Source organism: Marmota monax, unplaced genomic scaffold (assembly GCF_021218885.2).
Source record: "Marmota monax isolate L192 unplaced genomic scaffold, Marmota_monax_Labrador192_F-V1.1 WCK01_AAM20220418_F8-fsc00314, whole genome shotgun sequence".
Lineage (NCBI taxonomy): Eukaryota > Metazoa > Chordata > Mammalia > Rodentia > Sciuridae > Marmota > Marmota monax.
In genome coordinates, this window is record NW_026692675.1 from 729,789 (window position 1) to 801,877 (window position 72,089).

The window sequence follows — 72,089 nt, forward strand, 5'->3', positions numbered from 1 at the left end:
TCATGCCTACTACCCAACTTGAACATGAACTTGCCAATTCTCAGCTGTACATTTCAAAAGAAATCTAATTTTCTATGATCTCAAACTCATAACTAAAATTTATTAAATAGCACTAATTCACCTATAGTGGCTTTGAATTTGCTATTATTAACCAAGTTAGGTGAATGAAGAAGGGGAGAAGGAGAGGAAAACATACTGACATAGGAAAATATACTCCAGTTACACATCTTTTCCTTTGAAGGGTAAAAATTTTATTTTTGAGGAATTCATACTGCACATTTTCAAAGAGAGTCACATAAGAAAGCAAAAATGTTATCCTCCCCTCATCCTAGAAATAAATAAGAAGGGCATAAAATTTCTTTTTAAATCATGACACTTGTAAGTTTAGCACCAGCATCCAAAATGAACAAAAAAGGAAAAAAAAAGCATTTACTATATATTTCAGATTTCTTTGGTTGGGGTTCTCCCCATGTGGTATTAATATTTCTTCTTTCAATTCATATTACCAAAACAGTAAAAACCAGGAAAAAAATATAAACCTAGTGGTTGCTGAAACTGGGGAGGTTGCTCTCTCGTACTCTGTGCAGGCATTCCCGGAATGGCAGCTTGCTGGAAAAATATGCTGACATTTTCATTTCGCAGTTGTTAGTTTCTCAAAGAATAACAGTAAACATTCTAATGTCCAAATCTTGGTTAGTCTTCCACTTTATTGCTTAGATGTTTCTTTGGTGTTGGTAAGGTCGTGGGTGTGCTTTTTGCTTTACTTTTGAATGGTCATTAATTCTTTAGGTCACCTGGAAAACATTAAAATCAAACTTATAAAAGTGTCAAAAATGATCAACTTAAACAATCAAAAGGCAAAAATGATTTTTCATAATTCTAAAAACATGTCAAAGGTTCTAAACAAGATGTATACATCTTAAATAGATTTGTAAACTGTTACTTGTTAATAAAATACTTTTCTAATAAATCAGAAAAGCAGAATAGTAAAAAATTATAGAATTACCACCATGAGGCCTTAACAAATAGTTTAACATCCATAACTCTTCACATTATAATATTTTAGTGGCTGCAACATACCTCCTAATACATATCTACCGTCATTAGTTAGCCTTGTCCCCAATGTCAAATTGTACATAGTAGAAAGTTGTTTCCTGCCACATTTTGGAGTATTTCTTTAGGAACAATGCCTACAAATAATACTATTTAGCAAAAGGCTAAAGCCATTTCAAAACAGTTGATAAATAAAATAAAGGTCTATCAACAACTAAAAAAGAATTAAAAAAAAAAAAAAAAAAAAAAAAAAAGCAAGTGACCTTAAAGAAGGTATTTATAAAAACCCCATAATTTTATTTATAAAATTTTAACAATGTCTTAACATCGTTTCATTATATCCCTTTTAACTAAAAACTAATGAAAAGGGCAACAAGCAAGAAATATATAAAACTCCAGAGGTGACAAACATCACAGACATCACTAAAGCAGAGGATCCATAAGCCACTCAAAATTCAAGATCTCCTAGCAAACTCGAGCTGCAAAACAGTATGTGCTGGATATGTAAACCCTTTGGATGTTACAAAATACACTGTACTGCCTCAAAATAAATAATGGTTACCAAAGGAAAAAAAAAAAGAAAAAAAACCAAGCCCATGTCAGGGGCTTGAAAATTATCAAATTGGCCCCTAAGTGCCACGGAATCAGTTTTCTTAAAGAGGTATTAACAATTAAAAGCTGTCTAGAAAAAAGTTGAATATCAACTGTCTCCATGTATACACCCCCAAAACTTATCCAAATAAGGTCAATCCCAGAGATAGTGAACCACCAAAACAATTTTCCCCAGAATCCCAATGGAGACAGGGGTTGGCACAGATGAATCACAGAACTAGTTTAAATTTCTGCTACTACTGAGAAATCAGTGCTATTTAAAAGAAACTACCAACTCAAGACTGGGCCACCCATGCTCTTACCCTGCTGGTGGTGAAGGTGCCTGGGGAGCTGGGTGTCACTCAGCACTGCTCTGCTCGGTGGCTGGAGCAGGGTTCTCAGTTGGTGCTTCACCTGCCTTGGTCTACAACACAAAACAAACTGTAAACTAAAATGAATCCACCCTGATGTTATGGGAAGTTTAAAGGGTCTTGGCACATTTAAGAAAATAACCATGCAAAATTTAACTATTCATATGTATGTGAGCCAAAAGATTAGTACTAGAGAAGGGTGGCTTTACAACTGGCCATTAAGCACCACTAGTGCTCCATAATATCTACTGTGTACATACAACTGCTTTCAACTCATGCTTAAAGGCAGCTTCCCTTAACATGAGAGCCCCATTCTTACATGCTAAAGTTTGACATGATTAATTAACAATGATGCAGCAATATCCCTGATGGGCTGGCTTTTACCTCTTTGCCATCTTGTGAAGGAGCATTTGGAGGACGGGGGCGACGCCGATAGTTATAGGGACGCCGGTATCCACGGCGAGCAGATGGCTGGTTTGGACTATTGGCTGCTTGTTGATTCTCTTTATCTTCAGCCTCTCCAACAGCTGGGGCAGGTCGTGGGCGAGGAGGTCCCCTAGAGCAGGAATACAAAGCAAAAGGAACAAGTGCCACAAGACAGGGATTCTCAAGAACATACGGCTTATTGTTAAAGGTAGAAAGTGAAATGATGAGTACTTACTGTTAGAATCATTCACAGGCCAATACAGTAAATGGAACAAAATTGTAGTTAAGAAAAAATAAACAACTTATTTCTCCATTATTTTCCTCTTTCATTTGAATACATGTTTGAGTGAACAAACAGAAAATGGAAAAAGAAGAGGGATCTGATCAGTCCTTCATGCATAGTCTAGTGGGAACTAAGGAGATTAAACACAGGCAGAAAACATTACTGTCTGCCAAAGCCTGTGCTAGTATATTTTCACATTGAATATTTAATTTCAATGTTAATTCTGTGAGCTAAATTTATAGTTAGAAAACCAACAGGTGAAGAGATAAGTATTTGCTTGAACCATTTGGAAGTGCTGCTGCTTTTATTATAGACCAAAAAAGGCCAAACACGACTTACCCAAGATCAGGCAGTTAGGGATGACTCTAGCTGGGACACTATGAAGAGACTTTTTGAAACTTTTTAGTATTATGATTATGCCTAAAACTGTCATCTTTTGAGGAAGGAGACATAGCCTAGTATAAATTCATTCTTTCCCAATATAATATACTTGCTCTTTTTTTTGGAGGGGGGTCGGGGTAAGGGGGCGGTGCCAGGGATTGAACCAAAGGGCATTTAACCACTAAGTCACATCCCAGCTCTTGTTACTTACAGCCCCACTAAATCACTGAGGCTGGCTTTGAACCTGCAATTCTTTTGCCTCAGCCTCCTAAGCCACTGTGATTATAAATATAAACCACCATGTCCGGCACTTACTTTTCTTTCACTAAATAAATCCTTATCAACAAACTTCAAGGTACAAATTGAGTACCCCTAATCCCAAAATCCCAAACTCAAACTTATCGAGTGCTGAAACAACACTCAGACTTTGGAACATTTCAGATTTTCAGATTAGCGAAGTTTCCAAATAGTCCAAAATCTGAAAAACTATGAAACTGGAAACACTTCTAGTACAAATAACAGTCCTTCACTAATACTAGTAATAATATCCTTTATTTGTTGAGGGTACCATATTAATTATCATAGATGAAACAGTACATTTAATCTTACTGGTCACTGTACACTTCTTAATATGCAAATTACAGATCTGGTAGCAACAAATTAACAAGAGTCCAGGAACTCGCCCAATGACATACAACTACTAAATAAAACAATGCAATTTAAGTTTAGGCAATGATCCACAGCCCAATTTAATCCCACCAGATCACCTGAGTTATTAAAAATACTCTAACATTCAATTCTTTTTCATTTGTAACACTACCATTGACTTGCTCACCAATTAATTTCTGTTTCTCATTTAACTTAATGAAATTAAGTATTAATTTATATCCCATGAAAGTTGCAGAATACAAATAGTGGTTTGGTACAGGGATAACTAAACATTCTAGGTATTCAGAAGAGGAAAATTTCACATCACCATAGGAAAACAAATGACTGAGTCAAACAACTCGGGCATGTGTTCAAAACAGCCACATCTTCCAAATATGTAATTAATCCACAGAACAAACCCATTGTGCCCGCATCCATTCTACTGTCACTCACAAGTCTTTGAACTGGTCATCATTATTGTGGAAAATGTTACGTACCTACGGTACCTTGGGCGATAAGTTGGATTTCTATGAACTGGTCCCGGAAGCTGTGCTCCCTCGGGGACTCCATCCTTCATCTCTCCAATCTCACCAGCCTACAGAGGGCAATGACAGCGGAAAATAAGTGTCATGCACAGAGAATAAGAATAGAGCCACAGTGTAGTTCATAAACATTTTTTAAAGTAAAAAACAAAAGTGCTTAACTGCAAAACTGGGCAGTTTTACTGAACTATTTTTTTTAATTATTATTATTAGAGGTTTGTGAGTGATAGGAAAGGAGGATTCAGTCCTGAGAGCTTTCTGTCTTATCTCTGGGCAGCTTAATTTACAATATTTACATTTTGAAACCTGATACACTCAAGTCTTTAATAAAATCTTATTTTATAAAGGGAAATGGAATGCCACACTTGAGCAGTGAGACTTTCAATTGTTTCAAACTCAGATCTACAAACTCCACACATTGGTTTTCCCAGTACCATTAAAGTTTTCTATAGAGGTTCATCCAAATCTTATCCATGGTCTGGAGGTATATTTCAGTGGTAGAGAGGCTACCTAGCATGTGCAATACCCTCAGTTCCATGCCAGCACTACAAAACCAAACCTTAAAACCATGCTTTCCCCCATGATTTCTTCAGTTTTACCACCTGTGTTAAGAATAACAACTAAAGAGAAAAATACCTTCTTGTAATTTATTTTAATCTGGGGAAATAAAATTAACATTCTGTATACCCTCTAGGAGGAGGAAAGAAATAAAAACAAAACAACAAACAATAACCCACTGATGCTCTGAGTCTTTTTATTTTTTTGTGGGTGAAGAGTCCTGGTGATTGAACCCAGGACTGCTTTACGACTGGGCCAAATCCCAAACCCTTTTTATTTTCAGAGGCAGGGTCTTCCTAAATTGCCCATCTAGTCTCAAACTTGTGATCCCCCTGCCACAGTCACCCGAGTTACAGGGGTTACATGTATGCACCACCATGCCTGGCAGCTCTGAGATTCTTTACAATATAAGCATACAAATCAACCTTATCTGACAAATTACATCCCTTCTACATTTCAAAAGCAAATACCAACCTCCATATTTCACTAGGAAAAAAGAAATAATTAAGAAGAAAATTTCTGCATTGTTCCATGTGCATTTATTTTCTCCTCTCCTATTACATAGGATAAGTGGTTCAGGCTTGTATCTAAACCAAATCCTCTATATTCCCAGCTAGAGTATGCTAATTCTATTCATCCTCTCCTTCTCTCCCTTCACTATGTAAATTTTTTCCTTCTTTATAAATGTCCCTTCAAAGTATACAATGCACTGAAGTACCATCTATCTTTTTTCACTATTTAAATTTTGAAATAATCACATACTTATGGAAAAAAGTTGAAGTACAGAATCTAATCCTCGGGACCCATTAAAGTTTTACCCATTTGTCTCAAGTAATATTCTTAATAGGAAACAAAAACCCCCACCTGTTTAGAATCATGTGTTGAATTTGTCTTTTTTTTGTCTGGAACATTTTGTCAATCTTTACTTGTTTTTCATGACCTTTGACAAGTTTAAATGTTTTGTAAAAGACTCCACAATTTGGGTTGTGTGGTGTTTCATAATGACTAGACTTAGTTCATGCATTTGAGACCAGAAAGTCAGAGGTGACACAGCATTCTTCTCATTGTATCCTATTAGGTGGCAGATGGCTTCAATTTGTACCATTACTGACAATATTCCTTTTGCTAAGTGGTAAAGGTAGCATCTGCCAGGATCTTCTGCTAAAAGTTGACCTGTTCCTCCTCTATTTTTTTTTTTTTTTTTTTTGGTACCAGGGATTGATCCCAAGGTGCTTAACCACTGAGTAACATCCCAAGCCCTTTTCATATTTTATTTTGAAACAGGGTCTTGGTAAGTTGCTTAGGGTCTGAGTTGCTGAGGCTGGCTTTGAACCTATGATCCTTCTGCTTCAGTCTTCCAAGTTGCTGGGATTATAAGTGTGCACCACTGCATGGAGCCTGTTCCCATTATTAATTATTTTAAAAGGATGTATTTTCAGTCTATAAAATCTTGGTCTTCAAAATTTTCAATATGTTCATTTATTATTTATATCTGTATGGACTCATAGTTTTCCATTTTATTCAATGAGTTATATTCTGTTACTATCATTACTGGCCAATAGGAATCCCTTCAGGTTGGCTCATGTCCTCTTGACATGCCTCCAACATTCTTTGAAAAACTTCCTTGCTTTCTGGCACAAGATGTTCCAGGCTTGTGTTTTATTTTCTCTCTCCTAGTTCTGAAATCAGTTGTATCACCAAAGAAACTTCTATTTAAGAGTGGTGGTAATTAGGAGGAAAATAAATAAATAAAACTTGGGCCCAGGTATGCTCAATGCTGTTAAGAGCATTCCTACTTTCAGAACCTTTTAGTGGAAAGAACTAAAGAAATGTAGTTACCTGTGTACATGCGAATATACGTAATAAGTGCATAGGTGGGTGGGTGTGTAAAATAGGTAATCTCTTTATTAGCCCCACCTAATGGCTTTAGAACCAAGTTGATAGTGAGGTATATGGGGTAACACACCAAGGGGAACTCACCATTGTAAAATATGAAATTGTAAAACACAAAATTCTTGTCCTGATCTCATCCTCCTGGAGTCACTACCCATTTCTTTGAACTCCTTTATACACAAATATATTAAAGACAAAACATCCCCCATTAGTACCACTGCCACCCACAGTAACCACTCCAGGAGCATAAACTTCTTTTCATTTACTATCTCAGTCCAATCAAACTTTGCCCTCCCCATACCACGGACCTCCAAACCTAATAATTCCCTCTACTGATCAACAGCATCTAAACACATATCCTTCCTAAAATACTTGCTCTGAGGTTCCTTCCCAATGTCCTTTGCCAGACAATATCCCTCATCTTCCTAATCTTTATTACTATGTCCCAGACTCAGTCCCAAGATCATTTTCTCACCTGCACTCATAGTTAATCTCATCTTGCTCTATAGCTTCAAGCATTTTATGACTCCAAATTATACCTGCAGTCCCATGTCTGCCCTTCAGAGGCTACCTCTAGCTTGGCGCATGATCTTCTTTGGTAACTGAAAGACCAAGGTTTCCTTAGGTCTTTTCAAACACCACTCAGAGAGCTCCAGAGACTTTGTCAACCTTAATACTAAAACTACACGGGTCTGGGTTGCTTAACACCTCAATTTTGCTGAGGCTGGCTTTGAACTTGTGATCCTCCTGCCTCAGCCTCCCGAGCCACTGGGATTATAAGTGTGCACCACCATGCCCAGATTGAATGTAAATTGTAACACAGGGGAATGAGCTCCAAATTTTTTCATCTTTCCCCTCAAATCCAACTTTTTTCAATATCCCTACATTTGTTCAGGTAAAAAAAAAAAAAAAAAAAAAACACACACACACACACACACACACACAAAGGTATTGTTTGTTCCTTATAACACACATTTATGCCATCATTAAATGCTGTCACATTTATTTTTAAAACATGTCCCAATCCTGACCACTCATTCCCACCTTCCACTGCCAGCCTCTAACCCAACCCACTACTATCTGTGCTTTGGGAAATCACAGAGGCTGACTTCTGCTATAGTCTCCCATAGTCTGGTCTCCATTAAACAGTCCAATAACTACCCAAGCATTTTTCTTTCTTTTCTGATCAGATCCCTCTTCTGGCTTCTCATCATATTTCAAGTAAGACAAAAGTCCTTTACTGTGCTCTATCAAGGTGCCCAATTTCCTCTAATATCTCATACCCACCACTCACACCAACCACAAGCCTGCCTTTAGTTTCCTGAATAAGACAAACTGCTCCTTCTTCAAAAACTTTTGACAAAAACATCAATTAATATTTAAAGCATAAGAGTCTAGTGGAATGAGAGAAAAGGAAAGCATGAACAATTTAAATCAATTTCTACCACCTCTTAACAACATCACCTTGGATAAAAATGTCAGTGTTTTCAAAAATATTCAAATCTTTTCATTTCCAGAAAAAAATTATATATAATCTATGTATATATGAAAACCACTGCCAATTTCATAAAGCTAGATGTCAATTTTAATAAGGTAGAGAGGACAGAGTAAGAACTGATTCCACACATCTGCCACTTGGTAGATGACAAATAATGTCACTCCCTTTCCTTCAAATATTTTCTTAGGTGATAATAGTTGGTATTAGCTCAATGAGTCTACTTAATTTCCAAACATGTAGTTATTGTCTTTAAAAATGAAAGCATTTTAGTTACTTATAGATCATGCTATTTTGTGTTCTGAAGCCTAACACAATTGTTACTGACCTGGATAGCATCATTTCCCCTCGTTGCACCCAATAAATTTCATAGTATTGTATACAGAAAGGAATGTTGTCTAAACTTTCTATTTATCAATAGCTTTTAACATCCTACATATCAACCTATACTTTTAGCATATTACAGTGACAACCTATGGCATAATTATAAGGAACTTGGGAATTTTCATTTGTTGCTCTTGATTTGGCTTTAGGAAACTTATTAATGTCACTTAATACCCAAACTTGGTTGCAATGTATAGCAAAGAGGTAAAAAGGGAAAATTGTTGAGGACATCTAAGATGGCTTCTACTTCCAAAATGGAATGGGTGAAAAGGTCAGTCTGCATTAAAAACAAGCACATGCAGCTAGATTATTGGGAACGAGCACGTATGTTCAACTAGCATCTGCAATGTTCTACAGAGCACTAAGGAGTCACTTTGCTGGAATCTTTAATTCCTAAGGTTAAATATACTTTTTTTTTTTTTTTGAGGTGCTGGGGATTGAACCCAGGGCCTTGTGCATGCAAGGCAAGCACGCTACCTACTGAGCTGTATCCCTAGCCCCTCAATATACTCTTTTTACAATGAATGGAAAATAATACTATACTCTCATAAAATAGGATATGTGTGTGTATATAATGGCAATAATAATAATACACCAAAAATATAGATATTATAATCTCACAATCTCAATTTTTCCTGTCCTAATTTCCTAGAAGCCCAGAGTTGCCCTAAAGAAACCTACTATGTCTCGTGTACCCAAGGTCTCCATATATGTAAGTCTGCTTGTTATTTTTAGCACATTTGTCAGGGGCAGCTGTTGAAGAGTAGAAGGGAAAAAAACAAGAAGCAATGTAGAAAGAACACAGTCATGCATGATGGGACAGGAGTTGCAAAGACCAGACAGAACATAATGTTCAGTCAAAACATTTTCGAAAGGCAGGGAGAGGAAAACCCTAGGACACAAAGGAGGAAAAAGTAGCTAGTGATAAAAATATGACACTCTACCCCTGGTTTTCCTACTTCCTGGAAAATGCAAAGTTGGTTTAAGAACAGTGAATTCAAAACATTTCTACTAATAATATTGTGTAGTTTTTAAAAAGAGAGAATAAACATCCAACAATTTCTATTTTGTTAGTTTTCTTAAAATCAGCATCACCTCATATAAATTTGGTATTTTATAAGTGTTTTCTATTGCAGGCATAATGTTGCATGCTTTATACGACTTGGTCTGTAAAACATAGCTTTCTTGAAACATCACAGATCATAAGCAGCAGTGGTTAAGATTCAAATTCAGGTCTTAAGTACCTTTGGAGTGCGAGCTTATAAACATACTACCTGTGTCGCTACTTTCTCTTATTTTTCCTATAAACCAGAAATGCTACCCTACCTTTCTATTACAGGCATAGCTCATGTGGTTGTGCTTTTAGAGATGTTTCTAGAATCAATGCTCTGAAAAAGCCCAATGAGGGCCTTGCCTCAGCTTTCGTAGCATCAGGAAGCCACAAGCAAAGTTTTATTTCCAGCTCTTGGTGTTGGAGGAGGAGGAGGAGGAGGAGGAAGAGGCAAAGAAGGATGGAAGGGTGAGGACTGCTGAGAAGTTCCAGGTGCAATTTTACCTGCATTCTGTTGGGATGGGGAAAGACCCGTGAGCGACGGTCAAAGGTCTGTCCCACGTGGTAAGGCGGGAACCGCCGCTGCCGGTACTGAGGGCGATACTGGGGGCGGCGCAGCTGACTCCGGGCCCCAGAGAACTGCCCGTCAGTGGCAGGGGGGTCAAATCCTTCACTGCTGCCGCTCCCTTCCTCCTCCTCCTCCCCAGCGTACTAGCGAAGCAAAGAAACAGAGGTTCAGAGGAAGTTTCAGCAAGGGAAGGACCAAAGAACACCACACTTAGGATGATTAACACCAAAAGCAGAAGGAAAAAAAAAATATATTCCCAAAGCAATACAATAATCCCTTTCAATATACAGACAAAATGCATTTAGCCCAAGTTATCATGGGATTCCCTGGGATAAATTACATTAAGGTTAAAGTAGATCTATGCAGATGAAACACCAAGCAGAAAAGCAAGAGCAATAAATCTGTAACAAATTTCATAGTCAGTCTTCTAATTAGAATGGGTGACCAGCTGACCAACCACCCAAAGGACATCTACACAATCTGTAATAATTGGCTCATTTAAATGTGTCTCTTCCAACATTTACCATCCATTGGGACAAAGGGGAACATCAAGAAAATCTACATTTTTATGATATTATGAGAATACTTTCTTTGCAGTACTGGATATTGAATACAGGGACACTTAGCTATATCCCCAGTGCCCCTGCAACCTTTTAAAGCTTGAGACAGCATCTCCTTAAATTGCCAGGGGTTGCCTTAAATTTGCAATCCTGCCTAAATCTCCCAAGTCACCAGGATTACAGGCATGCGCCACTGCTTCCAGCATGAGCCTGTGTAACCTAAGAGGAATATTTCCTAAGATGCTTCTCAAAATGTGGTGGGGTCTTTGAAACCTTCCAAAGTCAGCAAAATCAAAATATCCTCATACTAAGGTGCTATTTTTCTTTTCTCCATTAATCTCTCATAAGTGACTGGGTTTCACAGGTTACAATGACATGCAATCTATAGGCAGACAAATATAGAATAAATGAGAGTTCAGCAATCTATTAAACTATACAAAGGATATGTAAATGTGTAAGGCAAAACCACTCCAATCATAATAAAAAAAATGTTAGTTACATTAATGTATAATGAGTTATTTTAAATTTAATTTCTAATGATTTTGTATGTGTGTGTGTGTGTGTGTCGGGGGGTACTGGGGAATTGAACCCAAGGGTGCTTTGCCACGGAGGTACATATACCCCAAAACCTTTTTTTATTTTGAGAAAGGGTCTCACTAAGTTGCTCAGGGAGGGCCTCACTAAGTTGCTGAGGCTGGTCTTGAACTTGTGATCCTTATGCCTCAGCCTCCCAAGTCACTGGAATTACAGGCATGCACCACCACACATGGCTAATAGTATTGATATAAACACACTTTAACTCTAGGATCCTCAAAAAAAAAAAAATCTAAGTGCATAAATAGATCCCAAAACCAAACGTTTAAAAACCAAGGGACTGCTTTATATTTTCAGAAATATTAGTTTTAAAATATTTTAACAAATAGTAATGAGTCAACCATTTCAAAATAGACCCCTATTAATAAAGGGAACCATTTTACATTTTTGCTTATATTTTAAATTACTATATCACATCACCATTAAAAAATTAAAAAGAACTTTACAATAATAATAAAGCCACCTGTGTTGACCATACTCGACAAACAATGAACAAGTTGTCAATATTTAGATATTACAACAGAAAACTTCCATTTATAAATACTTAGAAATAAAAATTTCAAAATTCTTCCAAGTATTTTTTCTAGCTTATGGAGGAAAAAGTCTTGAAAAAAAATTTTTACTTGACAATTTTTCTGGCACTTTTACTTCTGAATCAACTAGGAGTCAAATTAATCACAGCTAGAGTTCTGTATATGAAACTTGTAAGTTAACATGAGGCAGTAAACTGCTACTATAGCTCATTCCTACCACAACAATCTGGCTAATTCTTAAAAATCAAGTACAAAATAAAAGAAAAATATAGGAACAAGTGAAACATCCTAACAAACATGAGGAAAAAAAAAAAAATCAATTTAGCCAGGGTGTGAATATGATAGAAAAAGAAACAAAAGCATTTAAGTAGAAGGTATGTCAATTCTCAATCTGCAGGTTTTGTTCTACTGATATTTTTTAGAAGTTTCTTTGCAAGATATAGGTAGCCCATCCTGTGCTCACAAAACATCCTGAGTTTTATTCTATGGTGCTGAACCTTGGTTCTTACTCTAAAAAGATAGAAATCTAGATAATTTTATTATCTCACATTATCAATTCATAATGAACTCAAATCTAATAAGGTCTTTACAACCTTATAAGGGGGTTCCTTATGCAAGCCTTGAGAGGACCCCTTTAAATTCAGCCTCCGTAGACAAGGACCAATCTAAAAAACCAAAAACCTCATTGCTTTTTCACTTTAAAATAGTAGCAAAATGTTTCACTAAATAGTTTAAAAATCATATTTTGTGACCAGCACTTTTGACTGCCTATTCTCTAATTATTCATCATTCTTCCTTGCTAACCAAATACTGATTTTCTTTGAGGTCAACAGTGTCAGTTTCAAGTAAGGAACAACAGATTTTAAGATATGGGTGGCAATCCTATCCCCTATGCCAGCAAATGCCACGTGACTAGGTTTGGCCAGAGGAAAGAAAGAAATGAAGACAAAGCCTTTATAATCTTGGCACTGCCTACTTTTTAAGTCTCTTTATTACAAAAATGTCTGTTACTTGCAGCCAAATACATCCTGATAAAACTGCTAACTGGCAAGTTTCCAAGCTGGGGAATCACTTGTCTTGCCTCCAGGAGAATATAAGACATTTGTTTCCATTTCATTAAGTGGTTTTGTTTTGTTTTTGTGAAACTGGGATTTGAACCCAGGGGAACTCCACTACTGAGCTACATCCCCATCTTTTTAATTCTACTTTTGAGACAGGGTCTCACTAAGTTGCCCAGGCTGGCCTAGAACTTGAAATCCTCCTGCCTTAGCCTTCCAAGTCACTGGGATTATAGGGGTGTGCCACCACAACTGGCTGAAAAACTTTCCAATCACTAATTAGAAACAGACTCAACATACATTACGGGGAGGTCCACGGCGTCTGCCATAGTAGCCACGTCTATAACGGCGCCGATCAGCAGCATATCGACTCCCTTCCACAGGAACTCCATCTGGGCCAGTCACATTGGCTGCTTCAGCACCCTGAGGAAGAAAATGAACAGACAACCTCCAAATAAATATTCCTTAATGGTAGAGAAATGAGATAATATAATCTTCCTAAAATGCTGAAACTTAGGTTAGCCCAAGAAGTACCAAGAGAATCCCTACTCATGTAGCTCTGTGCAGCACTGAGCTATTTAATTTTAATCCAAAACAGGGTCTCACTAAGTTGTCAAGACTGGCCTTGAACTTGATCCTCTGCCTCAGTCTCCCAAGTAGACAGGATTGCAGTGATGTGCCACACCAAGTCAGCATTAAGTTACTGAAAGTAAAACTTCTCCCTCCTTGGCACCAACAAGAAGAAAGGGTCTTTGATTAAGTAAAACAGTCTCCACACAAGCAATTCCTCTTTATACCTTCCTATTGTGCTTGAAATAGATGAGCATTCTTATCTCAGGAGCCAAAGTATAAAATAATGCTTCAAAAATATAAAAGTAAAATTGTGACAAAGGACATTAAAAATAGCCTATCAGACTTTATATGCATGTGGAAAGGGCAGGTGCATGGGAGTTAGTCAATCAGTTTATCATTCATTCGGCTGCTATGATTCCCTGCCACAGCAAATTTACAAAAAGACTACTGATTAAAATCAAAACATGAGGAACATTTAGTAGTATTGTAATTAAATAAATAATGGCATAAAAAAATTCTTCAAGATGACCCATAGGCTTTCTGGATTGACAGCCTCTGAAAAAAACATGGCTATCAAAACACCTCAGTTTTCTGAGACCCAAAGAAAGAAGAGTGATTATATTCAATGTGAGCCTTCTTTTATTGAGAATAAAATATGCTTTACTATATATAGTAGTGCCTACAAATCAATCCAAAAACTTTAGTCTTATAAATTTTCTGCCCTAAAGCATTTTTTTCTTTCTTTCTTTTTTTTTTAGTACCAGGGATTGAACCCAAGGGTGCTTAACCACTGAGCCACATCTCCAGCCATTTTTATTTTGTTGAGACAGGGTCTCTCTAACTGAGTTGCTATGGTTGGCTTTGAATGTGATCCTCCTACATCAGCCTCCCAAGCAGTTCAGATTATAGGCGTACACCACTGTGCCAGGCAATTTCAATCTATTTTTAATGCCATGCAACAAATTATAAATATTTGGTTCCAAAAAACGGGCATTTTATAAATTGGGGGAAATTAGCTTCTTTCACAATCAGTGTTTATCATTTATTAAATAAAATTTTTAAAATGGCTTATTTAATTTTCTGAAGAATGTTAGACAGGTGAAGAGAGACACACCTGTAATCCCAGTGACCTTGGAGACTGAGGCCTCAACTAAAAGATGCTGCCTCAAAAAAAAAAAAAAAAAAAAAAAAAAAAGGCTGAGGATAGAGCTCAGAGGTAGAGCACCCCTGGATTAAATCCCTAGAACTACAAAACAATAATAACACAAAGAATGTAATGACATTTAATAATGAAAAATATTTCTACTTAAGCCAGGCTCAGTAGCTCAAGCCTATAATCCAAGGTACACGGGAGCCTGAGTCAGGATAATCACAAATTTGAGCTCAGCCTGAGCAACTTAGCAAGATTCTATCTCAAAAAAAATAAAAAATAAAAAGAGCTGGAAACACAGATCAATGATAGAACACTCCTGGGTTTCATCCCCATTATCACCAAAAAAAAAATTTTTTAATTTAAATATAAGAATGTACTACTATTATTCCTTTCATTCATTTTTATTTTCTTGGTACCAGGGATTGAACCCAGGAGTGCTTAACCACTGTTTCACATCCCCAGGCCTTTTTTTCTTTGTTTTGATACAGAGTCTCACTAAGTTGCTTAGAGCCTCCCTAAATTGCTGAGGCTGGCTTTTAACTCATGATCCTCCTGCCTCAGCCTCCCAAGTCGCTGGGATTATAGGCATGCACCACTATGCCCAGCTGCTACTATTATTTCTGCTTAAAAGTCACTTACTCCTCTCATACAAAAAATCCAACAAATATTCATAGGAAATCCAAAGGCCATTTTTTATGCCACAAAGCTATATGCCAGTATAGTTTGTAATGCAACCACAATTTCTCACCTTTTCTCCTTCAACCACATCAAACTCTACAGTTTCTCCATCTCCTACACTACGCAGATATTTCCGTGGGTTATTCTTCTTGATGGCAGTCTATCAAAAAAACAAACATTGCATTTAAGATGTATTTCAATATTAAAGCAAGTTCATCACAATCAAATTTACAGATTGAACTTGATTGAAGCAACTGTTGTCCTATTATTACTATTACCATTCTTCTACTACTCTGAATCTCCAAAACAACAAAAACCTTACAAAACTACAGTCCATTACTTTCTTGGTTTATTGTTCTTCAAAATTCATCTTGTCAAGTGGATTAAAGAGAAATACATAGTTATTACAAACTTGTTTTGCTCTGATCATCATAATGGTTACGTCAAACCATTAAGCTTCAAAAGTCGAAGTGCAGCTTCATACACACAAGCACACATTTTAGGTACAGATGCTCTGTAGACTAGACAAAACTGTAAACGTTAAAAGAATGTATAAAATGTGAACATGTGGTGGGTGATGAAGAACAGAAAAAAACAATAAAAAGAAATGCCAAGGAGATAAATATTCCTTTTTTGGGGAGGCATTGGGGGGTACTGGAGTTTGAACTCAGGGGTTCTTTACCATTAAGCTACAACCTCACAAAGTTGCTATGGCTAGCCTTGAACTACCAATCCTCCTGCCTCAGTCTCCCCACATTGCTGAGATTACAGGCATGCACCACCTGATAAATACAATTACTTCAGGAATCAAAATATTAGTGATAATCTGGCATCTCCCCTGCCATCCCATTTTGTGGATAAGGAAATGCTGGGCTGACAATTGAGTGATTTATCTGAAGCCACAAAGCTAACAGCCCTGATGGGGAGAAGGCAGTAGAGAAAATTCAGATCCCTCTACTGTACCTGTATGAAATTCATTGAATATTTTTCCCATCACTTCATTCACTTGATAATTACTCCCTACAGGTTTTCCAATAACTCATTAAAAGCTTAATGAAGATGCTATTCTGCCTAAATATCTGCTTATGAAAAGGCCCCTTTCCCTTTTTCAATCAATGAAAGGGAGAGAATATTTTTCTTGCAACAAATTTCCATTTCTTTGGCTGGTATCCCTAAACAGTTAAAGGGGCTCTGGAGTTTGCATGGAACTAGGTCAACCTTATTTTATAAAGCGATTAGGCATGTGTAATCCGGCCCTTCCCCTACTCTGAGTAGGAGGCAGAGGGGGGAAAAAAAAAGATTGAGCCAATAGGGCAGAGACCTCACCCACAGAGGAAAAAAGGCAGCTCAGGACAGGATATCTGCGCACGCAGCACGAATGTTCAGCCATTCCAAAAACAGCCCCTCCCTACCGGCTTGTTCCCTTTTTCCTGTTAAACTGGGCAGGCCCCAACACAGAGGTGACTCACCACACAACCTCATGGGGCTGGAATCAGGTCATACACTCACAGGCAAATAAGCCGGCCACCAGCACAGAGAAACTCCTTTACTCAGTCACTGAATGGAGCTCTTACCACGGAATGTCTATGAACCTCCAGATATTACAAGCGACACTTTATTTTCAGGATGCTATTATTTAAAAGTTACTGTATCTCATAAAAAAAAAAAAAAAAATCTACTCAAATTATCTATGTAAAAATGAAAATATATCCAATCAAGCAGAAATATAAAGGATGGAAAAACCACAATCAGAGAGCTTTTCAGATACTGCTATCTCCACACGCAAATTCCATCCCAACACACACACAAACCTAAATAGGACACAAAAAACACAGAAAACCAGATGCTTGAGAGACCTACAGGTAAATGCACTGGCATTTGGTACCTACTGCCATACTACATGAAAAACACTTATTTCAGCCAATTCACTGAAGGCTAAACATACAAAAAGAATAGCCAACATAGGTACAACTTCTCTGTATTTTAAAGCAAGTATTCTAGGACACATAATAGACTATTTATCCTTAGTCTAAAATGTAAAGAAAGAAAGACAGCTATAGCAGATGCCCATCTTGTATATACCTTAGCCATTTTCTATATTTCCTTCATAAGAGAAGGTGGATCTTCTGACTTGGACATGTGCTAAGCATGCTTATATTAACAGGAGAACTCCCTTGGGGAATCGGAAGTTTTCTCACATCTTAGATACACACACTCCAACTATCTGATTCACTGTGCTGTTTACCTCAAGTTATAGGAGCTTTAACCAACACCCATGCAAAGCCAGATGATTGCAGCCAAACACTGAAGAGAACCCGCCCTGTAAGGAGAATAGGATGCTAATACAGAAACAGAACGGTTTTTGCTAAGGGTGCAGGCTTTAAAAAACTGGTTCAACTAAATTACTCCATTCATCTGCAAAATTAAAACTGAAAAATAATTAATGATGGGACAGGAAAGTTTATCTGCACTCTTAAAATGTCTCAAACACAGAAAGAGTTTAGAATACAATAAGTTGTAGGACTCGCTTCAGAGAAACAACAGCAGTTTATAAACACCCTTCCTCATACAACAAACATAATATTTACAATTCCTCTTACCTGATGTACAAATACATCTTCTTTGGTGTCATTTCTGTTGGGAGACAAAAACTCACCATTAGAGGTACTAAATATGTGGATAAACCTAAAGAACAATGTATCATGACTTCAGATCTCAAGACCTTTACAACATAAATTTTTTTGTATCCTCTAAATTTTGACACCTAGAATCCATCCTCATTAAAAACTAACTCTGCCAAAATACCCATCCTACCCTTCCACATTACCACAGTACTAGAGCCAAACACAGGACTCAACATACAGAAACATCCCTTTCCTCTCATCTCTTCCTAAATCACATGGTATGTAACCAGAGCCCCAGATTTTCCTCCCAGCAAAAGCAAAGCAAGACAGTCAAAAGGACAGGGCACAGCTGTGAACTAGGCTCTCCTTACACTGAAACTTAAAACAACCTTCCCACCACTCCACCCCACCCTACCTCACCAAAACAGACAAGGAAGAAACTAGAAGAATTTGTTTAAAGAGGGAGGGAAGCAGAAAAAACTACAATGTTCTATTAAAACATCTTAATTCTCAAGAGCTTGCTGTATCCTCATTCCTGTATGGTTATGAGTTACCATACTTTAAAGAAAACTAGTTTCCTCTGAGGACCTGGACCAGACCCGGGTACAGATCCAGCTCAATTACTGACTAGTGTGTGACCTAAGGAAAGTTGCTTGACCAGTCTCAGACTCCATTTCTCCATCTGTGAAATTATGGATAGACTCATTTATTCTTCCAGTTTCTGATGTTTTTCTACTAATGATTAGATACTTTGAAATCAGTTATGTTAGTGTTCTAGACATATTTTAATTAAAATTCAATGACCAGTGGCTTAAAAATGAGAATATAGTGCTTATAAACCTTAAAAATGTATACAACCCATTAAAAGTATGGTAAAGGATTTATAACTGCAGGTGCTACAACATAAGTGTAAATTTAAAACCCAGATGTACACATACGTACCGATTTATAAATCCATATCCATTTCTGACGTTGAACCATTTGACAGTGCCAAGGACTTTGGTGGCTAAAATGGAATTAAGCAGATAAATTATATCTGACCTACAAAGAGATAAAGCTTATATCACTAAGATCTTGATAACATTATACAAAACCCAAACATACCTGAGTAAACCATTAACAGCTTAATTCCAAAATAAATTAGGAAAAGAAAATGGAGCAAGATATCATAAGGAGTTACTTTTCAGAAAACTAAACCTTTCTTCTTTGTTCAACTTTTCATTAAAGTTGTAAGCCAGAGTGGTCACAATTCTACACAGTAATTAAATTCTGCAGTAATTAAAAATAAAGAAAATGTTGGGAGAAAAAAGTGCTGCTTAAGATTCAAATTCCAAGTATTAATGCAGAAAAATTTAGTAAGTGTGAAAGAGGAACAACCTTGAGGGGGAGTGTAGATAAATGAATGACCTTACCACACCATTTTCAGACTTGAAACACTAAATAAACCTGAATAAGAAACCCCCTAGTTTATTGTTAATAGGCAGTCTATAAAACAGTCATCTTCTAGTCAAATGGGGGCCTACCAGGAGTCAAGAGTATTAATAGAACTGATGCTGTCTCAATCCAGTTCTGTACTTACCACCCTGAGACATGATGTAACAGGCTTTTCAAACCACAGTGAAGAATTCTGGCTGTTTCATTGTTTACCCTACTCTCTTCAGTAGGTGGGAATTAAACTTGACATTTTCTATAAAATCCCCCTTTAACTTGATTATTGACTCTACATTCTGTCATGAGCAAGACCATTTCTATAGAATGACAAATTTTAGATTTAAGAGAAAAAGATATAAACAAATTATTAACTTCATGTAACTGTATTTCGTAGATATTTACTTTAACTATTTTAAATATTGTTTTCGGAATCAGTTGTGAAAGTCAAATTTAATGCCTCTAAGGAAATACCTATGTGTAAATTCAGGAAATGCATAAAGAATCATCTAGATTCAATGAAACAGAACCTGACAGAAGATTACTGTTTAAAATAAAAGTAGAGAATGGAAGTAACAATTAACATTAATCCAAGCTGCTGCACTATAAAATAAATAATAGGGCTTCAGTTTTTAAAATTCAAAACTAAAATAGTAATTAGAACTTGCCATGTTATGTTGTGGGCAGGGTTAGTTCTGAGTTGTTAGACTGCTAAGCTTGATATTTTAGCTTTTTTTGGGGGGTGGGGGGGGGGGTGGGCAGAAGTCATTCAGCCCACATTGACTAAGCATTCTCTAGTGCAAATTCAAATCTTTAGTTTGAGGCCATTCTCTAGTGCAAATTCAAATCTTTAGTTTGAGGCCATTCTAATTAGAGAAGCCAGGAAGAAAAAACATTTGATTTTTCAGATGCAAATGTACAAAGAGGCCAGTTTGATAAATGGCTGGGGATGTAGCTAATTTGTAAAGTCAATCCCAAGCACCCCCACCCACAAAAATCCAAATTCTATCACTATTTCCAAGGACTTTAATCAAACAAAATCGTTCATTCTTTCTTAAAACCATAATTATAAACATACTTCATATATGCAAGGGGAAGAGTGTTACAAATCGGGGCAACCTTGAGGGGGAATGTAAATGAAGTTACTATAAGGCTTCCATAATGTTCACTAGGAAGCTTTATTTCAGCCTGGCATGGTGACCCAACCCTATAATCCCAGGCACTAGGAGGCTGAGGCAGGAGGACTGCAAGTTTGAGGACAGACAGCCTCAGCTATCAGAGAGGCCCTTGTCAGATGCAGTGGCATACCTGTAGTACCAGCAGCTCAGGAGGCTGAGGCAGGAAGATCAGAAAGCTCAAAGCCAGCCTCAGCAATTTAGTGAGACCCCGTCTCTAAATACAGTATTTAAAAAGGGAAGGAGGGGAGGAGTAGGGAGGGGGAGCATGGGAGGAATAGATGAATTCTAGATAGGGCAGAAGGGTGGGAGGGAAAAGGAGGGTGCAGGGGATTAGCAAGGCTGGTGGAATGTGATAGACATCATTATCCAAAGTGCATGTATGAAGACATGAACTGGTATCAACATACTTTATACACAACCAGAGATATGAAAAATTGTGCTGTATAAGTGTAACAAGAATTGTAATGCATTCCACTATCATTCATTTTAAAAAAATCAATAAAAAAAAAGGAAGGAGATGTGGTTAAATGCCTGGAAGAAAGAGAAAAAGGCCCTAAGCAATTTAATGAGACCCTAAATCAAAAAATAAAAAGGGGTGGGAATAAGTACCTGTGGTTTTTAAATACCAAGTACCAAAAAAAAAAAAGGAAGTTTTATTCTATCCATGTAAATATTTTCCCAGGACTATGTGCTCTACCAACTAAAGTTAAGGCCAGTGAAAAACTAGAATTAGAGAATCCAAGAACAGATATCCATTTCAGTCAGCACTGTGTCTAGCACATTTTGGGCATCCGTGTGTTTGCTTGGCAAAGGACAGAAGATGGCAGAACACACTGGACAGAGACAAACAGTGTTGAAGTGTCATGTGGAAGGCTGTCCTTCATTTTCAGACAGTTTGGATCTAGCTGGGGGAAGATAAAAGGGGATCTGGTAGGAACAGAACAGTAGTTGGTAATTGATACGCTTTCTTCATCTTTAAGGATAATATCTGCTTTCCTTATTTAAGAAAGGTACAGGATTAAATGAAAAAAATGCAAAAGCTTCTGTTGAAAATAGCATATTATTAAGAACATAACAATACTCTGGATGACATGAGTGTCTCTCCCGCAAATTTTGCATTGGAGGTGTTTCAAAAAATACTCAGTAGAAACAATATCATAATTATAATATTAATAGATTTAAGGGTTTTTTTTAAGTCCAGCATAAAAAGAGGGTTATTTAATTTCTTAACCCACACAGGTTATACTTTGCATGCTGTTTGGCAGAAACTGACCAAAAATTCTTGGAAAAAGAAAAGTGGTCCCCAAGGTGGAGAACACTAAATCCTGTTATCTTTCTTTGCATTATTGCCTCTACTCTCTAATTGGGAGGCAAGGCTCAGAGAAATCACACAAACATGCCCCACCCAAAACAAGGAAAAACTTTTCTGAAGCATCCTACACCATCTGTTAACTTTCCGGTTTCAAAGGGTGAATGCTATGCGCACACGCCCTTCAAGTGAGCTTATTCACCACCCACCTGCTTTGCAAGCCTGTTTAAAGCCTCACTCAGGGCGTTTCTCAAAAGATGAGAACACTGAAATAAATGACAAAACCAATAACCACCACAAAAACTCTTTCTAAGTCTCTGCCCCCCAGATCTGAACTTCTCATCTTCCTGTTTCCCTTCCTAAGTCGTAAGTCCCAAGGTAACCGTGTTTTGAACAGACGTCACACCCCCACTTCCGACGAAGTTTTTTCAGCTGCTACACCACGTGCGTTCCCACAGTCCAGGAAGAGGGAAAAACGTGTAGCGATTGGTGAACACTGAAAGGCTCTTTGCATCAGTGGGCACACAAGGGGGAGGAGGACGCGAGACCAAGACCCAAGTTTCCCAGAGGGGATTGCAACATCTCTTTGCCGGCATGTGGCCGACAGAAGCATGGCGTCTTTCCCAAGCCCATGTGGGAAGGGCGTCAGGGACAGACACCTGAGCCTCCCCGGCAGTCTTTCCACTTTCCTCTCAGCGTCTCTTTCTGCGCCTTCTGCGTCCCCAAAGGAAATGCTGTCCTTTCCCAGATACTAAGCAAGAACTGTCCAGGGCCCACGTGTCTGTCGCATCACTACATCCACATGGATCCCTACCCGGGGTCTCTTTCCCCAGATGGACTCCCCTTTTCTTTTTGGATAAAGGCATTCTCCACTACAAGAACGAGTGGCAGTGCCCGCTTGTGTGACAGCAGTCAAGACCCCAACTTGGCCGTTCGGACTCAGGAGGGAGGTGCAAAGGGTCGCGTGGAGCGCAGGGCGCGGCGCGGCGCGCTCACCTGGCAGCGCCTGCAGAGAGGGGAGCCAGCGGCAACCTGCACCTGGGCGAGGGGACCCGGTGTTGTCAGCCTCTCCTGACTGGGTGGGAACTCAGCGGGAGCTGCCCACTCGTGCTCGGGGGCCGGCCGCCGGCCTCCCCACTTGGAACTGCACCGACCATCCCACGCTGACTCACCGAGAACTTTTTTCTCCGCGTCTTCGCTGCCGGCGGTGGCTGAAGAGGCGGGGGCCGCGGTGCCCGTGGCTGCCGGGGCCGCGTCCCCACCGGGGTTTCCTGCGACGAGGGCGGCGGGCGCGGGAGCCACGGCCTGGGGCGCGCCGCTGCCCACAGGGCTCTTGGGCGCGGGGTCCTGAAGCGCCGCGGCGGCCGCCTCCGCCGGAGCCTGCGGGAGGGTGGTGGTGGTGGTGCTGGTGGCCTCGCCCGCCTCGCTCATGCCGCCTCCTTTGCTCTCACTCGGGCACCTCGGTGGCGGTTGGTCGGCGGTTGGCGCGGCTGGTGGTCGCGACGGCCGGGCTCGCTCTCAGGGAGGCCGGTGCGGATCTCGCGGCGCAGGCGGCGGCGGCCGAGGGGGCGTCTCGCGGCGGAGGCGGCTCGAGCTCTCGGGCTGCGCGCTCGCGCTTGGGCTCCTCGCTGGATCTTACTGCCCCAAAAATGGCCCCGCACAAGTTTTTCTAGGCGGCGCACCGGCCAGCGAGGGAAGGGCGGGGAGGGAAGAGGGTGGGGAAACTTGGCTCCAGAGTTGGGCATCTCTTCTCATTAGCATTTAAAGGCGCCTGGTGCACTTTCCAACTCACCAATCCGCCTGGAGCTGGAGCGCGGCGGCGGCGTTGGAGACTAAAGAAAAGCAAGGGTGAATGTGAAGTTTGGATTGTAATTTGGGGTTTCTAGCGGAACCCGCGCTGCTGTCCCTTTGTCGGAGCAGGACAAAGAGGCTCTCCTCCCCCAGGACATTTTACACCTGAAATTGACCTTCAAGAGAGATAAAATAGGGCATCCAAATTACGCTGCGCTTCACTCAAAGCACACGTTTTTTAAACCCTTTACATGTACTCATCCAATATTTATCAAACACTAGAAATTATTCTTGCTACAGCAGTTAAGAACTTGAACAATAAAATCTTAAAACTGTTTGACACTTAGATGTTGAAAGGTAATTTGCATATAATTTAATCCATAGCCCACAGGTGGTAAAATTGAGGTCCAGACCTCAGAGAATTAATGCAAATTCTTCGGTTTTTATACTAATTCAAAGGCCACAGGTATAGGGTTGTTAATATGTACTTATTAATGTACTTGAAAAAAGTTTAATAGATCCACATCCTGCTTTCTGCTCTGATTGCTTCAGCGAGCTGGTGAAAGCTTAAGTAACTGAGCTTTCTTAGCCTGTAGGATGAGAGGTACAAAGAAACAGATCACCCAATAAACATTATTCCCAGTTTGAAGAGCCCACGTGGCCTCTAAAGAATGAGCTGAATGATGCTAAACACATGGCCAGAAGAGGCTGTGACCTGGAATACGAGACTATTTGGCTTCTAGGGTTCCGGCAGAGCCCCCATTAGTTCTGGCTCAGCTCTTTATTAAGGAAATTATATAAGGTATTCAATGTCTCATGGTCAGCTTCCTTCTTTATGAGAGGTTCTTAAAGGGTTATGACAAGTAGATGAGATTATCATATGTGACTCCCGAGTCTGGTCCAACAAACTCTCCTCTTCTAAACTCTCAGTTCCCTCGAACGACCCCCCCCCCTTTTTTCCCCCTGGAATTCATCTGTTTGCCCCACATCAGGAGGGTAGGTAAATATAGTTCATATTTGTGTCTCCACTAGTTAGCACAGTACTTAGAATGTAGCTTAAATATAGTTTAATGTTTGCAAAATGAAAACTAACAATGAACTGGAGATGTAGGTCAATGGTAGAGAACTTGTCTAGCATTTGCAAGATCCTGGGTTTATCCCCATGTTGTGCGGGAGAGTAACCAATTCTCCTAAACTTATTTACTTATCTTCATATTCATTATCAATATGAAAGTGTCCTGCATTCTTACTTTGTTGTTCCAGCCATGACAAATACATATTAAAGAAAATAAATTCTTAGAAAAAAAATAGCAAAATATAGAACTTTGGGGTTTTATTTATTTATTTATTTTTGGCAGTGCTGTAGATTGAACCCAGGACCTTGTACATGAGAGACAAGCTACCAACTAAACTATATCCCCAGCCCTCAGGTCATTGACATTTTTTTATCAAAAAAAAAAAAAAGCTTTTCCTTCTGTATGTCATTCAGAATTGAATTACAAGGGGAAAAGAAAATGAGAGCCAAATACAGTGGTGCCCTCCTGTAATCCCAGCAACTGAGGATACTGAGGCAGGAGGATAGCAAATTCAAGGCCAGTTTCAGCAACTTAGCAAAACTCTGTATTAAAAAAAAAAAATTAAAAGGACTAGGGATGTAGTTCAGTGGTAAAGCGCCCCAGGTTCAATTCCTCTTACAAAACTAAAGGGAAGAAGTGAACTCTTCAAACTGATGGAATCATGAAATTTATTTTTTTTAATATATTCACTCTTGGAAAATAATTCATAATTAACAGGTGTGGTCTCCAACCTCTGGAAGACCCTAAAGTAATTACAGTTGCACTGTGAGATTTCCTAGAATTTGTGCTGGAATGGCCCCCGAAACTAGTCATCATTTTCATCCAAAAAAAGCAGCTGGGAGTTCTTGGTACGGTGCTAAATAAATCTAGAGAGAATTAATGAGAACAAACAAGATCTATGTTGTTTTAATAATCATAACTAGGAAGCAACTTGGGTACAGATGGACATAATTACATCCATTCCTTCCCTCACTTCTTAACTCGTGCGCTCACTCCTATATTTACTAAGCACACACGGAGTGCCCAAGTACTGTTATGAGGATCCAACTTTGAATAAATGGAGCATACTCTAAGATTGTTTTTGTTTGTTTGTTTCCATATGATGTTAAAATTTTCTCACTATCTTTGTATTATAAGAAAATAATAAAAAATAAAAAAATAAAAATAATTTAAAAAAATTAAAAATAATTAAAATAATAAAACTTTGTATTATAAGAAAATATAATTATTTCTTAAAATTAACTGAACCGAAAAAGAAGAAGAAGAAGAAAAAGAAGAATCATCTAATTGATGACAGCAATCATTTTTAAGCAATGACTAAGTTGGTCATGAAAACAAAAGCCACTCTATTCCTAGTATGAAGGAGGTAAAAGCTTGTACAACTGTTGGAAGGGCAGAAGGAGGGAAAACCAGAGACACTTCACTGAAGATCTCAAACTGTAGTCCCAGTGGTTCTCATAATTTCTTCTGCAGCCACTGGAATCATAAGCTCTCAAGCACTAAGGGTTAGATCCAGGTTTAATGACACTTAAAGAAAATGCAATTTGGAGAGACTTCTTTAGAGAGCCCTCCTAAAATATAATAATAATAAGGTAAATTATAAGAACAAAGTTGCTAGGGTTACTCTCAGAGTCTCAGATAGGGTTCATGCAAGACAGAAGCCCTGAAGTTCATTGCCTTTATGGTCCACACCTTCACCATCTCAGTTGGCAACACAGTAGTAGGAGCTTCTCAATAAATTCATTGAGAAGCAGATTTTAACTTCCATCTGCCCATGTATCCTCCTGAAATTCAATCTGGAAAAGAATGATGTCCTCCTCTTCTGTCTTCTAAATCTTTTTTTGGTACCGGGATTGAACCCAGGGTGCTTAACCACAGAGCCACATCCCCGACCCTCCTTATTTATTTATTTTTTTTAATAATTTTATTTTGAAACAGGGTCTCCCTCTGTTGCTTAGGGCCTTGCTAAATTGATGAGGCTGACCTCAAACTTGGAATCCTCCTGCCTCAGCCATCCCAGCTGCTAGAATTACAGGTTTGTATTACCATGCCCAGCTCTGCTTTCTAAATTTTGAACCAGTACATCTTATCAATATATTCCAACCTGAAATTTTACAAAAAAGAAGATTCTTGGAAATGTAGTTTCTGCCTTTGAAGAGGCTAAGTCTGATGCTGAATTCACAAGAGACTGTCCTACATATTGCCCTAGGGAAGAAAATGTGAGGTTTTTTTTTTTTATTTCTTATTTTTATTATTTATTTATTTTAGTTGGTACTGGGGATTGAACCCAAGGGGCACTTTGTCATTGAGCTATATCCCCAAACCTTTTTATTTTTTGAGATGTTTCGCTAAGTTCTCAGGACCTTGCTGCATTGCTGAGGCTGGCTTCAAACTTGCAATCCTCCTGCATTAGCCTCCCAAGTGCCTGGGATTATAGGTATGTATCTCTACCACACCTGGCAAGAAAATGCTATTAATTGACTAAAGAGATTAAGGAGACTTTAAACCGTTCAAGGGTCTAGAGATTGAAGTGAGGACTCATTGATATATCATCATATATGAAACTTAAAAACAGTGCCGTATTCATCTAAACCAAATTGATGCAAAAACAAAGCAGAATGGAACTCGCTTGGAAGAAAAAACACACACACACACACACACACACAAGTACAAGAAACCAGTCGTGATGGCACACGCCTGTAATCCCAGGGACTCAGGCTGAGGCAGAAGGAGAGAGTTTCAGCAATATTCAAGGAAAAGGGCACCTTGATTATTATGCTCTATTTGACATTCACTAATAATTGCATTTAGTACAATTAGATCATTCTCATTAGGTATTAGGACTTTATGTAGAACAAGATAGGAATGCCAGGCTTGGTAGCCTATACCTATAATCCCAGCCACTCTGGAGGCTGTGGCAGGAAGATGGAAAGTTCAAGGGCAGTGTCAGCAATTTAGCAAAACCCTAAGCAATTTAAAGAGACCATGTGTCAAAATAAAAAGCATTGGGATGTAGCTCAGAGTTAAAGTGCCCGAGGGTTAAATCTTGAGCAACAAAAAAAAAAAAAAAAAAGAAAAGAAAAAGGCAGGAATGGAATGAGTTTATGATCTGGACCACACTGTCCTAACTGAAATATAATACAAGTCCCCAAAATTAAACATAGTGGGGCATGGCAACACATGTCTGTAACACCAGGGTCTGGGGAGGTTGGGGCAGCAGGACTGCAAGTTTGAGGCCAGACTCAGCAATTTAGCAAGGCCCTAAGCAACTTAGTGAGACAGTCTCAACATAAAATGGGCTGGGAAGATAGCTTTGTCATACCCCTGGGTTCAATCCCCACTGGGGGAGAGGGATCCAAATTTAACTATATATGTAATTTTAAAATTCCTAGCAGTCATAATAAAAAGTAAAAAGAACCAGGTGCAGTGGTGCACACCTGAAATCCCAGTGGCTCGGGAAGCCAAGGCAGGAAGATCACAAATTCAAGGCCAGATAGCAAATTTGCAAGATTAGCGAGACCCTGTCTCAAAATTAAAAATAAATAAATAGATAAAAAAGACAGGAGATGTATCTCAGTGGTAAAGCTCCCAGGACTGAGGAGGTGGCTCAGTGGTCAAGTACGCGTACCCGTGAGTATAATCTCCAGGGAAGGAAGGAAGGAAGGAGGGAAGGAGGGAGGGAGAGAGAAAGAGTTCAGCATTGTCAGTGTCTACCACGTTGAGTGGCACAAGTCTTCAAGACAACTAGAAGTTTAACCTGACCAATTCTCTAAGTGCTCACTGTGATAAGGCCTAGAATAACGCTTTTCTTTTCTTTTCTTTTCTTTTTTTTGGGGGGGGTACTAGGGACTTGAGGTTGAACCCAGAGGCACTTTACCACAAAGCCACATTCCCATCCCTTTTTATTTTTTACTTTGTGACAGGATCTCAGGAAATTGCTTAGGGCCTCACTGAGGTGTTGAGGCTGGCCTTGAATTTCTATCTTCCTGCCTGAGCCCTCTTGAGCCCCTGGGATTATAGACATGCCCCACAGCACCTAGCTAGACAAGTTTTTACTAGCATATTAGTACAATTTTGGTGGAAGAACTTGTATCTGGTAAATAAGAATTGAAAAGAAACCTTATAAATTATCCATTTCAATCCCATGAATTTGGAGAAGAAGGAATCAAGGTCACTTCCTAGTTGCTGTATTTACTAACAAAGCTAGAGTCAAAATCTGAGCCTACTTACACTCAATCTAGTTAGTGTATGTTCCACAAGATTCTGACAGGAAACTTTGCATGCTGTGACGTTGTTTTAACTCTCCTCTTTGACCAAGTACATAGGAATTGGAATCTGGCAAAAGGTTAAAACCATACAGAGAATCTATAAACACTCTGAACTCATTTTAGAAGTAGAGCAAGGCTCTCTGGCCACTAAAGATGTTCAGATCTTTCCAATTAGGACCTCTGGAGAGGAAACAAAACAGCTGTATGCAATTTTCTTTCAGAGAATTTTGGAACTTTCTGAAACAATGAATAAAATATATCCTCTTCCTGAAAAAGCTTTCTTCTGCCTCTCTCTGTCCATATTATTTCCCCCCACCCTTTTAGTCTGTTTTCTTTGTTTAATCTTCTTCATTACTTCCCTATGGCCTTACTTGTTTATGAATTATACCTTATATAATATATCTAATATAGATTCTTGTCTAGACAATATAATGTCTTTTTTTTTTTTGGCAAATAGATTAATTCTTGGAAATGCACTCTTACCCGCCTTCCCCCCCTCCAAAAAAGGGGAAAAATACAATGCATTTCTTCGTCAGTTTTTGCTTCTTAACTACTTCCTTTTTCTTCTCTTTAAATTGAACTCTTCCTCTTAATCAGACTTCCTTTGGATCCCATTAGCGTAACTGTTCACACAGTTATCTTTTTAGTACTCATATTTGGAAACCTCTGTTTAATTGGATTTTTGTGTGTATGTCTGTGTGGCCCTGGGAATTGAGCCCACGGGTGCTCTATCCTAAGTTACCTCCCCTGCCCCAGTCCTATTTTATTTTTATTTTGAGACTAGATCTGGCTAATATCCCCAGGTTGGCCTTGAATTTGCAATCCTCCTGCCTCAGTTTCCTGAGTAGCTGGTATTACAGATGCACATCATTGCACCCAACCTGTTTAATTGGATTCTGATGCTCCCACAACAGGGAAACTTTGGAATTGAAATTCAGAAAATTTGTGAAGGCAACTGGCTTCTCATAAATTTGTAAGAGAGAAAGATTACTCAAAACACCATCAGAGTTTTGATTTCCATAAGGTCATGATGTAGAAGGAAAAAAAGACTATATAAATGCACACAACAGAAAATTACCACAAATTAGCCTGGCATGGTGGTGCACACCTGTAATCCCAGTGATTCAAGAGGCTGATGCAGGAAGATCACAAGTTTCAGGCTAGCCTCAGCAATTTAGGGAGACCCTAAGTAACTTAGTGAGACCCTGTTTCAAAAGAAAGGTCAGGGGCTGGGTATATGGCTTTGGGTTCAATTTTTTAAAATTCACAAAATAGCAGTATTTGCTAATATAAATCTAAACATATATTTATTTTTATATTATGCACCAAACATGAATGAGGAGAGTACTTTTCACTTCTTCCAAGTGTTTAAAACTCCAGAAATCTTATTGTAGGCAAACTCTAGTTTTTTCCTCTTATTCTACCTTTGCCTAAACCCCTTGCACACATTACTGTTGGTCTTTTAATCAGGGAAGGGTGGTGGAGAGCAGAGTCTGAGCAAAAATGAGCAGCCTGGTATCTTTATATTATTGTCTTACTTTGTTCGGGCTGCTATAATAAATTATTCTAGACTAGGCCATGTATAAGCATGAGAAATGTATTTCTCATAGGTCTGGAGGCTGGGGAGACAGCAGATGTGAGTTAGATGAGGGCCATTTTCTCATAGCTTGTGCCTTTTGTCTGTCCTCCCAAGGTAGAAGGGCAAAAGGCTCACAACATCCCTCAAGCCTCTTTTATAAAGATAGTAATCCTATTCACCCTGATGATTAGGTGTCAAATGTAAATTCTGTGGTACACATTCAAACCTTAACACCTGTGTCCTTATTAAATTGTATTCTACAATTTGTAGTTTGAGATAGCTTCTTGCAAATTTCCAGAAACACATTGACCTAATGCTGTTTTACTTTGAGACATGAAATATATTTTCAAAAATAATTTTAGTAGCATAATTTTTTACTTTATTTGTATTCTTGTTTGGACAAGTTATAGAGATTGGCAATGCCTTGACTCTCAAAGGAGTTTTTCCTTCTCTTTGACTCTCTGTGGCATTTAAAATGAAAAGTAGTAGTCAATAAAAGAGTAGTTTCAGCCTGGTATAGTGACTCATGTCTGTAATTCCAGCAGCTCAAGAGGCTGAGGCAGGAACATCACAAGTTCAAAGGCAGATTCAGCAATTTAGCAAGGACCTAATCAATTTAGCAAGTCCCTATTTCAAAATAAAAAAAGGGCTGGAAATGTGGCTCAGTGATTAAGTACCCTTGGGTTCAATCCTCAGCACCACACACACACATACACACACAAACACACACACACACAAATTCATATTCTAAACTTGACACAGTGGTGCCTAACTATAATCCCAGCTCCTCAGGATGCTGAGGCAGGAGGATCACAAATTTAAGGCCAGCTCAAACAATTTAATGATGCCCTACCACAAAATAAAAACTAAAACAAAAGGGGATGTAGTTCAGTGATAGAATGCCCTGGGTTCAATTTCCAGTACTGAATAAAGAAATGATATTCTATAACTACTGTGAAATGAAATATTTCCTTAATGCAAAAATTTGGAACCTTGCGTTTAGCAGGAGTCATTAGGCTTATGGGGGGGTACGGACCTAAGAACATAAAAATATAAAAGAATGTCATCTTATTTGAATTGCAAAATATATACCAGTGCTCAGGAGCTATTTCATTATAACTAATAAGAGTAAAAGAGAAGAACACAAGTTAAATTGGACAAGACTATTCTTATTTTAGTAGCATTCACATGTGGGAGGGTGAGAAACTCAACCATGAGACAAAATGACTTTGAGGTGTCTCTTTGAGGTAGCCACAGTCTTTGTGGGCAGGGAATTGGTTGGTGATTGGATATAGACTTGACTCCCTGTGAAATGCCCATAGGATGTGCTTCATGGCTATTTTGTTATCCAAATTTAACAGAAAGAGTCTTCAGCCTCCACCACTCAACTTTGCTTTATAGCTTAGTAAATAAGATTCACTATGACTGCTCAACAGGATAAGATTCACTATGACAGGTATAACTGGACACACCTTTGTCTCAGTTTCTGCTCTCAGTGTATTCTGGTCCCATGAGATTACTTGGCACTTGCCTGACCTCTATTATGGCTGAAACTCTTAAGCAAGCTGTACCTACCTACAGAAATAGGCCACTGTGCTGAGTGTGATAGACATCTGTCAAGAAAAGAGTGAGTTGGAATTCCTGAAGCCTCTAGGTCCAAGTGGGACCACACTTACACTGACAGTAGGTACTGAAATCAGAGGATCCTCCCATCCTCCCTGAAAAGCTGAAAAGGACAGATATATCTCCTGGGGAGACACTTACTCTTCAGTTGGTCCTGTCATTTCACTGTTGTTAATTTTTAGTCCAAATCAGTTTTTTAAAATATTTTTCCTTTATTTGGATCTCAATAATATTGATATCAAGACTGTACATAAGTGTATATTGGTTCACATGATATTGGGTATTTCAGGGCCAAATCAGTTTTTAATCCATCATATTATCAGGCCCTTTTCTCATGTGCTGCTTTTGGTGGTAGTGAAGACAGACCAATTCCTTGATTATTAGTGGAAGCATCATTTATCTGATATCTACTGTGGTCTAGATACTAAAGATGGGGCTTAAGTTTATCATTTCCAATCCTGATACTATCTCTGCAAGATTAGTATCATGGTACTAAATTTACAATGAGACAACCCAAACTCAGAAGAGTCATGTGACTTTCCTAATGTCATAAAACTAGTATATCATAGAATAGGGATTCAAACTCTGCTCTGTCAAGGCTCAGAGCCAGGACCATCTCTTCAACTCTGTACTGACACTTTCTCAGGATGTTAGTATCTATGTATAGATGATTCAAACCTCCCAACTCCAGAAAGTACAGTAATCAAGCACTCATTTGGAGGCAAATTTGTTTGAAAATTGCAGAAGAAGCTATATCATTATGTAGTACCTTCATCTTCCCACCTCCCATTTCTGTCAACCTCCTAGGCTCAGACACATGGAAGCAAAAAGGAGGGCAAAGGACATATGTGAAGTGAGATAAATGGCAAAATGGTAGCTGTTTTACTATCTTTTTATACACTGATTTTTTTTTCATATATATTTTTTTCTTGTTTCTATCTTACATGGCAGAATCAACCTCAATTTCTGCTTTTGCTATGCTATTCCAGTTCCATTTAAATTTCCAATTTGATTTATGTAAATTAAATTGCATGTTATTTATGCTGCAATAGAAGAACAGGAGAAAATTCTGACTGAGTTTGTTTCTGTGGTTTACTTTTTTTTTTCCTTTCTTCCAAAAAGGAAGCCAAGATTTTGACAGTTAGTAGTTTGCAGGGCTGAAAGCAGAAGCTGTTTTAAGACGACTTCTCTTTATGTTGTGAAAATCCAAAGCCACTAAACTATGTAAGGGTGTTTAGAATGAAGAAGCAGCAGCATTAGTATCTTTTGAGAGGAGACGTGTAATAGCAAAATCCAAGGCAAGGAGGTTCTGAGGCCTGGGAAAGGGACAACAGGTTACTAAGGATAAGTGGGTCTGTGACCTGCTCCTTCTGTGCCCCTGGAAGGACTTTAAAATGTGGTTGATATCTTTATGGTGGACACATTTGAGCAGCACCCTGGCCCTTGTAAAGATTCCTATGAATATTATGTAAAGACATGGAACCAATGGACATGGGCACAGCTACAAGCTGGACACTGCTCATCTCTGCAGTACATGTGACTTCAGTTAGACTAAACAATTTGTTCTTACTAGTCTTAAATACGATAGACATGGATGGAGAGACAGAGTGGCATTAATGACAGCTTGAATACCTTACCACCTTGGTGGGATGGATTCCAAAAGAAGATTAACTTAAAGAAAATAAAGCAGGCAGATTGTGTGTGTGTGTGTGTGTGTGTGTGTGTGATTTAGATCCATTCTCCCCCTTTCTCCTGGGCCTCAGGGGTCTAACCATTTGGGACAGTGTTTATAGACTTCTTTGCCTTCTAGTTTCTAGTTGGGTCCAGCCATTGGGAGGCACTGGCAGGAAATCAGAGAAGGAAAGCAGAGTGAATTGGGATCCCTCCCTAGGAATTAACTGGGTCACTTTACTGAAGGCAGCAGATCCTGTCTAGTGGCCTTCCCTTGTAGTTTCTGTCTTTGGGCTGGGTTCTGGTAACCATTCTTTCTCCTTGCCTTCCCAAGCATATGGTCTTTATAAGCTTCCCTGTTCTTGTTATACCTCAGAGAGCTGCACTATTCCTAGTTGATTTCTCTTCACCCCTACCTACACCTTTGAAATAATTACAAAGTTAAATTCTTCTTAATTAATTGCCTTTAATCATACCATTTTAAACAATTTTTTTCTTCTTTTATTTTTTGGTCAGGACCTTCACTGATACATTATATGACTCTTTTTTTACTCCTGAATACATGGGCTATGATTGATATCCTTTAAATGTGCCATTTTTCCCCCTGGAATTACCAAAAACACTTGTGCAGTCTATATAAGAGCGTTGTATAGATTTTAGCTCCTACCACTGAAGCAAAATCAATTTGTGAGCCAGGCATGCATACCTTTAATTCCAGCAACCTACAAGGCTGAGTCTGGAGAATCACAAGTTTCAGGCCAGTTTTGGCAACTCAGTGAAGCCCTAAGCAACTCAGTGAGACCCTATCTCTAAATAAAATTTTAAAAAGGGTTGAGGATGTGGTTTAGTGGCCAAGTGCTCCTGGGTTCAGTCCCTGGTACCAAAAAAAAAAAAAAAAAAATTAAACTTCTGGCAGGGGTTAGTGGTAGAGTGCCTGCCTAGCATGCAGTCTAGAATGCATTGATCCCAAGCACCACAAACAGACAAAAAAAATTAAACCTCTGTTTCAATATGGAGGAGCACACTGGTGGCAGGTTAACACAGACCAAATGTGTTTGTGTCTTCCCACAATGTCCGAATTTATTAAAAAGCAATAAATTCACGACTATACCAACTATACCCGTTTTATCCATGACCATTCTCCAAATGCTTGTGCGTGACCTTTAGTTATAAGCTAGGAAAACACAAATTCTTTTGCTTAATTCCTAATATCTACAACACTCATAGGTTACAGAAAGATCAAGAAAGGGTTAAGGAAGCCACAGTGTGAATTGAAAGCAAAGTCAGAGAGCAGATATGAATGAAAAGTCACTGTAGGTGATCAGACAAGATTAGGAAACAGTGAAGAACTCCTTCAGGGTGCAGAGCTGTTGAAGCTCAGGAATTTATTCTAGGCCAAGATCCAGATGGATGGCAGTTTCAGAGTGTCAGCTTGAAATGTCAGCTTGGAGTGGACTGTGTGTGGTCATCATGGTCAGGAAACACCATGCTCTGCTTAAGCCTGATGGCAGAGATTCTGAGGTTGTCCGCTGTGGCGCTTTTTCTGGGTCAGGCTTGTGACAAGAACCAGGTGACAGCCAGGGTGCTACTGCTTCCAGGCTGAGGGTGCTTCCCATTTTCATGGGCTTTATTAGGTAGTCTGGTGTGTGGAATCAACTCATGGACCTGGTTTTTCCAGTATGAGTTTGATATACACCCATGAATCCATGTGCTTCTGATTAATTCAGTAAATTCACAACTGGTTATTTTTATTAGCATGATTAATTTGTCAGTTTGTGCCTTATTGTGCTAGGCACATGGTGGTTATTTGTACAAATAAGGTATAGAGTCATTACACCTTGGCAGTTGTACTTAGAGTGGAGTAGCTTTTGGCAAACTACTGCTTTACAAAGTGGAGGTTTAGGCAAAGCCTGAAAACTGTTGTTCCATACATTGTGTAGTAACTGAGTAGGGCACGGCCTGCTTTCCACACTGGGCAACCGAGAGAGACCCTGTTTCAAAAAGAAAAATAAATTAGCCATCATGGCCCTCTTCTGTGATCCCAGAGACTCAGGAGGCTGAGGCAGGAGGATTGCAAATTCGAGGCCAGCTTCATCAACTTAATGAAACACTATCTTAGAATAAATAGTAAAACAAAACAAACAAACAAACAAAAAAATCTGAGGATGTAGCTCAGTGATAGAATGCCCTTAGGTTTGGTACTCAGTACCTAAAGAAAAAAATCCTTTGAGCTCAGTTTATATATTCAGCTCTTGAGGAACTCAGGGAAAATATCACCTCTACGTCCAGGCACTAATTCTTCTCAGATAATTTCTATCTTAAAAACACCTCTGGCTAAACAGTTTTTTGGGTTTTTTTTGATTAATCCTGAGAAGAGGCCAACAGAATAGGAACATATTTACAGAGATGTAACGATTAATAGTGAGAATGAGGTAAAACAGTGTTGAATTATAATATAAAATTATTAATCTTTTTGCTAGTCTAGTAGGATGACATATTGAGTTTGATGTCTCCTAACAGTTAATTTAGTTTCTCCTAGGTTTAAAGCCCTACACTGTAGATCTAACTCGCACTCATTGATTTGAATACTTTACAGTTGATCACAAGATTAGTTTCAAGACTTTGAGTCATCAGAGTAACTCCCCAAACATTTTTTAGGTTAACACTTTAAAAGAGACACAGAGCTTTAGGAAGGCCCTTTGCCTCCAGACCATGCTATTATTACTTCCTGCTGATTCTTGAGTGCCCCGGGGAACTTTACTTTCTCAACTTCTTTATTTTCTTTTTCCTTTGGTTAGGGAAAAAAAAAAGGTGGATCAGGTGACACATGCCTTAATCCCAGTTAGCTTTTGGAGGGTGATGCAGAGGGATTGCTAGTTTGAAGCCAGCCTGGGCCACTTAGTGAAACCTGTCTCAAGATAAAAAAATAAAAAGTTTTGGGGGCTGGCATACACCTGTAATCCCAGCAGCTCAGGAACTGAGGCAGGAGGATGGTGAGTTCAAAGCCAGCCTCAACAATTTATCCAGGTCCTAAAGCAACTCAGTGCAACATGTCTCTAAATTAAAATATATATATATGAGAGAGATATGTATCTGGGGATGTGGCTCACTATTTAAGCATGACTGGGTTTAATCCCTGGTCTGGGGACATAACACAGCAATGGAGCTGTGTTATATCCTCAGCACCACATACAAACAAAGATGTAGTGTCTGCCGAAAACTAAAAAATAAATATTAAAATTCTCTCTCTCTCTCTAAAAAAAAAAAAAAAAAAAAAAAAAAAGATTTTTAAAACCACCCCCACCGCCTATTCCTGCAGATGGACAGAATCACAGCCTTTGGACCAGGAATCTCTGTTTCTCCTTTGCTAGCAAAGCAATAAACCCTCTTTTTCCTTTTTATCAAAATTGTGTCTTTGTTATTGGATTGGCATTGGGGACAAGGACCTATCTTTTGACAACAAATTGAAAAAACTAGAATTCAGATGGCAGATCAGATAAAAGCATTGTAGCTAAAACTGATATAATGAGAAATTTGTAGAAGTTTATATATTATTTTTTTTGGTACTGGAGATTGAACCCAGGGGCACATCACCATTAGGCCGTACCCAAAGGCCATTTTTTTTTTTTTTAAATGGTAACAAGTATTGAACCTGTAACAGTGGTCTACTTATGCTTTGATTATAGCCCTTGTTGCTCTGTCACTGCAACTTATTAAAAAAAAATGGACATTTTTTTTTTTTATCTTCACTGCTACTCCCTAATCTCTCCCCCTCTCTAATCTCAGGGGAAACAGGATTATCTTTCTTTTCCATCCTTGGCAGATTTGCCTGTCCTTGTACACACCTATCATAGGAACCAAGTAATGCAGACTTTGGGGATGGTACCAGAATATAACAGAAATGACTATCTCCCAAATTAACAAATGAATTACAACTCCAACTGAATGGAATGTACCCTTTGAATCACCTCTTTAAAAGCTCCTTGTTCTGTATATGGACAGAATCACAGCCTTTGGGACAGGAGTCCCTGTATTTCTCCTTTGCTAGCAAAGCAATAAAACCTTTTTTCCTTTTTCTCAAGACCTTGTCCTCTTTGGATTGTCATGGGGACAAGGACTGAGCTTTCCGGCAACAAACCCTCAAGTACTCTGCCGCTGAGCCACATCCCCAGCCCTTTTTTATTTTTTATTTTGAGACAGGATCTCACTAAGTTGTGAGGGTCTCACTAAATTGCTGAGGCTGGCTTCTAATTTGTGATCCTCATGCCTCAGCCTCCAGAATCACTAGGATTTACAATAAAATAAAATCACACAAAGAGTTGAAGTGGCTCCTAGTGAACCAAGAAGCAAAAGGCCTAGAAGCAGAAAGTTGGCCAACTGGTGCTCTATATGTGTAATATGAAATGAATTGCATTCTGCCATCATGTATAACAAATTAGAATAAATAAATAATAAAAATGATGATATAAACCTAGGTTTGTAAAAAATAATAATAATAAAATAAAAATAAAATGGGTGCAGAGATGCCTAAGCTTGGTTGACAGAACTAATAAGAATGGGATCGAAGGACATGGTTATTCTGAGAAACTGGTGTGACTCCATTTTTGGGAAACCAGCTTCTACCTCAGAGTAAAGCCTGTCCAAGGAAGGGGGCGTGACCCTTGTCTTTGGAAAAACCCACAGAGCACTTCTAGGCAGATAGCCACCTTGCTGAGTTGTTTGTCTGTAAATAACAGGAGAGATCTGCCATGCCAGGTGTTCCTGACTCTGTTAGACTAGGTTAGGACCCATAGCAACTCCCTAGCAACCACCAATCAGCATGAGACAGGGAAAATACCTGGGATGCCAGATGACCCCCCAGTAGTTTATGGTGGTTGATAACATGTTGAGAAACCATGAAGTTTAGCAGGTAAATCCCTCATGGCTTAAACCAATTAGTTCAAACAAATCTCCTTCTTGTACTAACCAATCACCCCTACCCAACTTGTTCCCTCCAGTGAATGTGCTAATCATGTTTTAGAGTTGTTTTGATTTTCCCGAGGTGTGTGATGATTTGCTAAGAGATGCAATGATGTATGTGAATTCCCTGCCTTCCCCAAAGAGTGTATAAAACTGCTGCAAACCCTGGGCTCGGGACCTCTCAGCATCACCAGTTGCTGTGTGCACAGAGGACTGAGCTAGCTTGCAATAAACACCTCTTTGCTGCTTACATCGATCTTGGTCTCTGGTGGTCTTTTTGGGGTCCCGAACTGGAGCATATCAGTTCGTAGACTTATTTCTATCAGTTTCATAATTCTAGGACTATTGTTTCAAATTCTGTATATGTACAAGTATGTGTAGCCTACCCAAAGTTCTCAACTAGGGCTGCCACTTTGAATTATCTAAGGACCATCTCTACCCTTAGAAATTCTGACTTAAATGGTCTGAGGTGGGGTCTAGGCATAAGCACTGTGTAAGAACACCCCAGGTGATCGGTGGGCTGTAAGAACACCACTCTAATTCTCTACTAGGATTCAGGAACTCTCCTGTCTCTGTCACATAGTTCTTTCTCAAGTTGAATAAAACTTTGGATGGAAAAAAAAAAAAAAAAAAGTAGGCCAACTGAAGCTTGTGATCACCTGGCAGGATAGGAAACAAAGCAACATAAGGGAGAAAAGCATAGTGCAAATATCTTACCATGTCTAAACATGAATTAAAATATAAAACATATTAAATATATCGAAGAAATATGGGCCACTATACATTTGTTATATTTTCTGTCATCTTAATGTATTTCAGATCTGTCTGTGCAGAGTCTAAAATACTGTGGATGCCTAATAAACTTTCAAGATAACTAAGAAAATAATATCATTTTATTAAATCCCTTGGTCAATACAATGCATTTGATCAAAAGACAAAATAGACCTTGGTTGTAAGTGCTATTTATTGTCAGCCCTACAAAAAATAACATGCTAATCTGAAACTTCTTTTTTACTATTTTTAAAAGACCATGTTGATTAGTCTCTCAGCAAGCTCCAAGGAGTAGCCTATAAAAAATGGTTAATGACTTTAATAACCTTGAAGTGCCTATCAAAAATTAACAATGGCAGGCCTTTAGACTGAATGTCTGTGACCCCACCATTCATATGTTAAAGTCCTAAGTGCCAATGTGGTGGTATTTGGAACTGAGGCCTTTGAAAATTAGTTAGCTTTCAGAGATCTGCAGGGTGGGGACCTCATAGGATTAAGGTCTTTATAAAAAAGAATTCTCTGAAACCTTGACCTTGAGTTTCCCAGACTTCAAATAAATTCCTGTTATTTAAGGAATTTAAAGGTACTGGGTTTATGGAATTTTGTTATGACTGCATAAACTAACTAATACAATATGGTATCATATAACTCTGTAGTTTCAGATTGTAAAGGGTGGAACATGAGGGAAATGCTCAAGACTGGCTGGAGACAATAAAGAACTTCATGCTCCTGGCTCATTTTTACTATTTCATTTATCTGAATCCCCTTCACCTTTCCCCTCTGCAAATCTGAGAGCTTTCAACATCCCTTCAAGACTCTGTGTCAGGCCGAGCAATGGAGGCTGAGACTGGAGAATCACGAGTTCAAAGCCAGCCTCAGCAAACGCCTGGCGAGGCACTAAGCAACTCAGTGCGATCCTGTCTTTAAATAAAATACAAAATAGGGCTGGAGATGTGGGTCAGTGGTCCAGTGCCCCTGAGTTCAATCCCTGGTACCACCCCCCCCCCCCACACACACACACACATACAAAGACTCTCTGCCAGGGCTGGGGAAATAGCTCAGCAGCAGAATGCTTACCTGGTGACATAAAAGCAAAAACCAAAAAATTGTGCACCAACTTTCCCTTCTCTGTGGAACGTTACCTACTACCTTGCACTTCAGTGCTTCCTCCGACATCACTAGACCTTCCTCAATACAGTCTCTGAAGCACCAGCAGTGTGCCTGATGCAAAGAAGACACCAAAAGAATGATGAGCAACTGTTCACTCAAGAAAAAAATGACAGTCTGTTGAAAGAAAGGAAAATAAGTAACACACACTATGCAAGGTTAAGCATGGAAAGAACCAATTGTTGATTGGAGAGTAAGAAGAATCCAAAGAGCAATGAGTGCTAAAAGAAAAAAAAAAGGGGGGCGGGGAATAAGATACTGGAAGGACAAAGGAAAAGAAAGATGAAAGGGATAATTTCAGTCAAAATATAGTATTTTTCAAAGAAGGCTATCATGGTAAAAAAGGCAGAGAAAAATTAGATTAAGACTTTGTGAAATTGATGGCAGAAAAAAATTACAACTGGTAAAGTGCATGGTGGTGCATGTCTATTATTATGCGTTTGATGCATTCTATCCAATGCTAGATCTAAAAAGAATTTGTGATCACATATTTGTATTAGTTGATAGATCCATCATAGCATTAAATCAATGCCTCAAATCTCATGTAAGAATAACCTAAATGTAGTTCCTGTTGATAAATAGCTCCTGTTTTTAAGAAAGAAACTGTTAGAATATAAACCCAAAATTTCATTGCATGCTTTTTATATGTAAAAAAAAAATACTTGTTTCCACTGCATTTGCTGGGGGGCGGGGGGGGGGGGCAGAGGGACTGGAGTTTGAGCCCAGGGGTGCTTTACTATGTCCTCAGTCCTTTTTTTTTTTTTTTTAATCTTGAGACACGGTCTCACTAAGCTGTTGAGGGTCTCCCTAAGTTGCCTAGGCTGGCCTGGAATTTGCAATGCTCCTGCCTCAGCCTTCCAAGTCACTGGGAATACAGGCATGAATCCCCATGCCAAACTCTCAGTGCATACATTTTTAAAAATTCAATCTATTTCATACAAAATAGATTAAACTGCTAGGAGGATAGGGTCCACATCTGTAACATCAATGATGCAGATGGCTGACACGAGAGGATGGCAAGTTTGAGGCTGCCTTGGTGGCTTAGTGAGAACCTTCTCAAAGAATTTTTTAAAAAGCTGGGAATGACCATGCATGGTGGTGCATGTCTATAATTCAGCTGGTTCAGGAGGCGAAGGAAGGAGGATTGCAAGTTCAAAGCCAGCTTCAGCAACTTCGTGAGACCCTGTCTCAAAATGAAAAAGAGAGCTGGAGATGAGTTCAGGGGTTAAGCACCCCTGGGTTCAATCATTCCTGATACCAAAACAATAACAAAACAAACAAACAAAATGGGGCAGGTGCTCTGGTTTTTATTTACCATGGTAAAAAAAATAAGTAAAGGCAAGAAAGGCAAGTGAGGTGTAGGTATAAGTACAAATCTGAAATTTTCTAATTTTGGACTAACAACAAAATCATCATCCCACATTATGGTGTTGTGTTATCACCAAGAATATAAAGGGGATGTGGACATGCAAAATGATTTAGAATTTCGTACTGATTTTCCGGGAAACAAATCTTTTACTTTTTACTTTTTTTTTTTTTTTTTTTTTTTTGAGACTGGTTCTTACTAAGTTATTTAGGGCCTAAGGCTGGTCTTGAACTTGCAATCCTCCTGCCTCAGCATCCAGAGTTGCTGAGATTACAGGTCTGTGCCTCAGCACCAGGAACTTTTTAATTTTTGAGAAAAATATTTATCCAATCATTTTTTGGGTATCTATGTACTTTGTTTGATACTATCACTCTTGTTTTCACTTAGTTATTCTAGAATTTAGCCAGGCTAGGTGATATCTCACAGATTAGTAAAAAGGAATCAAAGATGTGGGTCAGTCTTGTAGTTACTAGAGCTGGCAACATGCCAATTTAGAAGCTGTGGGATCTAAAGAGGAAGAGAAAGTGGCTTATTAGAAAGTCCCAGGTCATTAGAAGGGTCATTAGAAAGTCCAGACCGGAAAAGTCTTGAGAAAAGTCCAGAGAACACAGAAATACAGGTTGAGTTACCCATTTTTTTTTTTTTTAAGAGAGAGGTGAGAGAGAGAGAGATAATTTTTTTTTTTTTTTTTTTTTTTTTTTTTTAAAGAGAGAGAGACAGAGAGAGAGAGAGAGAGAGAGAGAGAGAGAGAGAGAATTTTTAATATTTATTTTTTAGTTTTCGGCGGACACAACATCTTTGTTTGTATGTGGTGCTGAGGATCGAACCCGGGTCGCACGCACGCCAGGCGAGCGCGCTACCGCTTGAGCCACATCCCCAGCCCGAGAGATAATTTTTAATATTTACTTTTTAGTTTTCTGCGGACACAACATCTTTGTTTGTATGTGGTGCTGAGGATCGAACCTGGGCCACATGCATGCCAGGCGAGCTCTACTGCTTGAACCACATCCCTAGCCCTTGAATTACCCTTATCAAAAATGCTTGGGTGGGGTAAGGTGGGGCATGCCTGTAATCCTAGCTGTTTGGGAGGCTGAGGAAGGAGGATTATAAATTTAAGGTCTGCCTCATCAACTAAATGAAGCCCTAAGCAACTCTGTCTCAAAATAAAAAATAAAAAGGGCTTGGGATGTAGCTCAGTGGTTAAGTCCCCCTGGTTCAATCCCTGGTTAAAAAAAAAAAAAAAAGAAAAGAAATGCTTGGGCCAGAAATATAATGGATTTTGGATTTTTTAAAAATTTGAAATATGTGTACATATAATCATAGAATCAATGGGGAAGAGAGCCAAGTCAAAACATGAAACTAATTTCTGTTTCATATATACCTTATTCATACAGCCTGAAGGTAATTTTATATAATATTTGAATTGTACCTGTGTTTTGACTGTGACTCATCATTTGAAATCAGGTATGGAATTTTCCACTTGTGTTGACACTCAAAAACTTTTGAATTTTGGATCATTTCTAATTTCAGATTTTGGGATTAAGGATGCTCAACTTGCATGAATTGTAATTCCTGATGGTTTTCTGGTTCTTGATTTTAATCTTCTGCATCACTTAAAAAAGATTCTTGTCTTTAGAGTCTTTGAAATGTCTCATAATTACATTGAAAAGCCATCTTCTTTTCTCCCTTTAACTCAATTTGATTGAAATTCTATTATATCTAACTCAAAGTGCCTTAATTAAAATTGCAGCTAATGAAAAAAAGTTTCTTTCTTTCTTTATTTCCTTATTGATTTATTTATTATGATGTGGATTGAATCCAGGCTTCATACCTAGTAGGCAAATGCTCTACCACTGAGTTCCATCCCCAGCTCCTTGTTGCTATTTAAGTACCAGGAAAGAAATGGGAACAACCCTGATATATACATGAAAAAGTAAAATTACTGCAGCTATCAAATTATTATTTATTATTGACAGGTTAACAAGGAAAGTTATCCACATTATCCTGTGCTAAAATTTAATCAAATCTTTTTTTTTTTTTTTTTGGTACTAGGAATTGAAACTAGGGTCCCTTTATCAGGAGCTACATTCCCAATCTTCTTCTTCTTTTAATTTTGTGATCCTCCTGCTTCAGTATTCTGAGTCACTGGAATTACAGGTGTGTACCAGCACACCCGGCTGAATCAAAAATTTTACGCTTCCTCTCAGGTATAAAGAAAATAGTAAAAATAGTAAAATAGTCTTATTCCTGGATCCAGGAGGAGGGTGATGTGAAGAAGACCATCTATGGAAGGCCAAATGGGTCTTTTTCAGATCTCTCCGCTTGATGTGGGGAAAGAACATTGGACACTGATCCAAGACTGAAGCTTGAATTCTGGCTAGATCACTTATTACCTCTGCACCTTAGATTACTTACTTGATCCCCCCCCCCCCCCCCCCCGCCCCTCCGTAAATGTTGCATGAGAATGGTGAAGACTTCTTTGTATTTCAGTAAGAACTACTTGGTTCTTCTGGGGCTCATCATCTTCAGGATCATGCTTTGTGTGTGGCCTTTGTTCCACCAGCTTCCGTGGCCTTGATGACTTCATAAAAACAGGGAAAGGGACATTTATAAACAGTGGCCATGGAGAATAATGTTTCCTAGAATTTCAACTCTGAACTTGCTTTTAGTTCAGTGTTATTGCCATCCTGTGGATTTCTTGGGAAATGAAACTCAGGACGAGAAGAGGAGAATTGAATTAACTGCTACTGAAGGGAATGCCGACTGTCACCGTGAGCGCCCTCTTCTGACAGCTTGAGGAACGAACAGTCTGTCGTTGCCTTCCGGTTTGCAAAGATGAATGTGGAATCCACTAATTCTCCCTTTTCCCCAATTTAAAAAAATAAAACCGGATGCACAAATAATTTGAATTTCAAGGATGACAAGTATTGAATCTAGGAAGATAATTTAAGGTCTCCTGACTCCCAATCTAACATAACGTATTTCCTATTTACATGATTGAATGATTAGCTGGTGGTTATTTTTTCCACTATTTATTTATTTTTATAAGTAACAGTTAATCGAGGAGCTAACTAACTGGCCTCAGCACTACATTTACTTGTGATCCTGCCATTTTCTAGTCTATTTCCTGGGTGTTGTCAATTTTTTTCCTTTCCATTTTCTGTCATTCTTTTTTTTTTTTTTTTTTTTTTTTTGTGACAGTACTGTACTAGGTGATACTAAAAGGGGCTGTCCCTATTTGCTGAAGACTCCATGAGAATTTCCACCTTTGTGTATTTCTCATATTTCCTGAAATATCTGTCTACTTTGAAGAATTTGTACAAACCTCTTTCTTCTGGGTTCAATTTAAGTCCCACCGGCTTCTGAGCCTTTTAGGCCAAAGTGGCTCTTGATCCTCTTTGGGGGTCTCATATCATCAGTTTATGTGAGAAATTTAAGCCCGTTTACTGTTATATCTTTAGTTAGACTATGATCTCTTTGAAATAGAGCTATGTCTTAATTACATTACTAAGTACTTGAATTCTCAAAGTATATAAGATTAATCCCCATTTATTGATGCATTGCAGGCATCTCTGCTTTCTTTTCCCCTTTTGTCATGTTTCCATGTCTCCAAGTAAGCACAAGCAACATCAACAGCAGCAATGGCTATGATTTATTTTATGTGGTATCAGATCTTTGCGTTTTGGTTCTGATTTTCACTTGTGGCAACCTGCTTTATCATTCTGTGCAAGCATGTGTGTGTTGAGTGTCTGTCTTGTGTTTGACTCCCCCATCACTTTCTTTTGTGGAGAATTTATGTGTATTCTTTGGGATCTGTGTTGAAGTTGTTTTTTCTCTACAGAAGATTTTCTTTTTGCTTCTTACACACAAATGAAAGCGTCCCTTTATTTATTTATTTTTAATGTTAAATGCTTCATGAATTTGCATGTCATTCTTGCACAGGGGCCATGCTAATCTCTGTATAATTTCAATTTTAGTATAGGTGCTGCCCATGTGAGCACCAAAGGCTTAACTTTAGGTTTTTAATTTTTTTTTTTGGACCAGGTATTGAACCCAGGGGGCTTTTAAACACTGAGTCAAATCCCCAGCCCTTTTTAATTTTAAATTTTGAGATGGGGTCTTCCTAAATTATTTAGGGCCTCACTAATTTGCTGAGGCTGATTTTTTTTTATGAGCGGTCCTCCTGCCACAGCCTTCTTAACTCTCTGGGCATTCATCACTTGTCTGGCTGAAGGCATCACTTTAAAACAAATTTCTGGGTTGAGGTTTTGGGGATTCAATCTTGCAAACATATTTAAAGGTTGGTTTGTGGTTATAAATTTTCAGTGGAGATGATTTTTCTTCTCTTTCCTCATTTGCAATGTTGAAAGCTATAGTAAATTTGTGGTCCCTCAATCTGAGAAGGAGTATGTTTAGTTAGGTTTTAGTTCACCCTTATAATGAGGATGTAGCTTTTATGTATTCCGGGTTTATTCGTACTGGAGCAGTTTCTATTAATTAGTCTCCAGCCTGACTCAAGCTTTTATAGGAGTCCAACTTGAGTGGCTACTTGGCTTCTGTCTGTCCTTTGTCCTAAGGCTATACAAATGGATGCTCAAGATTATCCCAGATTGGCAGAAACCCTTAGGGCAGAGCCCAATATCAGGCTTTACTTTCCCCTTTGGACTTTGGTTTTACTTTATTTTGTTAAATTTCTAAGCATTTCCTTTGATTTTTACTAATGCAGCCATGCACTTAACACTAGTTTTTTTTTAACTTGTTTTATCTAGAATCCTCAGTTCTTTAAATTGGGATGGTGGTTCTTAATGGATACAATGGTCACCCACTTAAACTTTTCAGATTAATTTTAAAATTTGTAAATTTTATGGAAATAAATTGTATGAGGATAATTTTGAATTAGAATTTCATTGAATGTATAGAAGAATTCAAGGCGAATTAATATCTTTGTAATATTTATTTTCTGACTTATAATTCTACTTGTTTTACATCCTCATTAAGTCCTTCAGTAATATTTACGATATTTTCCTTTAAAGTTCTTACACTGAGATTTTGTGAACAGGGTTTTAACCTTCCATTTTCTATTAATTACTGCTGCTTAAATAACTAACACTTACATAGTATTTAGTATGCACCAAGCATTATTTTAAATCCCTCAGTAATCTTTTTCCTGGTGAACTTGTTTATTAATTTACTATCACCTATTATTATTGACTCTTTTCTTTCCAGTTTTGGTGCTTTTTGTATATTCAGTTTTTTTTTTTTTTTTAACTTATTACTCCTCTATTTGGATCTGCTCTTTAGTGAAATCATTATTTCCCTGTGTGGTTTGTGATTTTTTTTTTTTTTTTTAGCCAAGGATTGAACCCAGGACTGAGCCCCATCCTCAACCCTTTTTGTATTTTATTTAGAAACAGGGGCTAGCTGAGTTGCTCAGGGCCTCGTTTAAATTGCTGAGACTGGTTTTAAACTCCGGATCCTTGCCCCCGCAGTCTCCGAGCCGCTGGGAGCCTGGGATTACAGGCTCCCCCCACCGCAGTAGGCTGGACCTTTTTTTGATCACGGTTTCTATCTGTATTTGAGATTCCTCTTTCCCTGCCTCCAGTGTTGGAGAGGAGATCTACTCTGTACAGAAACTTCTGGAGTAGGAGGGAAGGACGGCCACCTGGAACACTGCCTTCTTTGCTTCTTTGAACCAGTTATTTATACTAACTTCTCTGAACCGAAGCAGGTGCAGCGCTGCTGTTACGAGGGTGCATGTTTCTGTTTGCATGGGGGGGTGTGGAACAGGGCCGGCCTGCCTGACTTCTTGCATTCCGTCTGTCAGCAGTCACCTCATGATTGTGCTTGGCTCCCTACTCCTCTTTATTTCCCTTAATTATGAGTTAGAAGAGTCTTAAGAACGACTCTCACCCACATGGGTCATCTTATCTGGTTTCTGTGTTTGTTCTTAGATGTCTTTCCACAGTTCAATCCTGCCAGATTTTTATTGTTTGGATGTATAGAAACATTTTTTTGGCATTCTAATAACATTCCTAATTTTTTTTTCCATATGGTTAATCATTTAGACTCTGGGGATAGAACCATTATATAAAATTTTCAAATACATAGTGATTGTCTACCATGTCCTAAGCACTCTTCTAGGCGTTTGGGGTATATTAGTGAGCAAAATAGATAAAGATGTCTGATAAAGAAGCAGTCTAGCTGCTTCTGTCCAGCTGATCAAACTGCATGAAGTTCATTTGTCCTTTTCCCCATCTTTCCCCTGTTTCTTATGTAGGCAGACAGCCAAATCCAGCCAGCTGGAATCCAGGCAGAGTCTCTGGTGACATGACCTTAAGTTACCTTCAAATAAGTCAGTAGAAAATACCCACTGCTCTTTGCTCACTGTTTTTCTAGAGAGAGATCAGGAACAGGTCCCTGTTGCTGATGATTGAGCTGAGAGACAACTAAAGATAACTGAGCTTCAGTGAAGGAAATGAAGAGCTGAGATACTCCTCTTGGTGGTCTCAAGGATATGTGGGGAGGTACTTCACAGCCTACCCTTCAACAAGCAGCTACACTTATAGGCTCATTTGAAGTCAGGTCTATTGTTTCAGCAGAGTCACCAGGGATCCCATGCACCCAGGTCATCTGTTTCCTGGCAAGACTGTTCAGGGCATGAGACAGGATGGCGAACCTTTCCAGAGTATCCTTAATGGAGCAAAATGTAGTTGAAGCTAGGTTACAATGGAAGGGAAGCAAAAGACTTTTAAGGAAGTTATCTTAGAAAACAGAGTGAGATTTGGTGGCTTTAGATGTCATTAAAATAGTCATTCAGATATGCCTATAATCCCAGTGATTTGGGAGTTTGAGGCAGGAAGATCACAAGTTCAAAGCCAGCTTTAGCAATTTAGAGAGGCCCCAAACAACTTAGTGAGACCCTGTCTCAAATTCAAAACAAACTGGCTGGGGATATGGTTCAGTGGCTAAGAACCACTGGGTTCAATACCTGGTACCAAAAAAAAAAAAAAAAAAGTCATCCAAGATCCTGCCACTCCGACTGTTGCCTCATGGTTCCTGTTTGAAGAGATTATGAAAAGAACAGTACACAAAAGAAAAGCACACTTCAGAGCCTGGTGCAGGCATATGCCTATATTCCCAGCTACTAGAGAGGATAAGGCAGGAAGGCCGAAGGATCACTTGTTTGCTAGAGTCTGAAGCCAGGTTGGGTAACACAGTGAAACCCTGTCTCAGAGAAGGGGAAAAAAGAAAGTAAACTTCAATGGAATTGCGTTTGAACTTAAAAATCAAAGTCAGGATGGGAAAAAAGTTTCCTGTTTCCTGGCAAGACTGTTCAGGGCATGAGACAGGATGGGGAACCTTTTCACAGTATCCTTAATGGAGCAAAATGTAGTTGAAGCTAGGTTACAACGGAAGGGGAGCAAAAGACTTTTAAGGAAGTATTCTTAGAAAACAGAGTGAGATTTGGTGGCTTTGGTCAAAAGCTTTCCTATCATATGTAAGCCCTGAGTTCAATCCCCAGTATTTAAACAACAAAACAGAAAATATAAGAACCAAACTTCGAACATGAGGTGAAAACCACGTTGACATAATTTCCTGTGATAATTCCATAATTGCCCCATGTACTTGACACCTATTTCTGATTTTATTTTTTTCATTTTTATTATTATTGGTACTGGAGATTGAACCAATCCCCCAAGGGCACTTTACCACTGAACTACATTGCCAAACTTTTTTATTTTTTATTTTTAGACAGGGTCTCAGTAAATTGCTGAAGCTATCCTTGAACTTGTGATCCACCTGTCTCAGCCTCCTGAATTGCTGGGATTACAGGCATGTTCCACCATTCCTTGCTATTTATTTATTTATGGTACTGGGGATTGAACCCAGGGGTGCTTAACCACTGAATTATATCCTTAGCTTTTTTAAATTTTATTTTGAGACAGGGATCAATGAGTTGTTTAGGGACTCACTAAATTGCTGAGGCTGGCCTTGAACTTTCAATCTTCCTTCCTCAGCCTGTGGAGTTGCTGGAATTATAGGTCTCAACCATCTGGTTTAGCTAGTCACTTTTTTGTGTGACATTTCTTAATTATTCTGTTTTTCTCTCAAGAATATTGACAAATCCATCATTGTTCACATGTATGGTTCACATAAACCATACACTTTTTTCTCTCCTCAACTTTCCTCTTCCTTTCTGTCTCTCTTCTACTTCTTTTTGACTCTGTGTCAAAAAAATCATTCAATCAGTTGTGCATTATTTCCTTGGGTTTTCTGATATTTATTAACTCTTTTTCAACTTGTATTTAGTGCAAGTGACAATCAATATATATGCAACATTTCAGTAAGTTAAATGTGTTTATGGAAAACTTCCATTGTAATGGAAATTATCTGGATAAGTATTGGGTATTGCAGTACTATATGAACAGGATTGCAATACCAAGGCCTAAGTGAAGACTCTAAGTCTATTTCTGTCTTGAGAAGGCTAAACATAAGGAGATACTTGAATGTGTGTGTGTGTGTGTATGTATGTTATGTGAGTGTATTTTGTGGTACTGGAGGTTGAACCCAGGAGTGCTCTACCACTGAGTTATATCCCCAACCCTTTTTATTTATTTCTTTTTTTATTTTGAGACAGGGTCTTGCTAAATTGCCCAAGGTGGCCTCAAGTTTGTGATACTCTTGATTCAGCATCCTTAGTTGCTGCCATTACAGGTATGCGCCACTGTGTCTGGCCTTGCCTATTTCTTGGTCTAATAAAATGATGGAGAGAAGAGATAATCAGTCTGACAGATGTGGTGGTACCTGCCTCTAATCCCAGTGACTCAGGATTACAGTGACTTCTATCCTGAGGCAGGATAGAAGGGTTGCAATGTCAAGGCCAGTCTCAGCAATTTAGTGAGACCCTGTTTCATAAAATATAAAGGACTGGGGATGTAGCTCAGGGATAGAGCTCCCCTGGGTTCAGTCTTCAGTACCACCCCGCCCCTTTCCCCTTACCCCCCCCCCCCCCACCAAAAAAAAAAAAAGAGAGAGAGAATAAAGAATAGTCAGTCTGCTTCAAGGAAGTAAACCCAGCTAGATTACTTTTTTTTTTTTAGGAAGTAGATAACAGGAGAGTGTATTGTGCATGGATTCTGAAAGAGCAACTATACCGCTTATACTGCTCAGAACCCTTGGTTCTGAGCAGGCAGTTTAGTGAATACTCCTTTCCTGAAAGAGAGCAGAAGAGGAGATAGAGGACTGGAAACATGGAATAAAGGACAAAATTATATGAAGAAGGATATACACGCCTCTCTCTTCATTAGTTATCCATTACAAACCCATTGTTCTTCAGTTAACACAACAAACCTAAAATTTACAATTAAAAACACCACCAAAGGAAAAATTCCTTCTATAATTTGTTTTAAAGAAAAATTCTTGTACTTAAAAATTAAAATTCTGAAGCAATAAATTTCAAGATACTCCGCACTCTAGTATCATCTTCTGCTCATCTTATTATTTAGGCCCAGTTTGATTCAATTTTCCTGTTTTTGCAACTAAGTTTGAGCCATCTTTTACTTGAGTATTATAGATCCTTGAATCTCCAAAGTTGAAAAATATTCTCCTGCTTTCCACCCATAGCTTCTTACATTTATCATTTTCTGAAGAATAAAAAGGATAATTGCCATAAAAATATTATTTTAAAGATACCTCTGTACTTAAGTTTAGAAAACTTGTCTGGATCAAAAACACTCAATGCAAAAAAGAAATAGACCTTCATTATTATTGCCAATCACAGATGTAGGAAAATGGAAAAAGAAAAACAAACAAAAGAAAAAATAAAAAGGAAAAAAATACTGTTTCCATCTTAGACTGTCAGTTAATTTCTACCAGATTGTCCATAGTCTGTAAATTATAAACTTAATATACTCTATATACTCTTTCAGAAAGTATAATGCAACAGTATCTTTAAAATTTTATAAACAGTGTATATGGTTTTAATTAAGGATTTTTCTTCCCATATGAGAGACTTCAGAATTTCCATTTTCTTTTTGAACCTTTTTTTCCTAGCATTGTCCTAGGAAGTGGAGTATGAATTCTCAACAGTATTTTTTTTTATGCAAGGTAGGGCTAAACAAACTTAGCTTTCTTTCAAAGTATCATGCTCCTCTTTTTATATATTTAACCCCAGAAGAAGGCCCAAAAACTTTTAGTGGAATATTACAGTGTTTGTCACTGGTATCTCCTATAGAGTTTTTTCCCCATCCAAGTTTTATTGACATATAATTGACAAATAAAAATTGTGTATATTTACTATATACAATGTGACTTGATATGTATATACATTGTGAAATGATTACCATAATCAAGCTAATCAACATACCCATCACTTCACATCGTCATCTCTTGGTGTGTGTGTGTGAGGGTTGTGTATGGGTGGTGATAACATTTAAGATCTAGTCTCCTGGCAATTTTCAAATATATAATATGTTTTATTGTATAAAATATAACTAAGCATAGTTGCCATATTGTAGAATAGAGCTATAAAACTTATTTCTCTAACTAAAATGTTTACTCTTTGATCAACATCTATCTTGCAACTCCCCAGTCCCAACTCCAGCCCCAGGCAAATGCCATTCTACCCTCTTTCTCAGGTCAAAATTTTTAGATTCTACACATAAGTGAGTTGGTATTTATATGTCTGTGTCTTATTTATTTTACCTCCTATAATGTCCCAGATTTATCCATGCAGTCACAAATGACAGGATTCCTTTTTCTTTTTAATTAAAATTTTATTTTATTTTCATTTTGAGATAGGGCTTCACTAAGTTGCTGAGGTTGCCTTGAACTTGCAGTCTCTTTACTCAGCCTTCTTAGTTGCTGGGATTCCAGGAGTGTGCCACCATGACCAGCTTGCTCTTTTATTTTTATTTTTTTTTTAAAGACTGAACAATATTTCATTCCTACACATGTGTGTGTGCTCACACACACACACACACACACACACAGTTTTCTTTATCCTTCCATCCATTTTTCTCACTTTGCTTAATTCCTTCTATTGTGAATAATGCCGGGATGAACATGAAAGTGCAGATGTCTCTTTAAGATACCAATTTCATTTCTTTGGATATATACTCACAAGAGGGGATTGCTGGATCATATGGTAGTTCTGTTTTTAATTTTTTGAGAAATTTCTATACTGTTTTGTATAATGTCTGTACTAATTTGCATTTTCATTAATTGTGTACAAAGTTTCCCTTTTCTTCACATCGTAGCAAAAATTTATCTCTCACCTTTTTAATAAAATCCACCCTAAAAAGTGAGTGATATCTAAGTGTGGTGTTAATTTTCATTTTTCTGTTTAGTGAAGCTTAGGTCTTTTGTGTGCGTGGGCGTTCACGTGTCTTGGATATTTATACTTTTTTGAGAAATGCCTGTTTCATCCTTGGACATTTTAAATTTAGGTTATTGGAACAGTTTTACTATTGAATTGAGTTACTTGTCTATTTTGATATTAATCATTTATCAGATGTATGTTTTGCAAACATTTGCTCCCATTGCTTCTTTTGCTATAAAAAGTGTCTTCATTTTTATGCAAATCTATTATTTATTTATTTTATTTTGTGTTGGGATTGAACTCTGAGCTCTCTACCACTGAACTTCATCCACAGTGTGCGGCTGGCTTTTATTTATTTATTTATTTATTTTTGAGTACCAGGGATTGAACTCAGGGGCACTCTACCTCTGAGCCACATCCCCAGCCTAGCCCTTTTAATTTCTTTTGAAAAATTAAGAAGTTACTGAGGGCATTGCTAAATTGCAGAGGCTGGCTTTTATCTTGTGATCCTCTTGCCTCAGCCTCCTGATCTGCTGAGATTACAAGCATGTAATTTGACCAATACAAATCTATTTTTGCTTTTGTTGCCTGTGATTTTGGGATTATATCTCTAAAATAGCCAGATCAATGTCAAAAAGCATTTTTTTTTTAAATACTGGGGTGATTTACCACTGAACCATATCCCCAGTCCTTTTTATTTTTTATTTTGAGATAATCTTACTAAATTGCTGAGGCTGCCCTCAAATTTGTGATCCTCCCCCCTCAGTCTCCACAGGTGTGTACGAGCTGTCTCATGTTTTCATCTAGTAGTTTTACAATTTTGGGTCTTCTGTTGAAGACTTAAACCTATCTGAATTTGTTTTTGTACATGTTGTGAGATGAGGATCCAAAGTCATCCTGTGTATGGATATTTAGTTTTCCCAGTGTTTTTATTGAAGAGACTCTTTTTTCTCTATTGTGCGTTCTTGGCACCTTTGTTAAAAATCAAGTGATTTTAAATGCATGGATTTTCTTCTTTATTCTGTTCTGTTGGTTTATGTGTATGTTTTAATGCCAGTACCATGCTGTTTTGATTACTATAGCCTTATACTAAATTTTGAAATTTGGTAGTGTGATTCATTCAGTTTTGTTCTTTTTACTCAGGGGTTCTTTGGGGATTCTATTGCAATATTTTGTGGTTCTATAGAAACTTCAGGATTGATTTTCAACTTCAGTGAAAAATGTCATTTAATTGAATCTGTAGATTGCTCCAGATATAGGGGACATTTTAACAACATTAATTCTTCTAAAGAAGTTTTCTCATGGTTTTTCTCTGCAGCAAGTTCAAAATCTTAATATCTAAGGAGACCAAGTTTCTTGTTCTGTCTTCTCCCCAGTTAGAAAGTTCTTCGCGGGTCTGAATGCCTCTAACTTCAATGCAGCTTCTCAGTGAAACTCGCTCCTTTATCTCATGGCTCCAGCAATAGAACACAAGGTCTGAAGAATCAAGACCTTGATTTACTCATGGTCTGAAAAATCCGGAAGCTGAAAAACATGAACACAGACCTATTTACTTGGAGAATCACCTGGGACTTCTTGCTGCCTCAAATCAGAAGTGACACATGCCATTTCTGTTCATGGTTATGGCCTAGAACTAGTCAAAAGGCTCGAGGCAACTACAGAGGTTGCTGGAAGTAGTTTTCCTTATCCCAGGAGGAAAGAACACAGAAAACGACTTAGTGAACTTGGAGAATCATCTCTGCAATTACAGGTATGTCTCTGCAGTTTCATTTCTTATTTAATATAAGAAGAAATGTTTAAAAAATTCTTTGAGTAAATCTGACTCTTAAAGCCAAATGTTCCAGATAAAAACCTTCTTAAATTTTCTTGTTGCCCTTAGTTTTTCATTATTCCATGTGCTCAGTTCTTCAGTCGACACCATTTCCTAATTCTCCCTGAACATGTGTAGAGGCTCATTGTTAATAGGACAGACAAACTAATTCAGCTCTCACAGTAAAGAAAGAAACAAGAAAAAGTGAAACAAAAGTAGAAGCCATTAAACAAAAATCATGCTCTATCTAATATATAACAGGTGGGCATTGCATGTAATTTTTGAAATCAAATCTTAACATGGCATTATAAAAAATAATGATAGGTAAAAGAGTCTGAGCAGTGTGACCTAATAAAAGTTGCACTTTCTTGAACAGAAAATAGTGAAGAATATATGCACTCAAATGTTGAAAAGAAGGAATAAACATATCTGAGTTAACATGTAGAAGTATAACCATTTTAAGCCAGAAAAACAGACTGTAAAATAGATGTTATTCCATAATTCCCTCATGTCTTTGAGCCTAAATGTCTTCATTCAAAGACACAATGTAATTTCCTGGGAATAAGGCTAGGCTTTTAGATCAAATGTTTGTTTTTAAAAAGGGAAGATATACCAGGAAGCTCAATACACCTGATTTAAACAAGTATTGGCCTCAATGAAGACACTCTATTTTTTTTCTCAAAATTCTAATTCTTTTAAACAATAATTTTTGTTAATCAGCAAAAATAATCATAGTCCCTTTAATTTCTATCTTCTTGTTGGAGGAATATGGCAATTGGTTCTGAGGAAATTCTCAGAAGCTCTATGTGGCATAAGTACAAAGAGAAGAAAATTCAAGATGAACTTGAATATATGACCCTTTTCTGTCGGGACAGAGCATAACACAGGTCAACAAGAGCATCAATAAGGTTTAAATGATATGTCCTTTTGGAAAAGTTCTCTCCTAATTAGGCATATCAGGCAGGTTTTAGTTGTTATCATTGTTTCATTTGCTGTTCCACCTAGTGTTATAGGCATTTGTACTTTAATCTTTCCTTACATATCTAGTTCTCCTGCAATCTCAACAACCTGGAAATCTGAATGAAGAGTTTTTTTTCTAAATCATGTGATACAAAGCTTTCACAATGAGGAGACATTATAAGTCACTGAGAATGAGGCTACCAATCATGAGTAATCCATGATAGAAAAATAATAAGAATGACAATGTTATGTCTTTATCTTCTCATTCTTCTGCTTTGAAATACTTGTGGGGCTCAATTTATTGTTGAGGGATAGGTAATATTTCACTGATTTTTCTTGTATATCCATTAATTTCCAAAGGACTGTAATGGAGACATCACTTTTAAATGGAAGACATGGAGAAAAGTTAACAAGCCTTTGTATTCAAGAAAAGCACTAAGGTAAGGTCAGCATTTCATTGCTGTGACAAAAAACCTGAGAAAAACAGTTTATTTATTTTTTTATTTTTTTTAAATTTTTTATTGTGGGTTGTTCAAAACATTACAAATTTCTTGATGTATCATATTCCACACTTTGATTCAAGTAGGTTATGAACTCCCACCTTCACCCCATACACAGATTGCAGAATCACATCAGTTACACATCCATTGATTTACAAATTGCCATACTAGTGTCTGTTGTGCTCCGCTGCCTTTCCCATCCTCCACCCTCCCCCCTCCCCACCTCTCCCCTCCCCTCCCCTCCTCTCTCTCTACCTCCTCCACTGTATAACCCTGAGGGTCTCCTTCCATTACCATGCAATTTCCCTTCTCTCTCCCTTTCCCTCCCACCTCTCATCCCTGTTAAATGTTAATCTTCTTCTCCTGCTCTTCGTCCCTACTCTGTTCTTAGTTACTCTCCTTATATCAAAGAAGACATTTGGCATTTGTTTTTTAGGGATTGGCTAGCTTCACTTAGCATAATCTGCTCTAATGCCATCCATTTCCCTGTAAATTCTATGATTTTGTCATTTTTTAATGCAGAGTAATACTCCATTGTGTATAAATGCCACATTTTTTTTTTATCCATTCGTCTATTGAAGGGCATCTAGGTTGGTTCCACAGTCTTGCTATTGTGAACTGTGCTGCTATGAACATCGATGTAGCAGTGTCCCTGTAGCATGCTCGAGAAAAACAGTTTAGAGGAAAGATTTATTTTTAGCTCATGGTTTCTCTCCATGTCCACTTGATTCTCTTGTTTCTGGGTCTGTGGTGAGGCAGAACATCATCTCACAGAGGATGTGTCAGAGCAACGCTGTTCACTTAATGGTGACCAGGAAGGAGGGAGCAAAGGGGTATGCGCACAAGGGGTCAAGGACAAAATATACCCTCAGAGGCATGTCTTTAGTGACTACTTCCTCTAGCTAGGCCCCTCCTAAGTTTCTACCACTTCCCAATAGCTCTACCAAATGGGGACCAAGGCTTTGTGGGGACATTTCGGGTCCAAATTGTAACAGAAATCAAGTCCTCCAGAATCATCTAAAGTGACGTTCATTTCAAATTGTAAATATATCTGTGTAACATAGAAAGAAAGCAATCTTCAGAGTTGAAGCAAATCTTACTTCTCATTCTTCTCCCATAAATAATATAAACTTGAGAGATTTGCTAAAACGTGCTGGGCTTTACTTCATTTCTTTCTTTTCAAATTAAAGATTTTTTTTTCTCATTATTATTTTTTTTTTTGGTACCAGGGTTTGAACTCAGGGACACTCAATCAACCACTGAGCCACATCCCCAGCCCTGTTTTGTACTTTATTTAGAGACAGGGTCTCACTAAGTTGCTGAGCACCTTGCTGTTGCTGAGGCTAGCTTTGAACTCGTAATCTTCCCACCTCAGCCTCCAGAGCTCCTGAGATTACAGGCGTGTGCCACCAAACTCAGCCTGTTTCAGTTCTTTTAAGATAAGGTTTACATTCATAAAGTTAGATTTCAGTAAAAGTTTAGATTTTTTTTTAAAGGAGAAAATGAAAGAGTTGTGACTATTGGGAGATAACTGGTTCTAATTATACATTGATACTTTTTTTTCATGTGTATTAGAAACAATATCGTTTTATAAAAACCACACATAAATGGTAGATGTCAGTTTAGAAGACAGTATATGATGACCCATGAATAGAACGAGCTGCTCGTTTTCAAACTTTTACCACTAGATGGAGGCCTTGTAAAAGGAAACCTTTCAGAAAATGGAACTTTGAGGATTCAGATTTAAAATGGAAAATTCCAATCCCCACAAGAGTCCATATGGAATTGAACTGTTCTCTTATAGTGAAAGGCATTTAAAATTGATTTTGAATAAATAGAATAACAAACAGAGGAACTAATTCTTGCCTGCTTCAATTCCTGCTTTCCTCATTCCTTTATAGTGGCTTTGATTCAAATAGCCTTTTTAAAAAATATATTTTTTAGTTATAGTTGGGCACAATACCTTTATTTTTTTATTTGTTTATTTTTATGTGGTGCTAAAGATCGAACCCAGCACCTTGCATGTGCTGGGTGAGCTACAACCCCAGCCCTCAAACAGCTTTTTAAATTCTCTAAACTGATCCAGACACGATGGCACATACCTGTAATCCCAGCAGCTCAGGAGGCTAAGGCAGAAGGATTGCAAGTTCAAAGACATCCTCAGCAACTTAGTGAGACCCTGTCTCAAAATGAAATATTAAAAAGTCTGGGGATGTTACTCAGTGATTAAGCATCCTTAGGTTCTTCTTATCCAAATTGTGTGATTCAGGACAAAGAACTAGTCCATTTACTTAGTATTTTTTTGTTCAGAAAACTTAGTGAATAATCCAAATAATCCATCAGGAAACTATAGGGACTTAAACAGAAAGAGAACATTACATAAGCCAAAGGTATTTAGGATGATTTTCTTTTCCTGTGGTTGATTAACATATAATTTTAGACAGTTAACCCAACATGGCTTTGGCATTCTCATCTGTTTAAAGGGGGGAAGTTTCACCCAGTTTACATGGTTTTAAAAACATAAAATGAGGCAGCAGTGCCTTGCTGTCTCATACAAACAGTTGCTTAGTAAATACCATTCTCCTATCACTGCCTTTTTTTCCTTTTGCATCTTGTTTTATATCCTTTTTGGGGGGCTGGTACTGGGGACTGAACCCAGGGGCACTTTACCACTGAGCTGTATTCCCAACACTTTTATTTTTTCATTTTGAGACATTTCTTTCTAAGTTGCTGAGACTGGCCTAGAACTTTCAGTCCTCCAACTTTAGCCCCTCCAGTTGTTAGGTTATAGGTCACCACGTCTGGTTTGTGACACCATGTCCGGGCTTTCATCCATTTGCTAATCTAGTCAAACACGAATCAGAACCAAAATAAAAACTAAGATGCTAGGGGTGTTGAAGTCAGACTGCCTGAGTGTGAATTCAACTGATCATTAACTATGTGATCCTGAAGGGGTCTTAGTGTTCTTACTTGCAAAATGGGAATAATAATACTACATGGTTGTGAGATTTTGGACAGAATTGAATGAAGTAAGTTTACTCAGTGCTTATCACAATGCATACCACATGTGAATGATCAGAAAACATTATTATTTAGAATAGTAAAAAAAAAATGAAAGAATGAGGTAGATATTTGTATAGTGTAACTTGCTATCAGGGGACATGAGGAGTTTCTCTTTCATTCAGTGGTAAATACTCCAAAGAAGAGATACATGCGTTCTAAGAAATGCCCTTGTCAATCCTGATCTTCACCATCACTAGGACTAACTGAACATTTACCTGTGCCACAATAAACACATATACATGTAATCTATTTAATTCTCACAAAAATGCTATGAGTTAACCACTACTATATGATTCTTTTGTAGATGAGGGGAATATAGCTTAGAGAAGTTAGCTCATCCAAATCATAGTTAATAAGGGATAAAGACAGATTTTGAAGCTATATTTAACTTCACAATAAACACTTATCATATATATGATATATTTATATTTATATCCAATTCTTATTTCTTACAACCAAAGGAAAATTTTCTTTATGGGGGTATATTCTCTCAATTAAGCATTTTCATTGTGCCTATAAAAATAGTCTCCTCTTTTTTTGTTTTGGCAATTTTTCATGAGAACTGATGAAATAGAAGTTTCTACCTTTAGAAACTCTATTCAGACAAGTAGCATGTGAGATAAGCTAGAGTCTTCAGAGATCATTTGATTTCAGTTCCCTGAGTTTATTTTTTTCTCTTTCCACATTCTTGTTGGTGCACTATATTTGTACATAATGATGGGATTTGTTCTTACATATTTTTTAAGGTACACAATATAATATTGTAATATGGCCAAAATCACTCCCCAGCACTTCCCCCCTCTCTCCCCAACTCCCATCCCTTGGTCCCTTTCCTCTACCCATCCCATCTCCCTTTGATTTTCATGAGATCCTATCCCCTTTCCTTTTTCTTCTCTAGCTTCCCCATATGGGTTATCTTAGTTTTAATGCTAAAGGTCAAAGAAATAATAAAGGAGGAGCCACATCCTGAGCTTAGGATAATCACTGGATTTGGTTTTCATGTTCATGCAAGAAAGCCATTTTTTTTAACTCCCCAATTCTCTGCTACTGAGGCCAATTTATCTTAATTTTCTCTTCCAGCTTGCTGTGAAAATGCCATCTCCCATTATATGACTCTTAGGATCCTCTCCACAATTTCTACCTCCTCACTTCTAAGACTTTTGCTGAGAGAATGCACACGGTGTTTTAAATCTTCACTTTAAATCATTTTTAATGAATTACATTAAATCTTTAATTAGATATTAAATATTAATGCGGGTTGCTTCATTATGGTTCTTTTGCTGGTATTTCTCAGTGACTCCTTTGCCTCTACTGACAAGCCAGATGTTCTTAGATACTTTGTCAAGATAGCCTGTGTCATCAAGCAATTAAATTGTCTCATCTGAATTTTTGTTTAACCAGCTATTAAACACAGGAGCACTTAACCACTGAGCCACATCCCCTGCCTTTTTTTTTTTTTTAATATGGAGAAAAGTTCTAAGTTACTGAGGCTGGCCTCAAACTTGTGATCCTCCTGCCTCAGCCTCCTGAGTCACTGGGATTGTAGGCCACTGCATTCAGCTCAGCTAAATCTTTGATTGTGTCATTGTCATCACAACTAAGGAAGACAGCAAAATCCATATTATCATTTGATGACATCATATCATTCAATGATAACATAATACACAGCGAAATTGGTGATAAATCATATTGATAAAATGTCTTAGTTGAAACCACCTCATCAGATAAAAGGCTCCAAAGCCCATTCCGGGGTAGTAACAATGTTACTGTTCTCTATGAAGTATGTAGGGGAGCATTCCCAAGTTTCTCCATAAGAGAAGGGAGTAGAATTTTAAAATACAGATGCTTTCCTTCTTTCTTTTAGCTGCTCTGTTATCTTTGAGCACAGTCCCTAAAACATTTTTGCCCAAGGGAGTGAAGAGTCTTACATATAGGAGAACAGGATGGTAAGGTTGTGTTTGTTAGCAATCAGGCTGTCTTTCCTCAGTCTTGTTTCCGTTTCCTCTCTCCTGAAGCACAGAGAAAAAAGAAGTGACAGCTTTAGATTAATGTACCCAACCCAATTTCAAAACAGTAACTTGCCAGATAATATCTACTCAGTAGATATTGTTAAACCAGGATTTCATTTCATGTTACTCTACTAATTTCTCTGTCAATTGTATAAGCTGTTGATTATTCTAATCAGTGTTACAGATTAGAAACCAATATACAATAGCATCCCCCAAATTTCTCTTATACCCTCCCCAAAATCTTGCTTTATTATTTTGATCTTGCAGAATAGAAATTTGGGGGAGACATTAGATTTATTTTGAATAGCATTTCTAATAGTCAAGTGAATTAATAAATTAATGGACAATCAGTTTCTTACTGATACACTCATCACATCGGTCAGTAAAATTTTTAGAATCTTATTAATTTGATCAAATTGGAATATTTTTCTATAAAATTATAGAGCTAAGCTTTCTTCAGTTTATTAATTTCAGGACTGGGGTATAACTTCAGTGGTAGGGCTCTTGTCTGTCATGGGTTTCATCCCTAGTATGGCAAAAAAAATCTATAATTTCAAGTTAAGTATGTATTTATTCAATATACATTATATAAAGGATACAAAACAAATGTGTAATGTATTTTATTGCCTTATGTAACAGGCAATCTTCATGGGACAAGAAAGCTCAAATAGATCTAGTAAAGTATTATTGTATAAAAGAAGAACTGAATTTAACATTTTACTGCAGCTATGTGATATGCACAAATGATATACATCCTATTGACTTGCAAGATTAAGATAATAAGTTATTAGAATCAAATATAAAAAGGTTAAATAGGGCCAGATGAAGTGCACAAGAGTACAGTCTACTTGATTTATAAGTATTACAATATGCATTTGAACATTCATCTGTCTTTATGAATTTTATTATTTTAAAATTTGCACCTTTTTTATGTAGAACTATGTAAACATAATATACGAATCAACATACTTAAGAAGTTAACTTCAGTTGTCATCACAAAATTGTCAGCTAATTGTAGGTTTATGTATTTAGGACAGTAACCCATTTTTGATTCTCATTCCTTTATCCACTATTTCTTTCTGTAATTTGCATTATGTAATTGGTCTTATATTTTCTTTTAATGTTTAATATTACTCAAGAAGACTCAAAACATGAAGCTGCATTGAGAACTAATAAAAAGTCTATGAAAATGTTGTCACTGATGTCTAGAAATTCAAAGCTGTACTCAGTGAGCAATATAGAAGCTATACTTACACTCACCACAGGGTGGCATCTGAGCATCATTAATAACAGTAAAACTATATGGGTATGCATACTCAGGAAATGACTGGAGGGTTTATCAGTTGAAAATTATGTAATAGTATTTTTTTTAATTACAAATTTTTTTTTGTATCAGGAATGAACCCAGGGGCACTTAACCACCGAGCTACATCCCCAGCCCTTTTTATTTCTTGTTTTTAGAGAGGGTTTTACTAAGGTGCGTAGGGCCTTCCTAAGTGGCTAGGGTTGACATAAAACTTGTAATCCTCATGCCTCAGCCTACAAAGCAGCTGGAATCAAAGGGATGCACCACTGCACCCAGCTTTGTAATAAAATTTTTTTATTAAATGCAGCTTAATCAAATAGTGGTTTCAATTTTTTCATGTCACAGGAAGTCTGGAAATAGGCAGGTTCCTATATTCCTACTCTTCCACCTTCATATGGGGGGCCTGTTCCATGCATCAAGTTAAGTATGTATTTATTCAATATATATTGTATAAAGGATACAAAACAAATGTGTGGTGTGTTTTATTGCCTTATGTAACAGCAGCTCTGACACTCACTCTCTGAATACCAGCAGTGTGCTTCAATGTTGGGACACCTAAATCAGCGAGTGAGCAAAGATTTCCAAAATACTCCTGGTTGAGAATCACTTGGTGCATTATCCCCCTGGACAAAATCAGTGTTCATTAGCAAAGAAATGGAGGAAGAGAACTTGAGCTAGCAGTGCCTGCAAGAAAAACAGAGTATAAATAAATAAGTACATAATTATGAGTACATGATTCAGTGGGCAAAAGTAATGTGACATAATGCTATTCTGCCAGTAGAAATCACAACTGAGGAACATATAGTAAAAATAGAGCAAGGGAAATGTAAGTAAGAGTCTCACTACTATCTGACAAAGTTAATAGAGTAATAAAAATTACACAGAGGTTAATCGATAGGACTGAACCAATGTACAGTGAAAGAAAATGTCATGGAAGGATTAACTTTATAGTTCTCAGTGAGCAATATAGAAGCTATACTTACACTCACCAGATGGTGGCATCTGAGCATCATGAATAACAGTAAAACTATATCTGTATGCATGTGTGATGTGTTTATATTATGTCTTATATTTTTTTTCTCCAGAATTAAGAAGACCAAAAGGAAGCAAGAATAACTCTTCGATGTCTGAAAGATGAAAGATAAGAGAAAGCGTAACCCACTGTTCAAGATTCAAGCAGCAGGAGTATGGCTTTTCAGTGAGGTGGGTGACAGGGAATTCACTGAAATTCAACATTGGACTTCAAAATAATTGTAGGGGCCCAGAAACTCAGAAGCTTTGAGCACAGAAGAAGAAATAATATGCTAGAGACATGCCAACTTTGCCTGAGGTGGCATCAGTGTCATTAGTACCTCCAGTTCACTGCAGAGGGCAGAGTAACAAGTGGAAAGATAAATCACTGAAGATAAATTCAGCACAGGAGAACCTGTGGAATAGTAAGGGGGGCTGACCTTAACAGATCTACAGACAGCATGGCAAGCTGATGACTGAAAAGCGCTTTGATTCTCTAGATTGGTGTGCAGACACTTCCATTTGCAAGTGACCTCTTGGCAGCTTTCAGTGGCGGGAGCTCTGGAGTTCATAAAGAGCTTTGCCAGCCTGTCCTAGCAAACATCTGCCATGGGCTCCAGAGTGTATCTGGCCCAGTGCAATTGAAACAGGCACAGAGAGGACAATACCTAGGGGAATCCTGGCTGAAGATCCTGGGGGAGAGAGTCTTGTCTTCCTTTTGTTTCTGGTGTCTCATACCACCAGCTGGAGAGAGGCCAGAAACTAGTTAGACAGTTGCTTCTGCACTCCAGGTCTGATCCTGGAAAGTCCACATCATTGCGGGTGGAATATTTGAGACCTGTGGAAGGCTAAATTCTCCACTCTACCAGAGGAATTTTCAGGAGGTCCTTGTGACTCAGATGTCTAGCAGAGATTGGCATCTGCCCAGCAATAGCAGGTGTGGATCTAAACTCTCTGGAGTAAATACCTCCTGACAAAGTTCTAAAGAATGTTCAGAACTAAACCCCAGACACTGAATTTCCCAATTATAACTCTGCATCAGGTCCACTCTGCAGTAGCCTAGTCTGTTCAGACAAAGCTCAAATTGTCAGTATGCCTCATCTGTCCTACTTTATGTTGACAGAAGGAAAGCTGAGAAATACTACAACTGCTTAAGTTCCAGATCCAAGGGGTACATAGCCCAAAAAGAAATGCACAGAAGGACACAACAGCATAGGCTGTGAATATCCATCCCTGTTAACAGTCTGACTACCACATTGGAGACAAGCCCTTCGTTTTTCATTAAGAATTTTTTCCTATTCTCCATTATCCCTTTTTTATTTATTTATTTATTTTTTTTACTTTTTCCATTGTATGTGTTCTTGCTTTGCTCATTGACTTAAGAATATGTGTATATATATATATATATATGTATATATATATATAACTTTATATGTATGTGTAATATATATCTATACTATATATATTATAACATATACATATAAAATTTTCTTTATGTATTATCTCAATAAGTAAAAATTTTATTTAGAAATATATAAAATTATATTTGTATGTATAAATTATATATTTATATGTGTAAATATATAAAATTATGTTTATGTAATTTTTCTTTTATTTTTATTGTTCTCTCTTCAAACTGTTATTTAGTTTTGTTTGACTTTGGAGGGATAGAGTTTTTTTGTGTGTTGACTTTGGATTGTTCTTACCTTTGTTTTTGTTTCTCTTACTAATCCTTCTTTCCATTCTTCTCTCTCTAATAGCCAAATTTTCTTGTTCCCTCTTCCTCTCTTTTGATTTTATTTTTTAATTTTTTTTGAGAGAGAGAGAGAGAGAGAGAGAAAATTTTTTAATATTTATTTTTTAGTTTTTTCGGTGGACACAACATCTTTGTTTGTATGTGGTGCTGAGGATCGAACCCAAGCCGCACACATGCCAGGCGAGCGCGCTACTGCTTGAGTCACATCCCCGGCCCCTGTTTTTATTTTATTAATTGTAGTTATTTTTGTTTCTTCTTCTTTAAAGCCATCACCTGCTACCTCTCTCTTGATTCCCCTCTGTTCACTTTTCAAATATTTCAAACTGTCTCTTGTCTTCCTACCACATTTTCTCTTTACTTAAGAAACTATGATTTTTTTTTTTTGTGGAGGGGTACAGGGGATTGAACTCAGGGGCACCATTCAGATTGTTGTGGTTATAAATATGGTGGATGATGTAGTTAACACTTGCTGTTTCATGCTAGATCTAGTTCACAGCTATTTATTGCTGTTGCTGTTGTGAAATGTTCACTCACCTTTTCTTTTTGTGTGGCAATTGGTGTTATAGATGTCATGTTAGGCACTGGACATTTATTTTAAGGCTATGTATTGGTTTGGCAGTTATAACTATGGCTTGCTTTCCCTTTTTCTAAGAGGGACTGGAAAGTGACACTTGGGACACTACAAGTTCACACTTACAACTGAGCTGGGCTACACTGACAAACTCAGCCAAGTGATAGCAAACTTCACCCTATGTATGAACTAGTTCCACTCAATCCCCAGCAATACTTTAATTCATAGAATCGGACAGAGAAAACATGCAAACCAACAACCAGGCCCTAAGGTGGAACAGCTGGCGGGGATCTCAGGTCCCACTCCTGGACATCTACTTATACAGCAAAAACTGAAGTCCCAAGATGATACCTCAGAGGAACCCAATGTATTTCAGCATATCTTCAAGAGTGAATTTAATCTGTAGTTCTACAGCAGCACACTGAGCAGTATTAGAGGTTGAAATTAACACTTGGATTACACACAGCTTAGGTAGTAAAGGTAAAAGATACCAAAAACACAGGAATCACTACAAAAAAAGATAACTGTACACCAAAGGACATACACATAAAAGAGGAAGAGGAATCAATTTCAATAGGTGTGCAAGTCCAAGTCCTCTGAAAACATGAGGAAACAGGCAAATAAGTCTCCTTCCCAAATCTATAATCCCCCAGCAAATGAATTTATGGGTATGGACATGGATAGAATTCAAGAGAAAGACTATAAAATTAATTATTAGAATGTCAGTGAGCTAAGATAAGGAATGAATTAGGAGGGCAAATACAGGAGATGAAAGACCATTTCAATAAAGGAATACATGTTTTGAAAAGAAACCAATCAGAACTCCCAGAAATGAAAGACACAATGAATCAAATAAAAAAAATCACTTGCAAGTACACCAGTGTGTTAGATTACATAGAAAATAGAATGTCAGGTCTCAAAGACAGAACTTCAGGTCTTGAAGATAGGATACATGAACTTAAACACTCAGAATGCAACAAAGGAAAAATAAATAAAGACCATGATTGAATATACAAGAACTCTGGGACAACACCAAAAGGCCAAATTTAAGATTAATTAAATTTATTTAATTGAATTTATATTGAATTAAATATAGGGAATAAAAAAATTGGCAGGAACAGCAAACATCTGTCCATAATAACACTGAATGAAATGGTTTCAACTCTCCAATTAAAAGACATAAATTGATCAAATAGATACAAAAATAAGATCCAAGTGTATGTTGTTTGCAAGAGACTCCTAGGCAAAAACATTCACAGGCTGAAAATAAAAAAATGGAAAAAGATACTCTGTGCAAATGGAGTTTGAAAATAAGCAGAAGTAGCTATTCTCACATCTAACAAAGTATATTTCAAGCAAAAATTAATCATAGAAGACAAATATTCTGTTCTCATTTGTTTCTAAAAATATTTATATTTCTTCTTTCATTTATTCTATGATCCATTTCTCATTTAAAAGACTATTAATCAATCTTCATGTGTTTATGTGGTTTCTATCATTTTTCTTGCTGATGATTTCTACTTTCATTCCATTATGATCTGATAAAATGAACAGGATTATATCTTTTTTTGTATTCACTAAGACTTGCATTGTGACCAATAATATAGTCTATTTTGGAAAAAGAACTGCTAAGAAGAAAATGAATCCAGCTAATTTTGGGTGAAATATTCTGTAGATGTCTATTAGGACCATTTGGTTAATACTACTATTCGGGTCAGATGTATCCTTATTAATGTATGGCCAAAATACCTGTCTCTTGGTGAGAAGGAAATGTTGAAATCACCCAATATTATTGTACTGTATTGGGGTCTATCTGGGATTTAATGTCAAAAGCATTTGTTTTATGTAATTTGGTCCACTGACTTTTGGAACATAAATATTTACTTCATTATATCTTCTTGTTGGATTGTTCCCTTTCCCAGTATTTACTGAGAAATCTCTGGGACAACATGAAAGCAGTTCTAAGAGGAAAGCACTGAGTGCCCACATAACAAAAACAAAACAAAATGGAAAGATCCTAAATAAATAACTAACGTCACATCTCCAAGCCTTGAAAAGGAAGAACAACTCATTCTAAATCAGTACAAAACAAGATAAAATTAAGATTAGAACTGAAATTAGTAAAACTGATAAAAAATAAACTATGTAAAGCATCAATGCAGCAAAGAGTTGGTTCTTTGTAAAGATAGACAAAGTATTTACCAAAAGAACTTAGTCAAAGAACTTACCAAAGAACTTAGTCAAACTTACCAAAAGAAAGAGAGAGAAGACCCGAATCAAAAAAATTAGAGATAAAAAGGGAGATATCACTACAGACACCTCTGAAGTCCAAAGGCACATTAGTAACTATTTTGAAAATTTATACTCCAATAAAATGGAAATTCTAGAAGTCATGGACAAATTTCTGGACAGACACATATGACCACCCAAATTGAATGATGAGAATATAAAAAAAAAATTAAATGGACCAATATCAAGCCATGAGATTGAAGTAGCAATTAAAAGTGATCCAATAAAGAAAAGTCCAGAACTAGAAGAATTCTCATTAGAGTTTTACCATACCTTTAAAGAAGTAGTAATGGCAATTCTCCTCAAATTATACTATGAAAGAGAAAGGAAGGGAACACTCACAAATTAATCTATGAAACCAATATAATACTGAAACCAAAACCAGACAAAAACACATCAAGGAAAGAAAACTACAAACTGACATCCCTGATTAACATAGGTGCAAACATCCTTAATATTAGCAAACCTATTCAAAAACACATAGAGAGGATGGTATACCATGATCAAGTGGGTTTCATCTCAGGGATGCAAGGTTGTTTCAACATATAAAAATTAAAAAAAAATGTAATTCACCAGGTAAATAGAATTAAGAACAAGAATTACATACTCATCTCAATCAATGCCGGAAAAGCCTTTGACAAAATCTAGAACCCATTCATGTTAAAAATCCTGGAGAAGCTAGGTATGGTGGTGTGTGCCTATAATCCCAGTAGCTCTGGAGGCTGAGACAGTAGGATCTCGAGTTCAAAGCCAGCTGCAGCAGAAGTGAGGCACTAAGCAACACAGTGAGACCCTGTCTCTAATAAAATACAAAATAGGGCTGGGGATGTGGCTCAGTGGTTGAGTGCCCCTGAGTTCAATTCCTGGTACCCACCTCTGCAAAAAAATTCTGGAATAACTAGGGATAGAAGGAACTTATCTCAACATTATAAAGACATATACAACAAACTCAAAGCCAACATAATACTAAACACAGGAAAATTACTCTAAAAATCATGAACAAGACAAGATTGTTCATTCTCACTACTTCTATTCAATATAGTTCTTGAAACTCTAGCCAGAGCAATCAGGCAAGAGAAGAAAATTAAAGGAATACAAATAGGAAAAGAAAAAGTAAAATCATGTCTGTTTGCTGATCCTATATCTAGAAAACCTGAAGAAGTCCACCTGAAGATTTCTAAAGCTGATAAACAAATTCAGCAAATTAACAGGATACACAATCAGCATACAAGAATTATTAATTGTTCTATGCTCCAGTAATAAATCTGCTGAGAAAGAAATCAGAAAAAAAACTATCCTGTTCACAATAACCTAAAAAAAATACTTAAGAATAAAAGGATAAAATTACAACCGATATCCCTGATTAACATAGGTACAAACATCCTTAATAAAATATTAGCAAACTTATTCAAAAACCCATAAAGAAGATGGTCCACCATAATCAAGTGGGTTTCATCCCAGGGATGCAAGTTTTGTTTCAACATATAAAAATAAAAAAAATGTAATTCACCACATAAATAGAATTAAGGACAAGAATCACATGCTCATCTCAATTAGTGCAGGAAAAGCATTTGACAAAATCTAGCACCCATTAATGTCAAAAACCTCTACGATGGAAGTTATAGAACCCTGAAGAAATAAATTAAAGACTTAAAAGATGGAAAGACTTTCCACAGTCTTGGATAAGCAGAATTAATACTGTCAAAATAGCCATAGTACCAAATGTGTTATATGATTCAATGCAATTTTAATCAAAACACCAATGAAATTCTTCATAGGACTACAAAAAAATTTATAAAATTTATTTAAAAAAAACCACTTGAATCAAATGTATGAAATATGTCAAGAGCTTTGTAATGTTTTGAACAACTAATAAAAAAAAATCTAAAAAAAAATTTCAAAAAAAAATTCATTTGAAAAATTAAAAACCCAGAATAGCCAAAGCAATACTGAGCAAGAAGAGCAAAGCCAGAGGTATCACAACACCTGATTTCAAATTACACTGGAGCTTTGGTACCAAAAATGGCATGGAATTGGCTTGAAAATAGACATGAAGACCATTGGAATAGAACAGAAGACACAGAGAAGAATCCACATAGATACAGTCATCAGATACTCAACAAGGTGCCAAAAACGTATTGGAGAAAAGAGAGCCTTTTAAATAAATGCCGCTGGGAAAACTGGATTTCCATATGTAAAAGAATAAAACTTGATCCTTATCTCTTACCCTGCACAAAACTCAACCCAAAATGGATAAAAGAAATAGAAATTAGACAAGAAACGCTGCAACTGCTAGAAGAAAATGTGGTTGAGTTATTATTATTATTATTTTTTGGTGCTAAACTTTTTGAGTTCTTTCTATACCCTAAAAATTAGTGCTCTATCTGATGTGTGAGGGGTGAAAATTTGTTCCCAAGATGTAGGCTCTCTGTTCATTTCACAGATTGTTTCTTTTGCTGAGAAGAAACTTTTTAGTTTGAATCCATCCCATTTATTGATACTTGATTTTAATTCTTGCGCCAAAGAAGTCTGATTAAGGAAGTTGGGGCCTAATCCCACACGATGGAAATGAGGGCTTACTTTTTCTTATAATAGATGCAGAGTATCTGGTTTAATTCCTAGGTCCTTGATCCATTTTGAGTTGAGTTTTGTGCATGGTGAGATATAGGGGTTTAATTTCATTTTGTTGCATATGGATTTCCAGTTTTCCCAGCATCATTTGTTGAAGAGGCTATCTTTTCTCCAATGCGTGCTTTTGGCACCTTTGTCTAATATCAGATAATTGTAATTTTGTGGGTTAGTCTCTGTGTCCTCTATTCTGTAACATTGGTCTACCAGTCTGTTTTGGTGCCAATACTACAAGGACCTGAACAGACACTTCTCAGAAGTTGATATACAATCAATCAACAAATATATGAAAAAAAAAGTTCATCATCGCTAGCAATTACAGAAATGCAAATCAAAACTCCTCTAAGATTTCATCTCACTTCAGTCAGAAATGGCAGCTATTATGAAGATAAACACAATAAGTGTTGGCAGGGATGTGGGGAAAAAGGTACACTCATACACTGCTGGTGGGACTGCAAATTGGTACAGCCAATATGGAAAGCAGTATGGAGATTCCTTGGAAAACTGGGAATGGAACAACCATTTGACCCAGCTATCCCTCTCCTCAGTCTATACCCAAAGGACTTAAAAACAGCATCCTACAGGGACACAGCCACATCAATGTTTATAGCAGCACAATTCACAATAGCTAAATACAATGCTTACTGTCATTCATTAATTACT

At 37.7% G+C, this 72,089-nt stretch overlaps 1 protein-coding gene and 1 non-coding gene across 3 annotated transcripts; both read right to left on the reverse strand.

Annotated features, from left to right (window-relative positions):
* Positions 1-228: 228 nt before the first annotated feature.
* Positions 229-23,571, reverse strand: Ybx3 (Y-box binding protein 3). Of its 2 annotated transcripts, XM_046446469.2 has the most exons (10): positions 23,105-23,571; positions 18,960-19,023; positions 17,994-18,027; positions 15,464-15,553; positions 13,290-13,412; positions 10,181-10,387; positions 4,251-4,348; positions 2,400-2,571; positions 1,968-2,068; positions 229-794 (listed from the first exon to the last, which is right to left on the reverse strand). In XM_046446469.2, exons 1-9 carry the CDS (start codon positions 23,361-23,363, stop codon positions 2,003-2,005), a joined length of 1,113 nt encoding a protein of 370 aa, XP_046302425.1. In that variant the 5' UTR covers positions 23,364-23,571; the 3' UTR covers positions 229-794; positions 1,968-2,002. The 2 variants fall into 2 exon arrangements, with proteins under 2 accessions (XP_046302425.1, XP_046302426.1); XM_046446470.2 differs by lacking the exon at positions 10,181-10,387.
* Positions 23,572-46,100: 22,529 nt separating this feature from the next.
* Positions 46,101-46,204, reverse strand: LOC124093967 (U6 spliceosomal RNA). The gene has a single exon (XR_006852090.1). It is a non-coding gene; the product is annotated as a U6 spliceosomal RNA (small nuclear RNA).
* Positions 46,205-72,089: the final 25,885 nt, after the last annotated feature.

Bases quoted from the DNA above. Each gene is read 5' to 3' on its own strand.
- Ybx3 (XM_046446469.2), bottom strand. From the start codon at position 23,363: ATGAGCGAGGCGGGCGAGGCCACCAGCACCACCACCACCACCCTCCCG. The intron at 19,024-23,104 runs GTGAGTCAGCGT...ATTCCATTTTAG, and splicing joins CGCGGAGAAAAAAGTTCTCG to CCACCAAAGTCCTTGGCACT. The intron at 2,572-4,250 runs GTACGTAACATT...TTCCTGCTCTAG, and splicing joins TATCGCCCAAGGTACCGTAG to GGGACCTCCTCGCCCACGAC.